The sequence below is a fragment of the Phocoena phocoena genome, chromosome 21 (assembly GCF_963924675.1).
Source record: "Phocoena phocoena chromosome 21, mPhoPho1.1, whole genome shotgun sequence".
Taxonomy (NCBI): domain Eukaryota; kingdom Metazoa; phylum Chordata; class Mammalia; order Artiodactyla; family Phocoenidae; genus Phocoena; species Phocoena phocoena.
In genome coordinates, this window is record NC_089239.1 from 10,321,120 (window position 1) to 10,393,208 (window position 72,089).

A 72,089-nucleotide genomic window follows, 5' to 3' on the forward strand; every position below is an offset into this window, starting at 1 on the left:
TATCTCAGCTGGAAGTGGTGTATCCGATTAGAGTGTTATCCTCAGGGTCCCAAGACCACCGTATGGTACCAGACTAGGAAATCTCGACACAGGGGCCACGTAGCCGGTTGATGGAAGGCAGCAGAAAAAGGTCAGAAGGGGCAGCAAGGAACACAGCCCTTATAGGTTACATTGACGGGTGTGGGTGGGAGACAGGAGTGGCACCAGACCCTAGGTGTTCGACAAGCACGACCAGGAACACCTTCACCAGAATGGGAGGCATGTAGGGGACCGAGAAGCACTGAAGACAGGTGTAGCCTACTTTACAATTTCACCCTTGATACTTTTTGACCACATTTAGATAACAACAGCAACCACAAACAAATAAACAAACAAACAAACAATAGTTGTGCATTTGACCTTAAGCAAGACCTTGGAAAGAATACCCACCTGAGAGTCCAATTCTAACCCAGGTCTCTCTTTAACTCTCTCTTTAATAGTCTGACCTTGGGTATTTCTTTAAGCCTGGCTTTCTTCATCCTACAATAAGGGTGGCCTCTAACATTCTCTGATTCCATAATTGCTTTCACCCTTTAATTTAGGTCATTCTAGATGAGTGCAGTATAGTCTAGGTGAAGGAAACAAAGTTGCAGAGCAGAGGCTTGAATAAGTCCATAAATAACCCGTGTGTTGCTCTCCTAGTGGGATAGCCTGAAGAGAATGTTTCACAAACCAACTGGTGGTCCAAGGTCTTAGGACATCAGTGGCCTAGAAACATGAAGACTGGAAAGGAAACATTGTCTTAAACTATAAAATCTTCAATAAGGTGAAAACAGATCTCAAAATACTAGTACAAGGGGACACCCTTTGAAACTTTATAGAGGAAGTTGTTCACCAAATGCATTACAGGTGGTACAGAAAGGAAACAAATGTATAAATGGTTTCAAACTATTTCAGAAAGTTTTATGAATGGCCAATCATGACAGACTAGAACATTACAGAGGAATGGAAACATTTAAGGTTGACATCTGGGAAAACAATTAAGCTGTCCCTCATCCCTAGGGGCCTTTGAGGTCAGGTTAGGAAAATGTCAAGTCAATGCTCTGCTGAGAGTGTAGCAAGTCTTTGTTTTAGTAAAATGAAAGGAACATCGGGACATCCCTGGAGGCCCAGTGGTTAAGACTTTGCCTTCCAATGCAGGGGGTGTGGATTCGATCCCTGCTCAGGGAGCTAGGATCTCACATGCCTCTCAGCCAAAGAACCAAAACATAAAACAGAAGCAATATTGTAACAAATTCAATAAAGGCTTTAAAAATGGTCCACAGCAAAAAAAAAGAAAGGAACATCACAACAGGGAAAAAAAGAAAATGCTCTGGATGAAAGACAACAAAAGATTGTGCAGAGTCATGATACACCAGTGATGGTGGTGAGTGCTTGGTCCAGCCCTGCCATCATGTGCTTTGCTAATGTCTCTGAGAGAGGATTGACATGTGATAAATTCTAACTTGGGTCATATCGATCCAGGTTGTATTAGATGTTGGCTCTAATAAAGGGATTCTAGGAGGAAAATACCCATGTTAGTCCAAATTATTATTTATTTCCGTTGTTGAATTTAAGCCCTGCGGACTACATCCTATGGTTTCTCGTCATGAATTAGGGGTCATCCAATCTTTGGTGCCAGAGCGCTCACCATTCCGTACAACCACTCGTGCGTCGTACTTTAACCCAGTCCTGCACTACTGGAAAACAAAGAGCTCAACCCTCATTTTCTGAGACATGTGTTACAGTGTCATTCCGGGTCTCTGTACAAAATGACGTCCTTAGGTTGAAAACATGTTAATGGGTGTTCTGCCTAGGTAAGGATTTACGAAATGGGCCCTGAGTGCATTTACTTTTCTCCTTGCATTTTAATCAGCCTGTCATTTCATTATCCGCATTCTGTGTTGGCTGTTTGGGATCATTGGGCAAAAGCTAGCTATCGCTGCATATTACTCAGTACGTTTGCTCTAATAAGCTTTCGTAAATAAAACCCGAAGAGATGAAAAAGGCCAGTGGCTGATTACATGTGACCAATTTGGTCTCATTAGGTTCTTATAAGGAGCAAAAGTAAATATAATCTTTATAAATCATACAGCTATAACAGAGATGCCTGGTAAAATTCATTAGTTAAGATAATAAGAGTGAAGACCATTTAAACGTGCGTAACAGTTTGGTTTATGAAGCTGTTAAGTACTGTTTCATCCATTATAAACTTTTACAAAACTCAAAGATGTAATCAGGCAGAGGAAATCATATATACTTCCATAATTCCCTAAGGTTTGGGCTTAATAAATTGCTATTAAAACAATGATAAAAACTAATGCTTGTCTTGAATCTTTCATTCAAAGACCCCTGAGTGACTCATAAAACATTATTTTCCCTTGATTCCCAAGGCCCAGATAAAGTTTATTCAACCTATTTTACAGAAGGTACCATTAAGACTCAAACAGGTGAAATTATAAACTAAAATTCAAAACAAAACAAAAACAAACAAACAAAAAACAACTACAGCAAAATTGAAAGCTAACAAAGAGTACGCCCTAAGGTTATTGCTTCTCAGGTTAAAATAAAGTCAGAATTTTCATTAAAAAAAAACAAAAACAAAAAAAACCCTGGTGCTTCTTTTATTACTTTGCCCTAAGCATATCTTGATTTGATTCTTGGGTGGCAAGTAAGGCAAATGTTGATGGCTAGACTTCAATATTGCTTCCCAACTGAAGAATCTGTTCAGGATAAAAATAAAACAACTATGCAGGGAGAGTAGAACTTGGAGGCAGATACCGGTTTTAAGAACTGGCTCTGTTTCTTAACTCTGTGAACCTGAGCAAGTCACTGAATGGACCCAGGATCCTCCCAGGTGAGGTAGGGATGAAATCACTGTGTGGAGGGAAGGAGATGATTAACATCAGAGAGAAAAACGTCTTTGCAAACATAGTAGTGCCGCCAAATGTTATCTATTTTCCCAGTATCTTTCCCTCTTGTTCACTGCCGTCACCCCTCGGTATCCGTAGGGCATTGGTTCCGGGACCCCACCCCCACCCCCGCTCATACCCAAACCCTCGGATGCTCAAGTCCCTTATGTAAAATGGTGAAGTACCGTGGATACGGTTGGTCCCCCGTATTCGCGGATTCGAAATCCGCGGACGCGAAATCCTTGGATACCAAGGACAGACTGTGTATACTATGATGTTGCGAGAATTAGTCCCCATCTCCCGAACGCCTACCATATTTTTTGCAAATACCTTTTCGATTGTCCTCAAGTCTTTGCCTAATGGGTCAGTAAGATTTCCAGTCTCAGCACCGGGGAAACTGAGGCAATCTTTTTTTTTTTTTTTTTTTTTTTTTGCGGTACGCGGGGCTCTCACTGTTGTGGCCTCTCCCGTTGCGGAGCACAGGCTCCGGACGCGCAGGCTCAGCGGCCATGGCTCACGGGCCCAGCCGCTCCACGGCATGTGGGATCCTCCCAGATCGGGGCACGAACCCGTGTCCCCTGCATCGGCAGGCAGACTCTCAACCACTGCACCACCAGGGAAGCCCGAGGCAATCTTAATGACTGAGCTATTCCTTCTCCATCTCCACCTCACTACCTCTAATTAGACATCAGAATGTGATTCTCACACTTGGCCCAAACCTGTCAGCCCAGGAGGAGACAGGTTTTCTAGATGGCCAGAAAGAATGGAATGGGAGAGGCACTCATCGGCTTTCTTATCACTGTCCCTGCCGCGTTTCGGTCAGGTTGCCATCTTCACTGTCACAGCGCTGTCAATCTGCTCCTTTCAGCCCTGACTTGCCCTACTAAGCCGCGCCTTCAGGATCCAAGGAACATACCCTACCGCGGCCCTGCTTCCAACAGCACTCGCATCACCGTGTGCATATGAGCAGCAACGAGGAAGAGAGCTGGGAGGGATGGCGGGGGGAGTACAATGGAGAGAGGCAAGTGTTACCGTGGGTAGTTTAGCTCTCAAATGAATTATCCCTGAGCTTAATATGTGCACACAGAGCAAAGGAACTAAAAGAACCACTGATTTTAAATAAATCATATGCGGTTAAACAGGATATAATGTCCTTTGGGCTGCATGGAGCAGCTGTGCCTAGGTGAAAAGGGTTGTGACGTTAGGCGGAGGGCGGCGGGGGGCAGCAGGAAGAGGGAGCTGTATTTTATTCTCTTTTTCCCCCCTCCAGCTTCAATAGCAGGAATGCAGCTACAAAGTGAAGTGCTTCTTACAATAGATACAACAGTGCCACCTAGAGGCCAAGAGGCAACTGTCCCTCCAGCCAGGGAGAGGCCAGGACTGAAACTGATTATCCCCGGCCTCGGGCACTGCCTTAAGGGAGCTTCCTCCGCCTGCTGGCTGCTTCCCCGGCAGGCAGTCCGCAGACAAGACTTGGAGGAACGATTCGCAAAGCCAAGGATACAAGGGCCGCCTTTGCTGACAACAGGGAACACAGGTTAGGTTCTCCTGAGTGTAGTTCCAAAACATAAAAGCAGAAAGGACCTTCTGGATTTTAGTCCCCAAGCCTCCCCCTCCCCCATCAAAATGCAAATTTCCTGGAGATTTTCCTTCCTGTGTCCTATTCTTTGCCTGTTAAGATAATTCATGCAAATTTTATGCATTTTGCTCAGAGGCATCTAATTAGACAGATTCGCTCCTCGACTCAGTAACCTTCAGTTTTATCCTTCTAAAAAGAAGGTTTTGTCAGGAACCTCTCGCTCGTACTGGGCATCAGACTCGGCATGTCTGAGCATGAGCAACAGCACACAGGTCTGCCTGCGTGCAGAGTCCACAAACACCTGCATTTTGTGTGTGTATCACCCTGCTGTTTGCATTGGGGGGCGCTCATATGCCTTTGCGTGCAAAGTCCAGCACAAATCCATGGGCACCAGTACACCCAAAGTGCACTTTTCCATGAGAAAAAGGGAAATGAAAAGTTAGTTCCTGAAGGTCCAAGAAGTACGGACACCTGATTGGCATAACTGCTGAACAAAGGACATGAAAAGAGAAAAACATACCTACGTGTCCTCCTTTGTTCCGAAAATTAATTCCAATTCTTGTTGGCATGCTGCCAGCCTGCATTCCAGAAGAAAAGAAAACTCACTTATCGGGGAAAGATAAACCAGAGAAGGGAGGCTAACAAGCTCTCAGATTGACAAAAGCATTGTGGGTTGCCATGGAAAGAGATCGTTTCAACCGTGAGGGTCATTATCCCCCACCTTTCAAAATCCACCAGGTGTGCCAGCTTAGGGTCTCATTAGACAAACAAGATTCCCCAGAGCAGCATCTGGGATGACCTCCTGACACGTTTCCTTCCTTGAAGAGTCTGCCAACTCCCAAGAGCCACCCAGATGTGTGTGCGAGTCACCCACTGTATCAAGTTCCCTGAAATAGACACCAGCTCTCCCAGCATGCAGCAGTCAGTAACGCTTTCGGGTCAGAGGGTACAAACTCAAATACCTGTCTGTGCCATTTGATGGTGGCCAGTTAGCCAGGGATGGTGACAAGCTGAAGAACTCCACTTGCCTGTTTACAAGAACAGCCCTTACTCAATTCCAGCCACTTGTCACCTAGAGGAAATGCAGGCACGGTATTGCTAGACTGTTTTTAAGAGAAGCCCGAAATCTGAACGTGTCTGTGAAATCTCCTGATTTTTAAATGTTGGCAGCAAATCAAAAAATTTAAAACCTTGTGCTGAGCCAAACAAAACTTGGCCAAAGGCCTAATTTGACCTTGAAAATGCCAGGGCAACCCCTGTGTGCAGTCATTCACAGCCCTTGAAAAATCTGTATTACAACCACACCCAAATATTAGGCCTCCACTGCATACTAAGGGCAGAAACTTTCAGACTTCCATGCTTTTGTTTATCCTGTTTCACCTGTCTGAGTTGGTCTTTCCTCCAGTCTCTGCTTGTCAAAATCCAGTATCCAGGTCCAACTCAAATGTCAATTTGTTTGTGAAGTCGGCCAGAATCACTGCAGTCAAAATTAATCATTCCGGTAACACTTGGTTTTTACTCTGTCTTGCACTTAGCAGATCGGCCTCACAGGAGGGGTAAGCCGTGTTGGTGTGAGTCCCAGTTGTGAGTCCCTGAGACCTTGTATTTTATCCACTACATCCTCTCTCTCTGCCCAGTGCCCAGCACAGAGCCTGTGCGGATGGCTGGTTCGAATTTTCTTTGGGAACCTTATTAAATGAGAAGCAGTACATGTAGTTCATTGACTAAAAAAACTCAGGGCGTTTCAAAGGTCATTAATTCAATCCCTGCCTTGCATTAATCATGTCAGGTGATCGGATGACAAAGCCCAGGTACTTCTTAAATCGGGGCTACATAATGATCATTAAATCAACAGCTATTCGAATAAGGTGCATCTCTCTGCCAGACCCCAGGGATATGTTATTATTATCATGTATATTATGACTTCCTAGAGGGCAGGGTTCTTTCCTTTCTTTTTTTTTTTGAATGTTTTCATCCTAGGTACCCACTACACTTTCTGGCACAGAGAGGGTTCAACAAAATATTTGCAGAGTTTAATCATCATCAGCAAAACAAGTCTCTAAGGAGCGCCTACTTCATGCAAAAAGAACAACACACCATGCAGTGGTGGGTGTGCAGCGCCCTCCAACAGCTACAATCCAGTTGGAAAGCAAAGCCTATTTAAACGAAAAAAATTAAACGCACCATCGATACACGGTGAATGCTGGAAGGTATTTCTTGAGTTCCAGCCATGTGGCATGCCTTTTGCTAAATGCTGGGGATTCAAAGAGAGCAAGGTGCAGTGCCCACCCTCGTGGAAACAGAGTAGGGGAGTTTGAAATGGAAAGATCATTGTGGGCTGAGCAATCAGAAAACGTGCAATTTGAAATCACAGGAAGCAGGGAGTTAGTAAGTTCTGGATGGAAATTGACACCCTATTGTTTTAACATTGGGGATGTTAATGGGGGGAGGGTGTCAAATAGATCGAAATGTTGCAGAAGGGAAAATATTCTAAAATGATGCTACTCCAAGATCCCTAGGGAAGTAAAACTCCCTAGCTCTCAACCTTGGGATCACGCCTAGTTAACACCGACACCGATGATCCAAGGAAGTGGTGAGTCAGAGGGCAGTGAGGCCTGACAGGAAGGACAGCTCAGCCAGGTGCCTGCAGTTGCACCTGACTCTGTTCCCTTCTAGGGACACAGATGCTGAAGGGAAGGAATGAGTGAGACAAACCCTCTGTTTTACATTAGCATCATCCTTCTCCTGCCCTTCATGTCTCCAAAACACTACTCTCTATCTGTCTCAGTCTGTTCAGGCTGCTATACAAAAGTACCATTACCTGGGTGGCTTATAAACAATAGAAATTTATTTCTCACAGTCTGGAGGCTGGGGAGTCCAAGGTCAAAACGCTGGCAGATCGGTTATGGTGAGGGCATTCTTCCTCTTTCACAGCCACCCTGTGCCCTCACATGGCCAAAGGGACAAGCTAGCTCGCTGGGGCCTCTTCTTACAAGGGCACTGATCCCAATCATGAGGGCTCCACCCTCATGATCTAATCACCCCGTAAAGGCCCTGCCTCCTAATACCATCACCTTGGAGGTAACGATTTCAACATATGAATTTGAGGGAGACACAAACGTTCAGACCATAGAAGCACAGAAACTCCCATCACTCTCATGGATCACCTTTGTCTATCCACAAACTTCACAATCCCTGGGTACAGCTCCCCTGTTGGGGGAAGGGAGAAGACAATAACCGTGACCGTTATTCACCTTCCTGCTGCCCAACTTGAATTTGGTCAACTGGTCAGGGAAGGCAGTGACAAAAGGAGGAAGAACAGTCCTCATTTCAGCGTAAGCCTTTCTCTTCCAAGAGAGGAAATTGATGTCATGACATGTAGTTGTGACGCCTCAGCCCCCCAAGCAGGACAATCCATCCACAATACCTGCGAGTATATAGCTTATAACTACCCTATAAAACAGAGCAAGTCCAGTTAAGGAAATAAGAAAGAAAAAGGGAAGAAAAGAAGGAAGAAGAAGGGAGGAAATCAGTGTAACAGGTAAAACTTATTGATTAATTAATAATTTAATTAATTAATTTAATTAATTAATTTAATTAATTAATATTGAGAGAATCTGAGATGCAACTGGAGCTTAAGACTGAGAGTTGCTGGAAATAAACATAAGAAAATGAGGAAAAGGGGGAAAAAAGAATTAAATAGAATCAAATCCCTGCTTCACAAGCCCATGCTCTGCCAATAATTTATTCTTTTAAAAAAAAGGAGGCAGAGGGCTCCCCTGGTGGTGCAGTGGTTGAGAGTCCACCTGCCGATGCAGGGGACACAGGTTCGTGCCCTGGTCCGGGAAGATCCCACGTGCCGCGGAGCGGCTGGGCCGTGAGCCATGGCCGCTGAACCTGCGCGTCCGGAGCCTGTGCTCCGCAACGGGAGAGGCCACAACAGTGAGAGGCCCGCGTACCACAAAAAAAAAAAAAAAAAAAAAAATTGTTAAATATTTTTAGCTGCAGTGGTTTTTAATCACAAGGGTATTGTTTCAAAGACAATTATTTTATGTGTAACCAAAAGCAAAGCTAAAGCCCAATCCAGATTCATCTGAGAACATCCTATAATTGAAGGGCATGGCAGGAAAAGGCAGATAGCTGCCCTTGAGGACTGGAATATGAGGGAGCTCAGATTTCTCTTATAAAACATGGTTAGTGGGTGACCTTTGCTGATGTGGCTTGATGTTGTTGATTAAAACGGCAAATTGCAACTTCATCCGCATTCATCCAAAAAAGAGGCCTGTTTACTCCTCCCACCTTGAAATCGAGCCTCTTTGCAACCAGCCAGCCTTCTGAGTGGCCTACGGTTTGGATAAGAGACGCATCAATGAATGTCTTTCTAGAAAGAAATGTACTGTCTTGCCATGTGATTGTTTCTCTGAGGAAGCAGTAGCATCCCTGGTTTGGGGTTTAGAGGCTTGGAATGAGCACCTGAAAGGAAGAAGAACTGAAACTTCCCAACTGATCTAATCGCGAGCCATCTCTGGACAGGCACCTTCCTCCAAAGCCCACTCACAAAGGGACATGAGTAAATCCATCTGTTCCCTGAGGTCACTGTTGCTGGTTTCCGGTTGCTACTTACCCCTGCAGTCCACTGCCACACAAAAATGATGGGAAAACACAGGGTCAAGTCCTTTGTGGCAAGGCAGACATACATACAACTGTCAGGGGGTAGAGAAACAGCCCCTAAAGACTTGGTTCCAGGGACACCTCGATGTTTCAAGCCCACATCCAGGCATCAGGTTGCTTCTTTCACAAAGTGCTTCGTTCCTAAAATATTTAAGTTGATTCAATAAAGGCATCCTTGGGCTTCCCTGGTGGCACAGTGGTTGAGAGTCCGCCTGCCGATGCAGGGGACGCGGGTTCGTGCCCCGGTCCGGGAGGATCCCGCATGCCGCGGAGCGGCTGGGCCCGTGAGCCATGGCCGCTGAGCCTGCGCGTCCGGAGTCTGTGCTCCGCAACGGGAGAGGCCACAACAGTGAGAGGCCGGCGTACCGCAAATAAATAAATAAAGGCATCCTTCAGAGAGGAAACATGTCATACAAACAACATGGTCATTTTTACAGCAAACGAATTACGGGCCCGGAGAACAATGCGAAGTCTCTGTTCCAGTTGTTCGTGGGAGGGAGCTCATTCTGAGCCATTACCGCGGTGTCTGTCAGAGGGGATCTGCGTCAGCCTGTAAGGAGGCACGTTCACTTTCCTTCCGAAACAGTGTTCGGTGGCCTGGCTCTGTGACAGCTGTGAGACTGCTTCAGTGAGCTGCTTCAGATCCAGCTTTCTGTCTTTTCTGGAAAGTTCATAGCCAACCAGGCTACAGTTATCAGGGCAGATCTTAAAACCACAGGCAAGGAAGGAGAGAGAGAGGCAATCCAGAAGAAGAGTTTCCTCCGGGAAGCCTGCTGCAAAGTGAAGACAGGGGATGAGGCACGGGGCCTGAGGTCTAACCCAGAATGTCTCCTCCCAACGTTGATTTATTCTGTCTTTCTGCCTTACAGTCCACCTGAGACACTGAGGTTGGCTTACGCCTTCACTGTGTCACCCTCCTGTTGAAAATTCTCCGTGGTCCCACTGCCTTCAGAACCAAGTCCAAATCCCTACATGCCGTTCTCAAGAATTGGCAAGATGGCACCAGCAAGCCTTTCCCTGCCTCTGCAGTTTGGTGTTCCCATTCTGTGCCAGATATTTGCTGTCTGCCCCTCCAGACCCACGATCTGCCTATCTGCACCAGCTCTCATCCTGGGAGCCTGACCTGTGGAATCTCATCCAGTTCCCAAGGATGGTGGCTTCCTGCTTGGGCTCAGCCAATAGGGAGAGAGGGGCGGAGCCAGGAATGAGTTCAGAGGGATGGGGCAGAAAGGCGGTATCCACTGTCCTGGCTTCTTCCCTTTCTGTCTCCTTTAAGCTATATCATGTAATATCCCGTATACATGGAATCTAGAAAAATGGTACAGATGAACTTATTGGCAAAGCAGAAACAGTCACAGATGTAGAGGACAAACGTACGGTTACCAAGGGGGGAAGGGCGGGATGGTGGGACAGATTAGGAGATTGGGATTGACATATATACACTAGTATGTATAAAATATATAACTAATGAGAACCTACCGTATAGCACAGGGAGCTCTGCTCAGTGCTCTGTGGTGACCTAAAAGGGAAGGAAATCTAAAAGAGAGGGGATATATGTATACATATAACTGATTCACTTTTCTGTACAGCAGAAACTAACACAGCACTGTAAAGCAACTATACTCCAATAAAAATTTATTTAAAAAACAAAAAAGCTAGCTGTGCCCCTCACCTAAAGGGCAGTGCCCTCTGAGAGGCGGCTCCCTCTACACTGTGCCTGCTGGTTCTGACTGTTCTTTCCCTCAGTCCTAGAGGTCTGAGGATAATAGCCCTCCCCCTTCCCTCACCCCACTGCTCCAGTTTACTTGCAAACAATCACGCTCCTCTTATCTATTTACAGTACTGCTTCCGTTGGGACCCTCTCCTTCCCTCCTTCTAGAAGAGAAAACTGAGCCTCGCAGAGGTCAAATTGTCAAGTTTCTCAAGGCTTGAAGGTAATAAGTAGCAGAACCAGGATTTGATCCCAACCAACCTAGCTCCAGAAACTTCTCGTGCAGCCCCTGACACACTACCTCACTAACACACTAGGCTGGAATTGCACTGTCACCTCCACTCCCATCAAATTCTTACCTTCCCCACAAGGTGCGGGATCAAGCTGCCCCTCCCCCATGACATCCCCCAGTCCTTCCAGCTCCATTATAAGCTCAGTTTCCATGAAGCAGAGTGTCTGTGTCATCCCCTTGGATACATACCATGTATCGCTTCACCATATCCATTCAGGATTCAGGTGTATATTCTTGTTTCTCCGATGGATGGCAAAGCCCTTGGAGGACAGAAATTGTGGCTTCCATAGAATCCCCATTGTCCTTAGCCCACAGTAAATAATACAGTGGCCTGTATTAGTCAGCTGGATAAATGAACAGGGAGGAATTTCTATGGCTATTTATATTGTCTGTCAAAACGAATAATTGCCCCAGGAATTATGGGTTCTTCTTAAACTGAAACTTGGAAAAAAAAATTGAACAGTGAAGAGAAAGGTGACAAACTCTGAATAAATAACAGTCACCTGGAAGGCATTATAATATTTCCTTTATCATCAAAGCTTACTTAAGTTTCCTGTGAAAGTCTCCTCCAAAGAGCCGTTCTATCTTGGTGGCTACAAGAGAAGTTTCTGGGGCTAGACTGCCGGGGTTCATATCTTGGTTCTGCTACTTGTTAACTGTCAATCTTAGGAAACACAGCTGTTCAAGATCTGTACAGCTCAGTTTTCCCATCTATAAGATGGGGATAATAGTAGTCCCACGCCCCTCACGTTGTGAGGATTAAATAAATTAACACACAGAAGCACGGGATCTGATACATTGTGTTCAACATACGTCCCTTACTATCGCTGAATATGCAAGGGTCACCTGATTCTCCCGTCTGTCTGGACTCTTCCCAGGACCTCCTAAGACCTGGAAGTTTCCAAGCAAGACAAGGGTTAGGTACAAAGACTCTACTTTAAGGAATTAATAAAAGCCACAGACTTAGTCTCATTCTAGTGAATAACATGCTGATGAAGTATTTTCATGTAGAGTTGGAGGAAAGATTGGGGAGGCTATTTTTAATGTATTATGTACTATTTTACAGTTCAGGAAATGGAGGCATCAAAGGCATAGAGGAGACTAATTAATTTATAAATGAATCTTTACGTGGCACCTGCAGTGTACCCAGTTGTGGACTCAGTGATGGAGGGTACAAATGAACGGTATACCACCTGTCTAAGGTGACCCATTACCGCAGCACAGAGCCTGAGTTCTGACCCAGTTTTTTGACACACCACCTAGTAGATCAAGAAGCAGCTCTGATTTTTGAGAACGAGCTATCAGTCTCTTGAGAGGTAGATGGCTGGATTGCCATAAAAAAAAAATAATAATAATAAAAAACTATGACAACACCGGGGACACTGTAAATTCATTGAATAATCCATCTCACCCTCATCTGCTCTTTTGTTCTACGCCTGCCATTTGGCCAGTCACCCCCCCTTCTGTGTTGAAATACCAGTGGATTGAGAAGAATTCCATGACAGGGGAGCAAATAAAGAGCCTTCCGTCCTTGACGCGTCTCTTTCTTCTTTATAAACTTACCTTTTTATTACCTTTATTACGCATGGCATGCACAGAGGCCCTGAAATAAGAAAGAAACAATTTGAGTGTGGGTTTGGTAGCAGCTCTCCTTCCCTTGAGAGCCAAGCTTATACACCTTGCTTATTACCTTCTCGTGATCCTGAACACTGCTTGCAGCCATATAATATCTTCTGCTGGGTAAATGGGGAGCAGCTCTCTCTAGTCTGTCAGTCAATTTTATTTCCCCCTGAATCAAGGAAGTTAACATCTTACCCCTCTAACAGTTGAGGCAGGTGAGTTTCCCCTTGCTTCCTGCCAGGGATTTCACTGCAGGAGGAGAGAGAAGAAAGAGGCTGTGTCCTGGCAGTCCCGGCAGTGCCTCGGCCGCGTGGGCCACCGGAAAGGGGAACGTCAGTACATATTCCTGCAGCATCACTAGCTAGAATGCGACTGCTGAAGAGAAAAATCACAGCAGCTCTAGGATTTCACCCTTAGCTAGAGCTTGACCAAGGCAAAAATGGTGACTGTTCATTGGGGTGATCCAGACAGACTCCAGATTGCAAGGGGCAAGAGCAGGAGGATAGTAAAAGAATAAAGAATAGGGCTTCCCTGGTGGCGCAGTGGTTGAGGGTCCGCCTGTTGAGGCAGGGGACACGGGTTCGTGCCCCGGTCCGGGAAGATCCCACATGCCATGGAGCGGCTGGGCCCGTGAGCCATGGCCGCTGAGCCTGCGCGTCCGGAGCCTGTGCTCGGCAACAGGAGAGGCCACAACAGTGAGAGGCCCGCGTACCGAAAAAAAAAAGAATAAAGAATAAAATAGAGACACATCATGGATAAAACTATCCACCTCCCTTTCTGGGAAAAGGTACCCCATCCCATGCTGAAGAAGTGTGTGGTCTTCTTTAATTTTTTTATAGTTATTATTTAATATTGGTTATATTCCCTGTGCTGTATTATATATCCTTGCAGCTTATTTATTTTATACATAATAGTCTGTACCTCTTAATTCCCTTTCCCTATCATGCCCCCCCACCTTGCATCTCCCCACTGGTACCCACTAGTTTGTTCTCTATATCTGTGTTTGCTTCTGTTTTGTTATATTCACTAGTTTGTTGTATTTTTTAGATTCCACACATAAGTGATATCATACAGTATTTGCCTTTCTCTGTCTGACTTGTATCACTAAGCATAATACCCTCTAAATGCATCCATGTTACTGCAAATGACGAAATTTCATTCTTCTTTTATGGCTCAGGAGTGTTCCATTCTATATATCTACCTAGCTCCATCTCTGTCTGTCTATCTCTCCATCTATCTATATACCACATCTTCTTTATCCATTCATCTGTTGAAAAACCACCCACCTCATGCTGAAGAAATATCTGGTCATCTTTAATTCAATTTATAACAAGTTTTATTAAGCCACTACTGTCTATAAAGTATTTGACTAGATTCTCGGGAGAAGTGATGCAGGTATAAACAAGAGGACTTGCCATCTCTCCATGTGAGCCTTACCTCCTTCATGTCTTTGCCCAGATCTCACCTCCCCAGTGAGTTCCACTCCACCCACATTTTAAACACTGCCACTGTCTTCAGCACTCCTGATATCTCTTATCCCTATGTTATCCTTTTTTTCCTTGGCACATACAAGAAAACGTCTCCTTTGGACAAACTTTACATTTACTTACTTTATCATGCTTATTTCTTATCGTCAGTTTCCACACACACACCATCACCAGGACAGGGATCTTTGTGAGTTTTATTCCCTGATGTACTTTAAGTACCTAGAACAGTGCCTGGCACCGAGTAAACACTCAATAAAGTGTTGTTGAATGAAAATATTAATGTTTCCCTCAGAGCCCAAATACATTCTTTACTACCTCCTGAAGAATCTCCAGGAATTATTAAGGACTTACAACAAAAATGACCATTTTTGCAATGAATGCATCCAGGAGTGTAGACAGTAAACCACCCAAACCCTTGAACAGGTTTTGGTTAATGAGTGGATGCATCCTCACAGCTCACTGTGCGACTGACTTCCCACAAATCAGTGTCCCGTGGCTTCCCTTCACAGATCATCCCTCAATCAGCGAGCAGCTAGGTTGTCCATCAGCTTGATTCAGAGGTTTCATTTCTGAGACGGATGTAATATCTTTTCTTTTTTTGTGGAAGTGCACTCACGGTGTGATGCATAGGATGTGTGCGTTTAGGAAACATGTCATAGAAGTTCCATCAATTCTCTTACACGCCAACAAGCATGTATTCCAAAGGTATGTTATAGCCTTCAACGTATTACACAGTTTAAGCATTAGCAGATTCCTAGCATCTGATCCCCGAAGGGAGCTGTAAACATCCGCCCCTCCCCCAGACTCAGCAAGTGGGTTCTGAACAAGGGAAAACCCCCCGCCCAGCCCAAACACACTCAAACACCAGCACAGACTCCATGCTGCTCCCACGCAGTACTCCTCCCACAGGCAACTCTCAACTGGCACATCCCAGCCTGGGACCATCCATCCATCCAGACACTGTGGCAGGGAGCCAGATATTCGTGTCTTAGGATAAATTATCCAAAGTTCCTAGATATGAAAAGCTTCACACAAGGTCACAAAAATTGACTTATGGCTGTGAGATAAGAGCACGTTGCTTACGTGGCTGGACCTCCACACCTTCACCAGCCTTTGGTTTTTCAATCATTCTCCTCCTTTCATTTATGATGGGATTACTCCTGAGATAACCAATTCCAGGCAAATTAGTGGCCCTGCTGGCTGATGCCCTGAATTCTCTATTCTAACATCTCAAAAATTAGACCTCCGTGATCTTTATCCCGAACCTACTAGAAAAAATTATCCAAATATCTTGCTAATATGATCCACCACGCTAAGGTCTCGAAGCCATAAAGACACACCTGCTTTGCAGACCTGCCTCTCTGCCTCCAAAAGAGAAAGGGTACCAGGACAATTAGAAAGCACTAATTCTCTGCATTTAAAAAAAGCCTCATTAAAGGCCAAGGATATCCACTCCATGGCCCAGCAGTGATAACGTTACCACCTGGGCTTGACCTGGTTATTGGAACTATGAAATCTTACACCAGCATCTGGCAAAACCAACTAAAATCTCTTTCTCTCACCATTTAACTCTTACCTTCTCACATATACACCAGTAACGTTTTGCCATGAGACAAACCATTCCAAACATGGTGGCTTAACCCAGTAGCCATTTAGGCCATGATTCTGCAGATCAGCAGCTAGGCTGGTTCAGCGGGGCGGTTCTGGTGCGGGCTCAGCCGCTCTCAGCTGACAAGTCAAAGACTTGTCTTTTAAACGTTGGTTCAGTGCCAGCTGGGGCACAGATGCAGCTGGGCCGCGTGTCCCATTACGCTGCAGGCTAGCCACGTCATGCTCACACAAGGGTTCAGGGTCTCAAGAGCAGTAGGGTTCCATTCCACAAGAACTTTCCAAGTCTCTGAGTATTTCATGTCCATTTACGTTCATTAGCCAAAGCAAGACACAAACTTAGCCCAAGAGCTGAGAAAAACTCACCTTTTGAAAGAAGTTACGAAATCACGTTGCCAAGGCATGAATATGGGGAAAGAGAGAAATTGTGGCCATTTTCTGCAATTTTCCAAGATCTGCACGGAGGTGTTGTGAGAGATGTAAGTGCTGATACAGGGAGAAGACTGGGGATTTCGTGATCGCTAAATCATCTAGTCACCTCTGATCGCCTCAAGAGACTGTTGGTCGAGGATACACAAAGCAGTCAGTCATTTACATCAACAAATATTTAGTCAGCACCTACCGTGTGCCAAGCACCCTTCTAAGCAATAGTGATGGAAACAGACAATGTCCCAGCTTACGGTCTAGTGGGGAACAGACAGACAATCAATACCTAAATGTATAATAGTTCTAACTGTAAGTGCTATAAAGAAATAAATAATAGTTAAAGGTAAGAAGAGTAAGAGGAGTGGGTGTTATTATATTTGGGGTGTTTATGGATGGTCTTACTGATAACATCTTGAAGGAACGCTTGAAGAAAGTTGAGGGGACAATCCATATGGACGGCTGGAGACGAGCACCCCAGGCAGAGGAAAGAGTAAATGTGAAGCCTTAAGGCAGGATTATTATCTGTGCCTCTGAGTCACAGCAAAGACGCTAATGTGGCTGGTGTGGAGCGAATGAGGGGTGGGAGAGAGAGGATATGGGAGAAGTGTTAGTGGCCAAACTGCACTGAGAAGTTTAGATTATATTCTGAGTGCGAAGGGAATCCTTGGCCAGTTTAGAACCGAGATGGGTATGACCTGACGGAAGTGTTTCCAGGATCACTCTGATTGCTTTGTGCGAAATACACCGTGGGAGGCAAGAGCAGAAGGAGGAAACCAGCTGCCAGGCTGTCGTTCTTAGTCCCACTGGGTTCCCAGGCTTCACAGATCACAGCTAATAAATATATTTCTCAGTTCTGTTTCTGATCCCCCATGTTGGATTTCAGTTGAGTTTGGCAAAAGGATGGCCAGGGGGGAGAAATCCTTCGAGACCGTGCTCACCAGGGAATCGTGAGCTTCTCTCCAGTCACTTTAGAATCCAGCTCTGTCTCCTTCCTTCACTGAGCGGACCCTGGGAAGGATGATGGCTGGTCAATTGGTGCTGATTAGAGGAAAAGGATACGGTTGGAAAGGAGTCACCACCACGTGAACAAACGCCAGTGCAAGGCAGATGGCTCACTGTCATTGACATTTATCACAGGGCCAACTTTTCGACGAACAGGAGTTCTGATGGCTGAAACAAGTAGAAATAAACTTCAGGGGGAGGGACCCACTGGATCAGAGGAGGAAGATTGTATCTGTGGCCTGCTGTCTATTTGGGGGCTGGATTTCAGCAAAAGACATGTGTAAGCACCCCAAAATGTCTAATTCTGCCAAGTTCAAATCTTCCATCCTTCTATTTCCATCTCCCCCCACATTCTAGTGCTCTCTGAGCCCCTTCACCCAATGGCTCACGTCAAATGAAATTCAATGGGAAACAGAGGAATTTCCATTGTCTTGTCAACTGGGTCCAGGCAAATGGCCTTCTCTCTACCTTCCCAGACCCCTCACTCTCTACAAGTCCAAATCTGCTTCTTTCTCTCCTCTGTTGTCTCCATTTCTAACTAAGGGGATCCTGAAGCCAGTTTCAGTTTCCAAATGTGGAAGAAATGTCACTAACAGGGGGAACAGTGATGGACCACAAACACCAAATCCATCTCCTCCATCCCCATCCCTGACAAGACATCCCAGTCCTAGGCAGGAGCAGGCAACTCAGGTTTCCAAGGGCAGACTGAGATTTTACAAGATGCAGTAGAACATACCGCCCAAGAATATGGTCCTGGGAGTCAGGGAGTCTTACCTTGGGCCCTTCCTGAACCACTTCTTAGCAGTGTAAGCTTGGACAAATGACTTCACCTCACTAAGCCTCAGTATTGCATTCATAAAAAGGTATTAGTACCACTTATCTCTTGGGTTTTTGTGTGGATTCAATGAGAAATTACATATAGCGTGCTTTTGGCCTAGTACCTGATACCTTGTAAGAAATGGGAGATATTATTATCATTCACATTATTCTATTAGGGGGGGAGGCTGGTATCCAACTGTCTCTGCACAGAACGCCCATAAATAGTGATTGCACCGCCTGGGAATATTGACTAGCAGGTGAAAGCCATGTTCAGAGTAGGTTTGCCGGCAGGGAGTTAAGGAGTGAGATTTATCTTCTCACTGTGAAGTTCATTTAAAAATAATATATAAGCACATTTGGCGATGTGGTGGTGAGTAGGATCTCAATGACCGGAATGTTTCTCTGGTTTCCCTGCCACGTACCCATATTAGGTGAAGTAGCAGGTGGCCAAGGGAGGGGGCCAAAGCTCCCACCGTGGCACTGTGCAGGGACCAAGGCCTTCCCAAACCCTTGCCTTCCATCCTTCTCTGATTCTCTCCAGGTGGGCAGAAACACCACTGCTCATTAGAGCAAATGTCTCAACATCTTTTTAAGAAATGGCTCGCAAAATGACCCTCCAGGATTTACTTCTGATGACCAAATTAGCGTGTTGGAAGCTTAAGTGAAAAGGCTGAAAGGCCCTAAGGGCAGAGAACTAGAGAAATGAAGAAGTTCTGATACTGAGTGGTGGTACATCTGCCTTCCTGAGGTCTCCTTTACATAATACAGGCCGTGATCAGGCTATCAGGCTGCCAGTTCTCAGGCCCCATGCTGCCACCAAGATGCTGGGCAGCTGCGGGCCTCATGTTCTCTCATCTTTATTTTTTCTTTTCTGTCCTTGTGGCATTCGGGATCTTAGTTCCCAGACCGGGGATAGAACCCTTGCCCCCCTGTAGTGGAAGCGGGGAGTCTTAACTACTGGACCGCCAGGGAAGTCCTTCTCATCTTTAAAGATGAAAACATTTTCTGGCTCAATGTTTCTCAAGTTAGACATCGACTTCAGAATCACCTGGGGAGTTTGTCTGAAAATGCAGAACCTTGGGCCCACTTGAAACCATTGGAGTCCAAGAAGATAGATACCCAGAATCTGTATTTGTAATAGCCCCTTCAAAGTCAAGTTTGAGAGCCCCTAGCCTAGGAGAGATCTCTGAGACGCAGGACTAACAGCTGGTTCTGACTAGCTCAGAGGAGGAAGGAGCTAACAGGATTTGTCTCTCTTCTTGGGGCACTTGAAATCAGCAAGAGGTAGGTATCCTGGTGAACGGGATAGTAACCACTGCTAACATCCGAGTCATCCTTGGCAAGCTGCAGCTCTGTCCCCCCTGCCGTTCTCTCCCAGCCAGGACTTCCGCCTGGCTCACAAATCCTGGCCATCTCTGGCAGCCACTGTGACTGTGGAGCTCAAGGCCTACTCTTAATGAAAGCAGACCACGCATGCACAGAGAGAAGATTCCCGGACTGGTCACCTGGGGTCAGTCTCTTACGTGTCTTATCTTGATTATCATCCAAACAGTCCTGTGAGGAAGGGACTACTTTGTCCCCCTTTGAACCATGACAACACTGCAGCACGAGATTCAGCGACGCGTGCACGATCACCCAGCTACGAAGTGGAAAACCCAGGACTGGAGCCCAGGTAATAAGTCATAACAACCCCCCGTGGTGGGGAGTTTAGGCATCAGTTTTAAGGGAGAGTCTTAAAGGGTCACACATTCTTACACTTCATCTGTGAAATAAGGAGATTTGAATTCACAGATCTCAGCGAATTCTTTCCAACCTTAAAAGTCAAAGTGAACAAAGTCAATGGATTTGACACCCATTGACGCCCAGGTCAATGGATCTCTACGCAGGGAAGGCAATCTGGGAATATGCAGGGACATTTTAGATTGTCACAGTGACTGGGAACTAAGGGCGGGTAGACCCTGCAAATGCTAAACACTCCACAGCTCTCCAAACAGGTCAGATAAAGGGGAATTGCCCTCCAGGTGCAAGAAGGGTAGCCATGGAGAAACACCCTTAGGGGATGGAGATACAGTGTCTAGTACAGGAGTTCTAATAGTCCCAGCCCCCAACAGGACGCGGAGGAATATGGAGTAACCAATCTTACTTGGCCATCTCTAAGAGATTCAGTTTATGAGAACTTTGGCAATTTCAGACAAATTTATCTCCAGCAGGAAAAAAAAAAAAAAAATCATACTGGTATTTGGGTGTCCTTCCATCATCTACCTGTGTTTTCATCGATTATATAGAGAATTCAGACCAAAGCAAAGTTTATCTGCATGATCTATGTGGGTAACTGGAGCATGAAAGATTGCAACAGTGTAAACAAAGCCAGGACTAAAATATGTTCCTTCTGTGAGTCTCTACCCAGTAATGGTTATATTAATCAGCGTTATCATTATAGTTACCCTCCTCGGCATCATCAGAATCAATTCAGCAACTGTTTCCTTTGGTGATGCCTCCTTATTACAACATGGTATTAATTGTATCTGAGTTGATTTTCTGCTTCTACTGATGAACAGTTGTGTGAGAGTAAATATCCCTCAGTGAAACACCAGCTCAGGCTGCCAGGATTCAGAAAATTGATCCAGATGTGAACAGCAGGACCAGGGGGCAGCTGCAGAATAGAATACGCCAGCGTCTGTGCTAAACTCCGTGACCAGTGTCCAGTTTGATGAATTCTGAGACTTGTTTTCCAATACAATGAGCCATCAAAGAGTTAATGCTTGAGTTTGGCTTTCTGTTCGTTTAATATAGGTCAGAAACGTTTTATCCTAAGGAACTTTTGTCTGGCTCCCTCTTAAAGATTAAAAATAAATAAATAAACAAACAAACAAATGAATCCATAAATAAATACAGCCACCATCAAGAGAATACCACATGGATTCCCTACACATCTGATTAAAAACTATATCTCAAATTGCTATGGTGGTTATTGGGGAACAAAGCTGTCTCAGCACTTTGATTTTTTTTTTTTCTTAAGTACATTTCCAAGCCCTTTAGTTTGTGACTTCCACAAATTAGAACTCTCACACTTTTTTTCCCCAGACAGACCAAGGCACATTTCAAAGCAACAAGCTATTTTTGTCTCTCCCTTGAGGGTCGCTGACTGGCTGGTGATGCCAGAAGACCTGTTGATCTGTATCTCTTTCCTTGCTTTGCATCAGTTCCATGGCCTCTGGGCATCAGAAACGGGCGTTTATTTTACTTTATTTTGTTTCAAGGATCTAGCACCGAGTTAAGATTGAGGTCAGTTAGCTACTGTTCTTAACCGCTTGTTTGTTCATATGACTGTGGTAAGGTTACCTGAGCCGCCCGCCATTTCTTCATCTATTGAAAGTGGAAAGAACAGCTAGTATTTCCACTGCTTACTAGATGAGCGGCAGTGGGGTACAGAGGACAGACCATAGGGCTGAGAACGACAAGCCTTCTCAAGTCCCGTAGGAGGGTACACACCAGGGGAAAAGCTTCTGGGAAGTTCTATGCCGTGCATGGCAGAAGACTCACATTGTCTCCTTTGGCCCTACTATACCCCTTCTAAAAAAACGGTCCTAGGAAGTCCCTAATGATGGGTTCACAAGTTTTACATATGAATGCAGTTTGCTCCAATGTTTACAATAACAAAAAGTTGCAAGCAATCTAAATATCAACAATATAAGACTAGTAAGTGAGTGATGCTACATCCATATGATGAAATATTATGTAGATATTAGATTAAGGTTGTCAAAGATTTTGTAAAGCCATTGGAAATTTTTCAAACTAGTTTTAAATAAAAGATTAAAAATCACTCAATTAGACTTTTTTCAAAATTTAACACTTCCACACATAGGTAATCATCGTGTGTGCGTGTAATGTGCTTGTGTATAAAAGGAAGGGGGATTGCGAGAGAAAAAAATACACTAAAAATATTTGTTGATCGCTTGATGGGCTCTTGTGTGATTTATATTCCTTCATGTTTCTAATTTTCCAAATTTTCTACTTTTATAATTGAGAATAATTCTCATTATTGTAAAAGCTTAATTGATGAGTGAAACTATTAAAATTATACTTTAAAATAGTTTGAAGAGGTGGGCAAATGCCTATTAAAAAAGTCAGGGTAAATTATTATCTCACTTACTAATATGCATGTAAGCTCCCTGCATGTCTGTTCACGGAGGATAAATTTTTATGATTGCAACTCTATCCAAAATTACAGATGAAAGAAGTAAACACATTAAAATATGAGTCTTGGTATTTCTTAATGACAGGATTGGAGTGACCTTAACTTTTTCCTTAAATTTTTCTGAATTAGAACACAGCAAACAACAAAGATTCTTTTTTTCAAGAATTAAAAATATAAGGGAGTTGATATTGGCAAAAATGGGCATTTTAAAAATATTTTTTGTACCCAGTTATATGAATTCCCTTCCTGGAGATATAATACATATATTTTTACTTAAATTTTTATTGAAGTATAGTTGATTTACAATATTGTGTTAGTTTCAGGTATACAGCAAAGTGATTCAGATATATATATATTCCTTATATTGATATATATATTCCTTTTCTAAATTCTTTTCCATTACAGGTTATTACAAGATATTGAATATAGTTCCCTGTGCTATACAGTAAATCCTTGTCATTTATCTATTTGATATACGGTAGTATATATCTGTCAATCCCATAGTCCTAATTTATCCTCCTCTATATAATACATACATTTTAATACATGGATTTAATACATGGAGTGGGAAGGGACTTTCCTTATTCTGAAGCAAGTGAAATGTGGCCAAGCAAAGTACCTCCACAGGCCAGGAGAATAACTTTCCCCAGCTGTTACACAAACAGCCAACCTGCCGTCGAGCCTAGACTTGGAGCCAACACAGCCATCCATAGCAGGGAAGCTGTGGGCTGTTGCCCTTCATTATGTCAGGACTGGGAGAGACTGGTGAGGCTGCAGAGCAAGCAGTGGAGTGTTCAAAAGTTTAATCTCAAGACCCAGCATCAACTATTCCAAAGCCTGTTTAGAATAGCCTCTTAATATTCCATCATGCCAATGGTGTGGAAAAATCAAGCTGTGATTAATCAGACATAGGATTCCGAATGAGATAAACATCACTTCTTGGCTTTGAGAAATGTTGCAGAACAGTCATTTGGAGAAACACATTTTTAAAAAAAAATAATTGCATCCTGAGGACATGTGGGTCATTTCCCACACACTGTAAAATGGACTAGTTCTTCCAACTCATAATCCATGATGTATATACTTACACGTGTACCTAAATTGCAAATTTGAGATAAACGGGTATAACCTACTCATCTTTGTCAAGTATATATATTTTGAGAGGAGAGGGGAAATGCAAATTCTATTAAAATTATTAAAACTGAATTTTAACTTTAATAAGCATTTTTGAGCTTTTTTTTCCTGTACAGAGATGTGGGGAATAAAAAATTAAAAAACTCTTTAGGTTTTTGTCCCTGTCTGGCCTGTAAAATGACATGGACTCCCTCATTTATGATCTCCTACATCCTGCTCAGCCTTTGCCTGGCTTTTGTGGTCTTGGTGTCTCTTTCCTGAGCGCAAAGAAAACTCACGGCTCCATATGTAACTGCATGTGCTGTCTACCCAAAGCATATGTGTTTAATCAACTTTAATACCCCTACAGTCCAGAGGAAGTGAAATGCTAGGCACTGGGAATAATTATCATTTCCATTACATTAGCAAGATTTGCTGGTGTGCCAGAGGGACGGGGCTCTCTCCATCACTCTGCTAACGCTGGCTGGCAGCTTGGAGAAGAGCCGTGGGAGACCGAACTGAAATGCACACATCCTCCTCTTGTTCCCAGCCATCCTCCCTCTATTTTCCCCCTTACCTTGGGGTTGTAGACTCTACTGTGATTAATGAAGAAAATGGCTGAGCTGTCTCATTTTCTCATTTTCATCCACACATCCTTAATACAACTCTGCATTAAGAGGATGAAATCAAAATCGATGGTCTTTACAAGCCAGGGATATATTGGTGCGCTCACAAGGAGTCCAAGTAAGGAAGAAGATCCCGAGAGCATCAGGAACCCCATCAGACGGGCCAGCAGCTGTTGGGATGGGCTGGGATCCCCAACTCCGCACCACCTCTCAGAACGGGAATGTGGGGAGACCAGGGCTCCCACACAGTTCTCTCCAAGGGACACCTTTGGACAGGGTGCCTGTGACTCCCGGAGAGGACATACAGGACTGAGTTCTTCTCTGGGCTCTCTTGCTCCCCATGCAAACCATGTGAGCTATTTGATTTCTCTAAGTGTTGATCTCCTCTTTTGTGAAGTGGGAAGAAACACACCTGCTCTTTCTACTCATGGCATTGCTGTGAAGATAAAGGAGATGGTGTTTATGAAAGCTCTTTGTACACAGAAAGCACTAGGTTAATAACTAAGAAGTGAAGTAAAGGAGTATTGAAGTTTTATATATAGTTGACCCTTGAACTGCGTGGATCCACTTTTACACAGGTATTTTTCAATAGTAAATACTGAAGTACTACACAGTCTGCAGCTGGTTGAATCTGCAGCTAAAGAAGGCAACTACAAGGTTATACAGTAAGTCCCTACATAGAAACCATCCAGTTGCAAACTTCCAAAGATGCGAACGTGCGTTCGCATGTCCAGTCACGTAAATTAGTTCACGTCTGGCGTACTTTGTCCCATGCGTGCATCCTCTACAAGTGGTTGTGTACTTTAGTGCACAGTGCTGTATAGAGTAGAGTAGTACCAGTATCTTTATTTCAAGCCCAGGATATCCAGAAGCAAGCGTAAAAGCAGCTTTGCTTGGCGTGAGGTTATGGCCATCACCATGAATGGGGTTTGGAAGAACATTTGCCCGCAGTTTGTTCACAATATTCGTGGATTTAAGAAGGTGGATAGGGAGGCCAAAGAGGTCTTAAGCAACTTAGTGACCCTCAGCGAGAAGCTGGAGCTAGATCTGTAAGAGGACGACTTCATTGAACACCTTGCTGTGCAACACGAGGAGATAACTAATGAAGACCTGATGGAATTGGAGGCCCAGAGAAAGGACAAAGAGAGACAAGAGGAAGAAGAAGTAACTGAAGAACTGAAGAGATTCACGATGCAGGAAATGGCAAGGGGATTTTCTTTATTTGAGGAGGCACTGTTAGATTTTGAGGCACAGGACCTGAACGTAGAACGGTACACAAGGGTTGCAGCAGCCGTTCAGAATGCAACCCAGTGCTACCACGTCATCTATGACGAGAAAAAAAGAGCTACTACCCAGACATCCCTGGATCATTTTTTCAAGAGGGCAGATAGAACTGAATCCAGCAAGGAACCAGAATGTGTGCCATCAACGTCAGACATGAGGGAAATGGCAGCCTGCCCTCCATCACCTATTGCTGACGATCCTTCAGCTCTACCATCTCCCGCCTCCCCTCCCTCCTCCAGTCAGTCACTCTTCCTGCCTGTCCACTCGATGTCAGCCCCTGTATACCAGCTGTTGTACTGGACTACTGTGCTTTTCAAGGTACTGTAAGATTAAATGTTTTCTTTATTTTCTGTGTTCTTTTATGTATTATAAACCTATTACAGTACAGTACTGTATAGCCAATTATGTTAGTTGGGTACCTAGGCTAACTTTGTTGGATTTACAAACAAATTGGACTTACGAACACGCTCTCGGAACGGGACTCCTTTGTATATAAGGGCCTTACGGTACTTGGATTTTCCACAGTGCAGAGGGTCAGGGCCCCTAACCCCAAGTTCTTCAAGGATGAATCATATATATATTTTATCTCCAATCTTGGCAGGGTGGGGAAAATGTACCCTCTCTAACACTGCAGGAGCAAGGACAAACAGGCTTAAATTTTGCAGTTTACCAATCTATATCAAAAGACATTCAATATGCACGTACCTTTTGATCCAAGACACCCACTGCCTCGCTCTTATTTAATTTGCTGTCGTATCATGCCAAAGTGACATGTGGATTTGTAGCATGTGTCCAACTCAGTACTCGTTAGAGCAATTCTAGGGTTGAGAATGTTGCCAATAACATCCATTTTCCAGTAACTTCACATAAAAATAAAATAAATTACATAGCACAGGGAACTCTACTCAATACTCTGTAATGGCCTACATGGGAAAAGAATGCTAAAAAGAAAAAGAAAAAAAGTGGATATATGTGTAACTGATTCACTTTGCTGTACACCTGAAACTAACACAACATGGTAAATCAACTATACTCCAATAAAAATTTTAATAAATAAATTTTTAAAATTACATAATGTTTAAAATTACTTATGGCATTCACTTCTACAAATAAAATGGCCAATTAAATGATCACATGTAAATGTGTGCATATGTGCACACACGTGTGTAAAAAAAGTTCAGAAAATATAGTAACAGGAAACTAGAAGTTGCTCACATTAGGCAGAATGAGTTTTGTGGGTTTTTTCCATCTGAATAGCTGTAGTTTTGCATTTGTTTTACAATGAATACATTTGCTTTTGCATATAAAATTCCACTTTTTAAAATACAACATAAATCAATATGTGATTAATAATCTGTGTAACACTAAGAATGCAGAAAAGGAAAATCAACAAGAGTACAAGCTGGAAGAATGGAGATGACTTAGTAATGGCAGAGAGAGGGCAGGCTAGTCCAGAGGAACAGTAGGAGTTTAAGTTCAGAGTCAACAAGGAGAATGACATGCACAGGCTACAATAGGAAAAAGAATTCTGGCAGGGAAGCTATGGATAATATCATCTGATAAGGAGGATAGAGGCAGAACAGAGGACCTTAAATTTTATCCTATCAGCAATGGGGGCCACTGGCCATTGTTGAGCCTGAATGTTCAATTTTGAAATATATATATATATATATTTTTCAAGATATAGGCTCATCTATGTGGACATTAAAGTCAGATTTCAGATATGTAGGGATTTATGAGGAACGAACAGAAAGGACTATGGAAACCGTCTGAGCTTGTCTCGGAAGGAGAAGATGACAGCTATGCCGTCTACTTCAGTTATCCCCTTCTACATATCAAACCCTCAAAACTTAGCTCAAAATAATTTATTATTTTTTCATGATTCTGCACTCTGGGCTGGGCTCAGCAGAGCAGTTTCTCTGCTCCATATGGTGTCTACTGGGGCTGAAATGAACAAGATGGCTTCATCACTCATCTATCAGCTGCCTCTGAACAACATCTATGACTAGGGGCTGGCCAGGGGTAAAGAATTGTGAAGGGTATGAGATTGACCCTGCTTACAGATTAGTCACAGTTTCATAGATGCTGGCAGAACCTTAGGTGAGCAACAGAGGACTTTATTGTTCATGGTACAGGAGTCAGCATGAGCTTCGTGTTTGCGTGGGTTCCCCTTGTCCCCCTCAGGTCTCTCAGCAGCAATATGGAGTGACTCAGGCCGCTCACATTGGGTTGTACCAACAGCTGAGGGACCCTGAGCTTAGGAAACTCCCAGTCTTACAAGGGAACTGCTAGCAAACACACCCAACTTTGTCCCAGAAGGAAACATTATCTTTATTATCCTGGTCAGGAAATAAACCTCCCCTCTGCCCAGGAGGGAGACCCTATCTCTATCCTTCAAGGATCTTTGTTATACAGATATCCTTCAAAAGACAGTTCAAGACCAGAGCTGTCACAGACATCTAGGAACATGCAGAGCTGCACCCCCCAACACTGGATATCTTCTTTCTCTGTATAACCTCTCCATGCAGTGGCTTCCTCACAGCCTGATGCTCTCAAGAGAGGCAGACCTTTTACCCGGGGGCTGGTTTCCAAGAGGGCGGAATTGGAGGCTGCCTACAGGCACCACACCACTTCTAGAGAATCACTTCTATTGGTCAAGGTGTATCCCAAAGTCAGCCCAGATAGATGCAAGGGGCAGGGAAAAGGACTCCACCTCTTGGTATGAAGCCAGCATATACTGCAGGGTAGTGATGGTTGGTGCCTACTTACCAAACTCCCTACCTAGGGAGAGCAGTGATTTCAACATTATAAGAAGGAAGCATTCAGTGTGTGTATAACATTCTTTTAAAATAATAATTCTGAAGGAAAGTAACAAATGAGAACAAGAAGGCTGAGTGGGAAATGAGATACTGCTCAAAGTATATCCTAAATAGAAAATTTTTTAGAGGTTGTGTTTTTCTTTTAATTTTTGTTGGAGTATAGTTGATTTACAGTGCTGTGTTACTTTCTACTGTACAGCAGAGTGAATCAGTTATACATATACATCTATCCACTCTTTTTTAGATTCTTTTCCCATATAGGTCATTACAGAGTATTGAGTAGAGTTCCCTGTCTATACAGTAGGTCCTTATTAGTTATCTATTTTATATATAGTAGGGTGTTTATGTCAATCCCAATCTCCCAATTTATCCTTCCCCCCCTTCCCCCTTGGCAGAGGCTGTGTGTTTTAAGTACACTGTGACACAGGTTAATCTAGCACCCACTCACCACCAAGAGTCCTCGAGCTTTGATTTCTTCCTTGAGAGAGACTTCACTCCATCTACAGAAAGTAGGCTCTGATTGTGCCTCTGTTTTAAGCTTTGGCCATTCCCATTGGTTCTGTGCCAATACAGAGCACCCCCCTCCTAGTGTTCCCTAGCTGGGGGGCAACACTCCCCAAAGGGGTTTTCTCTGGGAATTCTGAGAGAGTCTTCTTGATACTAGAACTGCCAGCCTAGGACCAGTGTGGACTAATGGTTCCCAAACCTGGCTGGGCATCAGAAGCATCTGTGTGGATTTTTAAACGCACATCCCCATATGCAACCCCAGATCCACTGAATCAGAGTCTGTGAAGAAGTCCGGAAATCTACGAGCTCCCAGATGGTTATCATGCAGCCAGTCTGGCTCATGCTGAGCATCCAAACCTGGGAACTCCTAATTTAGCTGATTTCTGCCCAACCAGTTTGTCACTATCACAAGAGCTCTCCTCTCTTCCCCACTCTCACCCATCATAGCTGCAGTTCCCTCACTTTATATTTTTAAATTTTTATTTGATATTGGTTTACAATATAGGTTTACAATGTTGTGTTAATTTCAGGTGTACAGCAAAGTGATTCAGTTACATATATACATATATCTATTCTTTTTCAAATTCTTTTCCCATTTAGGTTATTGCAGAATACTGAGTAGAGTTCCCTGTGCTATACAGTAGGTCATTGCTGGTTATCTACTTTGGAGTAGTGTGTATACATCAATCCCAAACTCCTCTAAAATTCCGTAGTGAGACAGCACCTCAGGAGAGAACCGTATGATTTTAGGTATCCATGAAATGAGGAGAAATGTCACCACAAGAATCTCACTTCTTCAATAACCAAAACCACTGCCATGACAGTTGGCTCTTTGTGGTGGAGAAAGACAAGCAGTATAAGATTCCAGGAGGCTTCAAGGATCTCACAAGTTTTAAATCTGAAGTGCTTTGCAATTTCTGTTCAGTCCCACTCCAAAATCTCACAGGTGGGTTTTCAAGTACAGTAATACACAGGTAAAAAAGTAAATAAAGGCTCTTTGTCCCTGACCAGTGTTCGTTGCTGTCATCTTTCAAGCATATATTTTTACTTGTCATCTTTTGAATAAATATATTTTAACCACTCTATTTCTCAATGAAACAAGAAAGCCTTTTCAAAATATTTATAGTGCATGTTTCTGTCATGCCATGAAGAAATCACAGTCTGAGATAAAAACCACTAACTGGTCTCCTGAAGGCTGGCTGTAGTCCTTAGATGTGCTTTGTTTGGTCATCGTAGGCTTTTAAAAATTATGCTAATATCTTAAAATCCCACAAAAAATCCAGATTTCTGGCATCTCCTGAGAAGGCAGGAGACCTGGTGTCTCTGACTCACTCCTGAAGGCCACCGTCATCTGAGCTGAATAGAATTTCCTCTGTTAGATGTGACATGTGGTCTCCAATTTGCTACGTTTCCCACCCCTCAATATGGTCTTGTAATGAGGTTGGTTAATTACTTGGCCCGTGAGGCATCTGGGTTTGCCTCCCTTGCTAAGCAATGGGATCACAGCAGAAATCAATACCCAAGATGACTGAGACTGTATTCTGAGAGAACAGAACGATAGAAGAGTGTCAAGACCAAGGGAAGTTTTAGAGCAAAAAGAAACTAAAATCAGCAAAAGGGAGGCTTCCCTGGTGGTGCAGTGGTTAAGAATCCTCCTGTCAATGCAGGGGACATGGGTTCAATCCCTGGTCCGGGAAGATCCCACATGCCGCAGAACAACTAACCCCGTGCGCCACAACTACTGAGACTGCGCTCCAGAGCCTGTGAGCCACAACTACTGAGCTCACGTGCCACAACTCCTGAAGCCCAGGCACCTAGAGCCCATGCTCCACAACGAGAGAAGCCACCACAATGAGAAGCCCGCGCACCACAACGCAGAGTAGCCCCCACTCACTGCAACTAGAGAAAGCCCACCCACGCACAGCAACGAAGACCCAACGCAGCCAAAAATAAATAATAAAATTTTTAAAAGTAATAAATAAAATCAGCAAAAGGTAGCAGGGACAAACCATCATGAGACCAATAGTCAAAAGATCTGGGTTCTACAGCCACTATGGAGCACAGTATGGAGGTTCCTTAAAAAACTAAAAATAGAACTATCATACGACCCAGCTATCCCACTACTGGGCATATACCCTGAGAAAACCATAATTCAAAAAGAGTCATGTACCACAATGTTCATTGCAGCTCTATTTACAATAGCCAGGACATGGAAGCAACCTAAGTGTCCATCGCCAGATGAATGGATAAAGAAGATGTGGCACATATATACAATGGAATATTACTCAGCCATAAAAAGGAACAAAATTGAGTTATTTGTAGTGAGGTGGATGGACCTAGAGTCTGTCATACAGAGTGAAGTAAGTCAGAAAGAGAAAAGCAAATACCGTATGCTAACACATATATATGGAATCTAAAAAAAAAAAATTGGTCATGAAGAACCTAGGGGCAGGACAGGAATAAAGACGCAGACCTACTAGAGAATGGACTTGAGGATATAGAGAGGGGGAAGGGTAAGCTGGGACAAAGTGAGAGAGTAGCATGGACATATATACACTACCAAACATAAAATAGATAGCTAGTGGGAAGCAGCCGCATAGCACAGGGAGATCAGCTCGGTGCTTTGTGACCACCTAGAGGGGTGGGATAGGAAGGGTGTGAGGGAGGGAGACGCAAGAGGGAAGAGATATGGGGATATATGTATATGTATAGATGATTCACTTTGTTATAAAGCAGAAACTAACACACCATTGTAAAGCAATTATACTCCAATAAAGATGTTAAAAAAAAAAAACAGTGAAGCAGTGTAAAATATTTTTCAATTAAACACAAATTTATTGTTTTGGTCGGACTACATTTCTCTTTAATCATTGAAAAATTAGCATCTGAATTGAAATGTATGCTGTAAGTATAAAACACACTGAATTTCAAAGACTTAGCACAAAAAAGTGTAAAGTATCTCATTAATTTTTTTTTTGACAGCATGTTGAAGTAAAAATATTTTGGATATATCCATTTAAATAAATTACTAAAAAAAAAGATATGGGTTCTAATCCCAGCTCTGCCAGTCAGCTAAGAGAGACTCCAGCCACATGACAGAATATCTCTGTGCTTCTCAGTCCTCATCTGTGACTCAGAAAGCAAACTGATGTCTTAGCATCTTGTAGATTGAAAATGGGGGTCAGCAAAATACTGCTCAGGTCAAATCTAGCCAGCTGCCTGTTTTTGCACAGCCCACTAGCCAAGAATGTTTTTTTTATATATTTTTAATGGGTGGGGGAAAAAAAAGCAAATGAAAAATAATGTTTCATGGTACAGGAAAAGTATATGAAATCCTAATTTCGGCAGCCATAAATAATTAAGTCATACTGGAACACTGCCACGTTTATTCATTTACATACCGTCTGCAGCTGCTTTCACGCTCCAACGGCAGAGTTGAAGAGCTGCAGCAGAGACTGTGGCCCACAAAGCCTCAAATATTTGCTAGCTGGCTCTTCGCAGGAAAAGTTTGCTGAGCCTGGTCTAAATCATCATTCCAAACTGCTCCATTAATATACCAAACTCTACCAGAGAATTCCTCACTTGTATTCATATAAAGCGTTCTTTCTAAAAGAAGTTGAAGGTACCAGGTGATTATTTCAGTAGCAGGGTGTTTTAAGAATGACCAAAGCATTTGCATAGGCTTTTTTTCCATGGAAATAAGAATAATAGTAACTCACTTATTGAACACACACTCTGTTCCAGGCACTTCCGGGTGTTATGCCATTCAAATTCTCTGCAATCCCTTGAAGCAGGTTTCATCATCCCCCTTTTTAAGGTGAGTAGACCAAAGCTTAGGAAATTTAATCAATGTTCCCAAGGTCAAGCAGCCAATACGAGGTCAAGTGAAAATTCAAGTCTGTCTAACTTCAAAGCCCAGTTCATCATCTAAGAATCAAATGTCCATCCCCAGGGAAGATAAATTCGAATTAACACCCTACTCTGTTGCACCCCAATTTTTTTTTCGTCAAACCCATCCCATCCCTAATTCTAAAAACCCTACACATAATAGATTCCCTTGGTTTATTTTCCCCTTAAATCTCATCTTTCTCCTTCAGAAGCATTGCCACGGAAGCTGAGGATACCCAGGCTTCCTCGATTTGATGATGCAATGTTTAGTCCTCATGAAAATAAAATCCCATTAGCCACTGATGTGCTCAGCCAGTAGCGGGTACACCCATGCTACCTTAATATGGCCTTAGAAGTCATGCCTCTACTGCATTCTTGCCAATCTTGTTGGCTGTTCATTTACATCCTTAATACTCCCACTTTCATACCGGCAGTATTGTTTTCACTTTTGTAGTTAAATCAGATTTTCTGGAAATGATGGAAACTCATCAAGCAGCACGTTTGTGCCTTTAAGCAAAAATAAACCACAAATGAAAGGAAGGAGAAAGAAAAAGAGTGGAGATAGAGCAATGGTGACAGGAGTGAAAAGAGACAAGAAACAGACGTGCCATGGAGCAGAGAGACAGACGGATGGATGGAGGGAAGAAAGAAAAGAATGGTCCATGGAAGAGACAGAAAGAAGAGAGCATGAGAGGACAAAGGGAAGAAATAGAATCATTTTTCCCAGAGGAGAAAGAAAATATCCAACCACCCTATTTCCCTAATCCTTTTCCCACCTGGATCCATCTGCAACTGTTCCAATTTGAATCCAAATAATGTCTGAGATTTGAGATTCACTAGTAAACTAGCTCTGATTCCCTAATCCCAACACCGGATGTTCGGGGGTGTGGGGATTTGGAGTTAATTAATTCAGCCACCTGTAACATTCTTTCAGATGTGGTTACCTTTTCATCTCGGTGCAAAGTTATCTGCAGATGTTAAGAAAGGCTTTCCCCACCCCTAACTGTCCCAGCTCTGAAAAGCCGAGTCTTCGTCCTCATAGGCAATCTCTTTCACCCCATGCTCCTTTATTTCTGAGTGCAGATCTCGAGCTTTGGGTAGGGATCCCGTAGAATGAATAGTCTACTCTCTAAACTTGTTGATTTATGACCTCTTTACTGTGCAGTCGTATGCCCATCTTGCTGTGGAAAACAGAAAGAAAAATCTATATTAGGTAAAGAGGGTGTGATTTTAATTTCTCAAACGTAAGTGCTCGTTACTTTGTGAGAGAGCAGATGCAAAATAATTTTACAAAAGGAATTTGGGGCTACCCTGATGGCACTCCCTCAACTTGCCTTCACATAGATGGAGAAGCCTGATTTTCAAGAAAGTGACCTTGCTGGGTGTCTCCTAAGATTTTTGCTGTCATATCCAAGTACACTGCTTATAGGCACTCACCCTGCAAACAGCAATGATAGTCATCAGGGAGTTTAAAAATACTGAGTTCCTGGGACTTCCCTGATGATCCAGTGGTTAGGAGTCCACGCTTCCACTGCAGGGGGCACGGGTTCGATCCCTGGTCGAGGAAGTAAGATCCCGCATGCCACACAGCCAATAAATAAATAAATATATAAACGAATAAGTAAATCAATAAATAAAAATACTAAACTCCTTACCTCCCAGTATTAACTGAAAGTTTTAAGAGGTACAATATACAAGGTGGTCTGTTTGAAAGACATCAATTAAAACCACTCCTCAGACTATTTGCTTAGCATGTTTTAGAACTTTCTCTAGCCAGTCTAAGACATAGGGGTCTTTGTGAGCCACAGAAGACATCCAAGTGGTCTACCATTTTGATCCTATTTAGTAGACCCCCACGAAAAAACAAAATCTTATGGTATATATTTTCTACCTAATAGTTAAGAGAATTGAGACTAAATGTAAACAAACTTGGGGAAGGATTGGAATTAAAACCCACGTCCCTGACTGCAGAAATAGAGACACAGATGGAGAGAACAAACATATGGACACCAAGGGGGGAAAGTGGCGGGGGGTGGTGGTGGTGGGATGAATCGGGAGATTGGGATTGACGTGTATACACCAATATGTATTAAATGGATAACTAATAAGAACCTGCTGTATAAAAAAATAAAATTAAATTCAAAAAAAAAAAAAAAACCCACGTCCCAGGGACTTCCCTGGAGGCGCAGTGGTTGAGAGTCCGCCTGCTGATGCAGGGGACAAGGGTTCGTGCCCCGGTCCGGGAAGATCCCACATGCCGCGGAGCGGCTGGGCCCGTGAGCCGTGGCCGCTGAGCCTGTGCGTCTGGAGCCTGTGCTCCGCAACGGGAGAGGCCACAACAGTGAGAGGCCCGCGTACCACACACACACACACAAAAACCCAGGTCCCTGACTTCAGGTTCACTGTTCTTTCCACTCTATGCCATTCCTCCTACCTTTAGAAATAAAATAACTCATTCCAGGAACACAGATACCCTCTGGTTTATACAGTAAGTGTCTGACCAACAAGCAGTTTGAGAATCTCCATTTGTAATATCCTGTTAGATGTTGAAGGACATTAAAAACGGTGGCCACTAATAAGCATGCTGGCATTGCTGTCCACATTTCAAAGGATCTCTTGAGAGAAGGAAAAAGGTTGGTCAAGCACAATTATCTTGTAAAGCAGTTAAAATTTTAACTACTCCAATATGTTGGTGGTAAGATTTAATCTTAGCGTGAAGATACCTTTATCACCCACTGGGATTTATCATGCGCTCAAAGCGATTTAGACACACATGCTTCTTGCCTTTAAGAGCCTTTCTCAAATGGAGTTCTTCTCCCTGGATCCTCATTTGTATGGGTGGAATTTCTTGCTAAGAAAACAAAATGTCTTTCAAAATCCCAGGTTGTTACCAACTTGTCATATTGGAAAGATAACGCAATTTCAGCTGCATATTCCCTCTCCAGTCAAAAGTTAATGAGATAATGAGATCAGTTTAATTTCTTGGTAAGGACACCATCTTCAAATCACAAAGGCCCCTGACAATTCTGGCATTGCTCACTGCCTTCCTTTTTGGTGCCTTCCTTTTTGTTGCCTTCCTTTTTGTTGCCTTCCTTTTTGGTGCCCTTCTTTTGCAAAGGAAAAACAGAAGATGCAAGTTCCAAATTTAGCATAATCTTTCCCAGTTTGAATTTCATCTTAGCCTATATTTTATTCATGTATCTGGTCCTACTGTCCACCTTTTCATTTATATATATATATATATATATATATATATATAGAGAGAGAGAGAGAGAGAGAGAGAGAGAGAGAGGGAGGGAGAGAAACAGATAGAGAACCTGCAATGAACAAGATATTGACTGTGCTAGGAACTAAAAATACAGAGCTGGATAAGAGCCTGTTCTTAGGGCATTTAGCCTAGTGTAGAAAACTGATCGAACCCCCATAAGCAATCTGTCTGGGGGATGGGGTGTAGGCATGGAGGGTGAATTTAATCCTCCTTGGGGGAATCGTTAAAAGGCTTCTTAGAGAAGATATATTTGAGCTGAGCCTTCAGGGATTAATAAAAATATCCAACATAAATGAAGGACGATACAGATGCTCCCTAAACTCTTTAAGTGTATCGAGGACTTAGGATATATGGCTGGAAAGCCAAAGTGGCTGGATCTGTTGTGACCCGATGAGGAACTTGACTCCTAGGTAAAGACCTTGCACTGTATTCTACGGTCTAAAACTGTTACCAGGGATTTTTCTGCAAGGGAGCCACAGTGTCAAATGTGTATTTGAGAAAGAGGAGTGATTCAAGTAGAGTAACGAAAAGTGAAGACAGAGAAACTTGGCAAAAGGGAAATTTCAAAGACAGAATAGGAGACGGGAGAACCGAAACTAGGATGTTGGGGATGGAAAAGAGAGAAAGGGGTGTGTATTGGACACCTTCCCTCTTCCTAGGGTCACAAGCAGATGGTCTATGAGCGCCCCTGTTCTCCAACCCCCTACCCTTTAAACTCTATACACCGTTGCCCAAACGTCATGCATACTTTGGCTGAGAGCTAAAAACAAGGATCCCTGCATTCATTTGAATCTCTTTTTATTTTTGAAAATGAAGACTGTCAGGTAATAATATCTCATCAGCTCAATCCCCAAAACACCAGCTGGTGGCCTCTTCGGGGCGACCTGGAACAAGCAAGAGGAAGCATGGATGACCGTGTTTGCCGCTGATTAAGTCTAACTCTGGGTACCATAAGCTGGCCCAGCCAGCTGGCATGCTTTCATCTTCCAGCAGACACCCGACGTCCATATTCATCTGCACAGAAAGGCAGAGGCTCACACCTTTCATCAGAATAATGAGCAAAGATGCCCGCAATAACAAAATTGGATTCTTTGGGGGATGGCATCTCTTCCTAATCATTCCATCTGATCAATTCTTCATTCTGTCTCTCTAGCATGTCAGAAAGGGCTCAGTGACATGCATACCTTCCCTCCTGAGAATTTCTCCCAATTCCAGTTTTGAATTAATTTTCTGAATTGGTACTGCAAACTCTTCAGGATAATTTAGGGCAGGGGTCTCCAGGCAATGCAGTGGAATTTAGTGACATGGCTCGGTGTTTCCACGTTACCCGTCTTGGGGGATTACTCTGGAAAGGTGAGCACAGGCTGATGAAGGAACTATTCCTGCCCTCTGACACCCCAAGATCTTAACTATTTTTTGCCACAGCTTTATTGAGCTATAATTCACATACCATAAAATTCATCTTGCAAAAGTGTACAATTCAGTAGTCTTTAGTATATTCACAAAGTCATGCAACCATCATCACTGTGTAATTTTAGACCATTTTCATCACCCCAAAAAGAAAGCCCAGACTCATAAGCCGGAACTCCCCATTCCCCCCTCCCTCCAACCCCCGGCAACCACTAAACTACTGTCGATTTCTTTGGAATTACCTGTTCTGAACATTTCATATAAATGGAATTGGACAACACGTGGTCTTTTTGTGTCAGACTTCTCTCATTTAACATAACATTTTCAAAGTTCATCCATTTATCCTTTGACCCAGATACCTCATTTCTGGGAATTGGTCCTAGATATATTTGCACATGTACTAACTGGTGTGTGTACACATTTTTTTCCAGCATTGTCTGTAATAACAAGTTTGAACATGCAGGGGTTCTTCCGTGGGGGACTATTTAAGTTACTTACGGTCATTCATATAACAGATCCCTGTGAGTGTAGCACAGGATGAAGAAGCTGTCTCTACACTGTTATGGAAAGGCTTCCAAAATGCATTGCTGAATGAAAAAAGCAAGGTTCAGAAGACTGTATATAGTATGCTTCCTTTTGTGTAAAAGGTAGGATGTTGGGGAAATAAAAATATATGTTCTTATTTGCAGAGGATGGAGGCATGAGGAGAATCAGGGTGGTTCAGTGTGTACTTTTTATGTAGCTTTGATGTATGCTCCATTTATATGTATCACTGGTAAAATGTTTTTTTAAAAAATAGGTAACTGTGAGTGAGGATCATAAGCCTTCTCCAGGTAAGAAAAAGCCTAAATCTCCCTCCCCTTTAAAAGCACCTTCTCTGGGGCTTCCCTGGTGGCGCAGTGGTTGGGAGTCTGCCTGCTGATGCAGGGGACATGGGTTCGTGCCCCGGTCCGGGAAGATCCCACATGCCGCGGAGTGGCTGGGCCCGTGAGCCATGGCCGCTGAGCCCGCGCGTTCGGAGCCTGTGCTCCGCAATGGGAGAGGCCACATCAGTGAGAGGCCCACGTACCGCAAAAAAAAAAAAAAAAAAAAAAAAAGCACCCTCTCATGTGGAGAAAAGAGAACCCTCTTACACTCTTGGCAGGAATGTAAATTGGTACAACAACCACTATGGAGAACAGGATGGAGGCTCCTTTAAAAACTAAAAATAGAATTATCATATGATCTAGCAATCCCACTCTTGGGCATATATTCAGAGAAAACCATAATTCGAAAAGATACACTGCACCCCAAAGAACATTGCACCCCAGTGTTCATAGCAGCACTATTTACAATAGCTAAGACATGGAAGCAACACAAATGTCCATCAACAGAGGAATGGATAAAGAAGATGTGGTACACATATACAGTGGAATATTACTCAGCCATAAAAAGGAACAAAACTGGGTCATTTGTAGAGACGTGGATGGACCTAGAGACTGTCATACTGAGTGAAGTCAGACAGAGAAAGACAAATATCATATGATATCACTCATATGTGGAATCTTATTTAAGAAAATTATACAAGTGAATTTATTTACAAAACAGAAACAGACTTACAGATATCGAAAACAAACTTATGGTTACCAAAGAGGAAAGGTCGGGGGGGAGGGATAAATCAGGAGCTTAGGATGAACACACATAAACTACTATATATAGGATAGATGACTGATGGGGACCTACTGTGTAGCACAGGGAGCTCTACCCATCATTCTGTGATAACTTATATGAGAAAAGAATCTGAAAAAGAATGAATATATGTATACGTATAACTGATTTACTTTGCCATACACCTGAAACTAACACAACATTGTAAATCAACTATAATCTAGGGCTTCCCTGGTGGCACAGTGGTTGAGAGTCCGCCTGCCAATGCAGGGGACACGGGTTCGTGCCCCAGTCCGGGAGGATCCCACGTGCCGCGGAGCGGCTGGGCCCGTGAGCCATGGCCGCTGGGCCTGCGCGTCCGGAGCCTGTGCTCCGCAACGGGAGAGGTCACAACAGTGAGAGGCCCGCGTACCACACACACACAAAAAAACTATAATCCAATAAAATTTTAATAAAATAAATTAATAAATAAATAAAAGCACCCTCTCTTCATAAGATTCTCTTTTTGCCTATATAAACGTGTGTTTATAACTGCTCACACATGGAGCAAAAGACTGGAAGGAAAGCATAGACTTTCTGTTAAATCTACTGAAGGAACAAAAAGCCCTAAAGCCATCCAGGAGCTCCTAGGCACTTGAAAAAGCTGGAGAGAATGTTTATCAGCCATTCGCAGGGTTTGATGGGTTTCTTATTCTGCTGCTTCTCCACAATTGTCCTAGGCTGATGTGGCCCAAGGAAATGCCTGTTGATACTTGCTAAATATAATACAGGGGCCAGAGAAGAGAGAGATTTGAGTCACTGTGGGTGGTGTGAAAAAGTAATCTGACATCAGAGATCACAGCTTATTAGCTGTTTAACCTGCTTTCACTTTTGTAAAATGGAGGAAATGGCAATGTCCATCCCACAGGATCCTTGTCAGGATCAAAGTGACAACGTATGTGACAGCATCTTGTAAACTCTAAAAGGCTACACTAATGATAGGCACAGTGGTTATTTTTCAAAACTACCTCTAATAACTAGACCTTCCAAGGGTCACAATTTCTCAGGAAACCAAATATCATATCATTTCCTTTGCCCTTTTCCTCGCTGTCATCAGGCAAGTGTAGATTTGGCAAAAGAAAGAAAAGCATAGTATTGGCTATGTGACATTTGTCATTACTTTTTAAAGCCTTACATCCAAGGCTAAAATCTTAGCGGCCATGGTCATGGGTTGAATTGTGTCCCACAAAAAGAGATGTTGAAGTCCTAAACCCCAGGACCCCAGAGTGTGACTTATTTGGACTCAGGGCCTTTGCAGATACAATTAGTTAAGAGGAGGTAATGCTGGAATAGTGTGGGTCCTTATTTCAGTCAGACTGCGATCTTCATAAGAAGATGGCATGAAGATAGAAAGGTGCCATGTGAAGATGGAGGCAGGGGTTGGAGCTCTGCATCTCTGCAAGCCAAGGGACATCAAGGATGGATGGTACCACCAGAAGCTAGAAAGAGGCAAGGAAGGATTCAGAGTCTCAGAGGCAACACAGCCCTGCCGATACCTTGATTTTGGATTTCTAGCCTCCAGAACTGTAAGAGAATACATTTCTGTTGTTTTAAGCCTCATTGTTTGCTGTCCTTTGTTATGGCAGCCCTAGCAAACTAATCCAGCCATTCTCTCATTTCTTTCTTGATGCTTCCTTTGACCTGGGCAGTTGGCTCTAGGTGGAGAAAGGTGCTTGGACTCTCTATGTGACTCCAGCCATCTCAGCAGAAATCCCTCTACCTGAGAAACTCAGAGTTACTCCAAGGGGTCTTCAACCAACTGCAGACCAACTGAAGAAAATTATAACTATTATCGTAGGGGATTGAATGGTCAGTGAAATGAATTTACATGAAAATATGACCTCATACCACTGATTGAGACTTTCACTAGACAATGATGAAACTGAGGCAGATGGAATAGAAAAAGCTTTTCCTGGCTATCACTGTACATTTGAGATATGTGCTTTTAGGAAAGATCAGGAAATGTTTTCCCTGCAGAGAACTGTCCCTTTCCTAGCCTTTTTTTTTTTTTTCTCTTCGGTTCTTTAATGGGTTGGATGATACTCACCCATATTAGGGAAAGTCATCTACTTTACTGATTCAAACTCTAATCTCATCTGAAACACCCCTCACAGACACACCCAGAAATAATGTTTCATATGGGCTCCCTACATCCCTGTCAAGTTGACGTATAAAATTAACCATCACAATTACCATCACTATACAAATCATTATCTGTCTCAATTATTGTGTTCAGAAGGAAAGAAAAAAAATTGAACAGGTTACAAATGTCTCCTCCCTATTCCATGCTTTTTAGGGTGTGTGTGTGTGTGTGCGCGTGTGTGTTTAATAAATGTAATGATACAGGTAAAATCCTTAGCCCTATTTAAAGTAAAAGTATTGTATTACTTGATGGTAATGTTATTTCAGCTCATCCTGATTCTGACATTTTCTGAATTGCTTTTAAAAGGCTACACTTAATGAGGTGAAACAGGTGGGGGTATAGATAAAACATGACAGCCATCAGTTGGTAAATATTAAAACTGGATGGGTTCATGGGTATACAAGGAACACTCACAGTATTTTGTATCCTTTTGTATATGTTTAAAATCTGTGATAATTGTTTAAAAACAAGACGACACTGTAGAAAACACTTGGCACTCTCTCAAAGGTTAAACGTAGAGCTGCCGTACGATCCAACAACTCTGCTACTACCTACGCTGTACATCTAACAGAACTGAAAGCAGGGATTTGAGCAAATATTCGTACACCAATGATCACAGCAGCGTGATTCACAATACCTACAAGGTGGAAACAACCAAGTGTCAATCAACCGATGAATAACAAAATATGGTCTACACGCACAGTGGGAGTTATTAAGCCAAAAAAGGAATGGCATTTCGTTACATGCTATAACATGAATGAACCTTGAAAACACTAGGTTTAGTGAAATAAGCCAGACATAGAAGGATAAATATTGTAGCTTCCACTTACACGAGGTACCTAGAATAGGCAAATTCATAGAGACAGAAAATAGAATAGAGGTTACTAAGGGCTGATGGGAGAGATAATGGGGTTGTCACTGTTTGATGGTTACAGAGTTTTTGTTGAGGATGATGAAAAGGTTTTGGTTATAGACAGCGGTGATGGTTACACAACACTGTGACTGTATTTGATGCCACTGAACTGCATATTTATAAATGGTGAAAATAAATATGATTTATGTATATTTTACCACAATAAAAAAAAGAAGAAAAAAATAAAAAAAGGCTACACTTATTTAAAACAATAAATGAAAATGCAATTAAGATATTTCCCAATAACACTGAGTTTTAAAAAATCAGACTACAAACAATATCATAGTATAATCATATCTCTATTTTTAAAGATAAATAGATATTTTTCTGTGAATACAGAAGAAGATTATAAGAATACAAAATAACCTAATTACTAAGATTTTTAGCAATTCTTATCTCTGGGTGGTCGAATTGTGGGAGACATTCATTGTTTGCATTTTGTTTATCTCTATTTCCTAAATTATATATAAAGGACATGTTTTACTTTAAAGAAAATAAAAGTTTTTTTTAAACAGAAGAATGTCTCACCTTCTCAAACAATCATGCCGGGGTTTTAAAATCTGTACCTGTGTTTGTTGTCAACCTTCAGATTTTGCCAAATGCAGCAACCCACAAACATTTTTAAAGAGTCTAGTCTCATAAAACAATGTGTCCCCAGGAAGTTAGTTGAGTAAATATTGCCCAAAATACATGGAAGAAACCAAGAAAGAAGATGTCTTTTGGTCCAGGCAACCATGAATCCCACCCAGGAGAGAAATGAAAGGCCACAGAAAGACTAGATGAATCTGGACAGGGCTTGGCTCCTGGAGACAGAACTCTGATGTTGGGTGGGAGAAGGAATGTCATTGAGATATGTGTTACCATCTTTGGAATTTGAAAGTTCTTAAACACAGAACTTAAACTCAATAAGTGCCAAAAGTATGGTTACAGAATAGAATGTAAATGTTATAAACATTGACACAGTAAAAATAGTAGTTGGGAGTCTGGGAGGAGAGAGGAGGTACAGAAAGCTGTTCAAAGTGCTAATTTCTTCATCTTCATAGCAAGGAGCCACCCAATACTGTCAAAAATGGAAGCATCAAGTTATAAAACACACAAGAGGGTTCCCATTTCCTAATTTTTTTCCTAGTCTTTGCTCATAACCTTAACAAGATCTTTTCAAAACCTAAAAACTCTTGAGGGGAAGAAACATTTATGTAAATTCAGCAACGCCTAAAAATTCACTTGTTTCTTTTTCTTCTGTTGACGTCATATGAAGCTAAAGTTAAAACGTTGTGCAAAAAGCAACATGTTGGTCTATCCTATCTTATGGGATTATTCCTTTCTCTGTCTATATGTACAGTGTCTATGAATAGAAGGATGAACACTTAATGTGATGGAAAAAGTCTGAGAGGTGGAGTTTGTGTGCAAGAATTTTTGTTCTGCTTTCTACTCTTCTCTAATTTTGCAAAAAAGATTTATCAAAAATAAGAAGTATATATATTCCTGTAAGTTTTATTAAGAAAGCAGTCGAGTTGGAGGACGGTTCTTTATTTATTCGTCTGCAAAGGAGTCTGGCTTCCTCAGAATAAGAAACAGAATCATTTTGCAGCTATAATCTTGCCCTTCCCGGCCCCCCGCCAGTGTCCTTTGTTAGAGGTGAGGTAAGAAACATGGTCTGAATCCAAGTTTCAGTGAAATCTAGGACCACAGAAGTAATTTTCGTAACTGTCCTTGTTTAGTTGAAAAGAATGAAATAATTAACTTGGCATAATTTGTACGAAAATCTAGCCAGAGTTCTATCAGGGGAAAAAACAGAGAGGAAAAAAAAAAGAATGAAATCATTGACTAGCAGAGTCATTTTAGCACTCTGTATCCACCATACCCACATATTCCTCATGTCAGTCCATCACACACGCAGGCACAGGCACACACACTACCACCTCTCTCGTGTCTCTCTCTCTCTTTCTCTCTCTCTCTCTTCTTTTTTTCTTTTGGCTGGGCCCTCGTCAGTGACAGCGCAGGGTCCTAACCACTGGACCGCCAGGGAATTCCCTCTTGTGTCTCTTAAAGTTGCTTATTTATCAATACCTTCTCAAAAAATTGTGTGCCAGATTCCATCATAGACCCCAGAAAAATCCATTTAACTTTCAGACGACCACTGCTCCCTCATCGGCAGTTGTTACTGGGTCAACCTTAAGAATAAGGACTGGACATGGAAATATTAGAATAAGATGATCCACTCTAGCCAGGTAACCATGGTTACTCTGCTCACCAGAATCTCCAGCAGGGAGACATGGGTAGGAATTTGTTAGCCAATGACAAAGAGCATCCACATGTACCAATTGTAATAGGGCAACAGAAGGCTGGCACTCAATTCCCAAAGGTATATCCTGAATATGTAGAGAATGAGATGACTAGCGGAAAAATTTCAGGAAGAAACCGGCAGTTCTATGCCCGTCTTATAACTTAGAGTTCAAAGTAGTCATGCTTTATATTAGATCTGTTTTCAAGACTCCAAAGATAAAATAGCTCAGAGTCTAAGAAGTGGGGCTGATTATATTAAATTCACATCAGCCAGAAGCACTCTTTCTTCCCTTATTGGTTCGATGTTTATTTATACATGGTCTCATTCTGAAAAAGAATTTGCCACTGACTGGGAAAATGTATACAGGACCAGCCAGTCTCTGTCACACGATGCTCTTGAGTAAACCGTCTCCCAGCTCCTCATTCTTCAAGCTCATCTTCATGGTCACAGACAACGCCACAGCAGACAGGGAGCCACACAGACCCAGGAGTCTCCTGGGGCTTTGCTCCAATCTCCTCTTTAGACTCTTGGATCTATGAGAATCAAGGGACCCCCTCCAATCCCAGGATTTGGTGTTTGTCCCTGATCTCTACAGGATTAGGATTCTGACTTTTCTTTTTCCTTCCAGTTTTCAGCATCTTATGATCCTTCAGCCAGAAAGCTCCACCTAACTCTGATTCCACAGAAGCCAGCACCTAACACAGCCTTTTGGCTTCTGTCCCTTTTGAGCCAACTGTTGAGGCCAAAACTGAATATACTGGCGTCAAAGAGAGACACTTCTAGGCTCAATTGGACCCAACTCCAAAATTCAGTCTCTCTCTCTATCTTGGACTTTGGCCCTGGACTCAGATTCCTTATCTGCAAAATGGAGATTATTATATCTGTTCTGTCTACACCCAAGTTCTCCATATTGATCAAATCTAACGAAATGATGAATGTGAATGTACTTTAAAACCTTAAAAGATAAAACATATGTAGATGAATATAATAATCCCAAACCTTGGATTTCATTTTGGTTAACTTTAAATGTGTTACACTGTATAGTAGAAAAGAAATTTTTCTGTTGGAAATAAAGAAAAAACTGAATTTGAATCATTATTCCATCACTAATTTGCTGTGATTTGGGGTAAGTTCCTTGACCTCTCTGAACCTCAATTTCATCATCTGTGGTCTTAATCAGTGCTCTTTTTTTTTTCTTTCCTTCTTTCTTTTTTTTTTTTTTGGAAGTAACAGAAGCCCTCTTTGACTTGAGGAAAAGGAGATGGGAAATAAGAGAACACCAGGCTTTTTTAATACAGAACCCAAGAACAGGAAGTTCAATCAGGCCTCACGGGCAAAGAACACCAGGAAACACAAAGTCCTCAGGAATCCAGACAGTCTGTCCCTTCACCTCCTTTTGACCCCATGAGCTATCACATCTGTGTCTCTTTACAGACTGGCTTTCCCAGCGTCTCTGTGCATATGGCATAAAATGAAGGCCACCACTCCAACCAACTTGTATCCAGTGTATCTGTCCCTGGGGCAGAACAGTTGATTGGCACAACTTGATCCAGGATCCATGCCTGGTCCATTCACCTAAGGTCAGGAGAATGGTGTCAAAAGAAAACATGGCCACTGGGACCTGCCAGGATGAGTGAGAAGCATTTTTCAGAGCTGAAGAGCACAGGCTCCATGGACATCAGAAATGTGCAGAGTGCCATGCTGCGCCATGAAATCCCCCCTTCAGAAGTGAATGACTCGCTTCCACAATGTCTGTGGATGCCGCCCGCAGCTGTCATCCCTCTTTGGGAACTGTCCTTGAAGAAAGAGAGCCACCTTGCTTTGCCCCACATTGCATCCCTTCCTAGAGACAACACACATCCAGTGACTGCTGGCTGAGGCTATAAAGGCCTGGGCCCCTGATCCCAGCTCTAGAACTTCCCATGGGCTTGCTGGGGCCTTTGTGGTGTCTACACTGCAGCCCACCTTCTCCCTCGACCCTGTGCCTGCTTCCTCCCTTCCCCACCCTCCTGCCCCCACTCAGGTGTTAAACCCTAATAAATTTCCCTAGTCAATTTCCCACATGACAATGTCCATCTCAGAGCCTGCTTCTTGGAGAATCCAACCTGCCACATGTGTGCATTATGATTGTAACACAGAGATGCCATTTTAGGGGTGGTAATGTCGGTCATGTGATTAACATAGAAGACACTCAATATTAGTTTCTCTTACTTCTCTCAGCTTTCCCAAAGGGCAATTTCACAGCAAACCTGCTATTAAACTCTCCAGGATCAGGGCCCTTTTCTGTTTGACTCTGATTTGAGACCAGAAATGGTGACGATGCCCAGAATGAGCTTTCCTCTATCAGATGGCAAAAGCCAAGTAGAGCATCAGTAGAAGGACCAAAAATAAGAACTAGGAGATTTTGCCTGTCAACAACCTCGGGCCCTGTTCCTCCTCTGGGACCATCTACACAATCCCACCAGGGCTTGGAACACACAGATCATCACACACACTGTTTTTGGAAGGTGAATCAGCAGTGGCACATCCAGTGCCCGTTCTGGGCCAGACTCACATCTTAGGTGGACAGATGAGGTTTGCTTTTATAAACATATAATCAGCAACACAAGACACTGCAGTGATAGATAAGTGTCCAAGATTGGAACAGACGATGAATAGAGGCATTTAGAAAAGGACAGTATCATGTCTTAGGAGAAAAGGGAAAGTTTGATGGGAAGATACCATCCAGGACTTGAAGAATAGAACGGATTAATGGATTTAGAGCTTTTGATAGTCAGGGACTTATGGCGAGGCATCCCTGAAGCAGGCAGTGATGCCTGCAAGACAGAACAATATCCAGGCTGCCTACTGGTTCATCTCCACGTGTCTTGAAGTTCTTGGAAAACAGTATTGGGTTGGGGGGTCTCAAAGTTGTTCAGGCTGCAGCCCAGGCCAAAGAATATTTAAGGAATATTGAATGGTGTGTGGTGCTTACTAGTGATATTTAAATAATCTGATGGTGACAAGGAGGGATGCACGAGGTCCCTAGACCACACATGGTTCTTCTCTATGAGGACTGTGCAGCCTGGCACCAGAATTTGCGTTCTGCAATCTTAGAACTCCATTAGCGCATCATTTTCCTCAAGCATCTTAGAAATGAAAAAAATAGAGAAAGTGTAGTTGTCCTCCAGACCCTAGAGAACTCACTGGAAGATCAAAACCAAAGACATCTTGTCCTAAAGACTAGATACATATTTGGAGCAGTGCAGTGGGGTAGGCACGGAGCTAAGTGCTTTATAGACAAGACAGAACAGGAGTAATATTTGCAACGACCTGATGAAGCACATGCAGAATCACTGCCGTTTGCAGGTGGGAAAATCAGGACCCAGGAATGTTAAGGAACTTTCCCATGATCAAAGTATTGAAGCTCAGACCTGCACTGTCCACCACCAGGGCCCGGGCTTATAACCTCTTTTTCTACAGCAACCCTGTTCCCACTTCTAGGTGGGAGTGGTGTGGTCTAAGGCCTGAAATAAAATTATGCGCTGCCTTGATACCTGGTGAAATTCTTGAATAGCATAACGGTGAGTTCCACTCACCATTATGCTCCCACAGGTAAAGCCCCACAGCCAAAGGACCCTCCCTATCATGGGAGGCAGGTACAGAATGATTTAAGCCAATCACTTCCTTCCAGGGGCACCCCAATCTCTTGATATTACAAAGTCAGCCTCCTACAGCCCCTGGTTGTTCACTCTGCTCCCAGGGACAACTGCTGTGTGGCCTGGAATGGCCCAGTGTTCACCTCCCCAGGGCTGAGTATATGTGATTAATCAACTGCTGTCCATCTCATCTGCCCAGTGTCCAGTGTCATGTGTTTAGCCATCCCCCAAATTCTAGAGCAAGAATCCCTCCCTCACCTGTAGGGTCAGTAGGTGCTTAAAGCAAGCCAAGGGCTTCCCTGGTGGCGCAGTGGTTGAGAGTCCGCCTGCCGATGCAGGGGACATGGGTTCGTGCCCCCGTCCGGGAAGATCCCACATGCCACGCAGCGGCTGGGCCCGTGAGCCGTGGCCGCTGAGCCTGCGCTCCGCAACGGGAGAGGCCACAACAGTGAGAGGCCCGCGTACCGCAAAAAAAAAAAAAAAGCCAAGCCAGAAATGAGAGGCAATACCAACTGGGCAGTGGCCAGTGAAATACTGTAATGAAATTTGGGACAAGAACAAAGGTGAGAACAGAGAAGACCAAATAATGACCATGCATGATTTATAAGTGTGTGTGTGTGTGTGTGTGTGTGTGTGTGTGTGTGTAAGCAGGCACATTACCTCCATCAACTTTGTGAAGCTGGGATAAAGGAAAACATTCAAATGAAGCAGCAATGAGTAATTGATATCATAACTGTGATTATAAGGCATAATTACAACTAGCTGCACAAGAGTGCTAATCGTGGAAGTAATTACACGTCAGCTTTCCTCCTAAAGAAGAGAGAATGTAATTAAGTGGCCCAGAGGAGGCGAAGAAAACACATCTCTGGGTGATAGACGTATGGGGTGAAGGGCTGATGTCTGAAGGGGTAAAGGTTTCTCAGTGCTTGAAATGAACCAAGCAATTTCTTCCACCAAAATATAGGAAAGTATGAACAAAGTATGGCTTGAGATTTCTTTTTTTCAAACAAAGCAAACCCAAACTTGAGGTATGAGGCCGAAAAATAGTGATTAAATGCCAGACAGACTTGAATTCAACTTTTTTTAAATTTTACTAGTTACCAGCTCTGTGAGATTAAAGAAGTTCTGTAACCTCACTCCAAGCCTCAGTTTCCTCTGTAGTAAAATAACCATCTTACAGGCCTCTCCAAGTTGTTTTAAGGAAATAATGCTCGTGAAACTGGATGTCAGTGCCTTACACATATTTAGCTCCCAATAAATGTCTGAGATTGTTACATAACACAGAAAGGAGAAAAGAAGAAGAAAATACAGGTGTGGGTAAGTCTAACCCTGTCTTACCGAGCTTTTCCACTTTGGTGCCTATCTGAATTCAAAGAAATCCTAACATTTATTTCCTATACCTCTGGAGTTTCTTGTCTTTTTCCTGAAAGTTTCTACTTTTTATTTCCCTGATTTGAAGGTATGAGATGGGGTATGGGTTTACAACCTGTGTTTCTTGGGGACGTGGTAACAAGCGGCTGAGAGGCCAGGTCAGATAGAGCTAGTAGGTTTTTGCCCCCTCAGATGCTGACTGTCAAGCCGCTCCCGTCTCATTCATCTACTCACCCATTCATTCATTTATTTTCTTTATTTTTTGCAATAAAGGCAATGATATCAGTTGCATGCCAACTATACGTACAACAGTGGGTAAGATAAACGTATGTATGTGTTTATTGTATGTTAATATGAGAATCTCCCTGTGTATGTTTCAGCTGAGCCTTGAAGCTAAGAGATGCCACGTTCTTAAGTGAATACATTGTAGAAATTTGAAAGGAGGTGGGATAGATCTCTTGCATCAATGTCTCCAATCTTTCACCCCTTCTTGTATCCCTCCACTTTGCTTTTCAGTGCTCTGCCACGCTGACTCTGGACTTCTAGACCTGGCTATGTGACTAGGTTTGGTGATTGGGGTATAAGCAAATATCTTGTTCTGTAAACAAGGTTACAGAACTTGTTTAATCTCAGAGCTGGTAACTAGTAAAATAGAAAAAAGTTGAATTCAAGTCTGTCTGGCATCTAATCACTGTATTTTTCTGCCTCATACCTTAAGTTTGGGTTTGCTTTGTTTGAAAAAAAAGAAATCTCAAGCCATACTTTGTTCATGACACAAGCAGACGCTTAAAAAGCTAATTGAACTTGCCCACACTCTTGCTCCTCTGTCATTGCCATGGGAACGTGTCCAAGCAAGCCTTCTGGAGGATGAAAGACACATAGGGCAATTGCCCCAACCAAGCCCCAGCCCAGATCCGGAAATGGCCGGTTGACCCCCAGATATATGAGCAAGTTCAGATTAACAGAACCCTAGTCGACCACACGAAGGACACAGGCAATAAATATGCACATTGTTGTACACCATGGAGGTTTTGAGGTTGTTACACAGAATTCTTGCGATAGCTGATAAATTTTATAATACTCAGTTAGATAACCAAGGGAGTAAAAGTGGAAGGAGAGATTTATTAGGAAAATTTCTCTGAAAAAAGTTGTACTCTGTGCCCCACCCCCAAGCCAAGGAATCCAGATTTCAGCAGGACCACTCAGAAAACTGCAGTTTGGGGGATTCAGGCAAGGGATGTGCCGGCTGGCTGTTGACAGGTAAGCTGGAGGAGACGGACTCCAACAATAGCCGCTACCTGCAAACCCAGAAGTTGTTAGCGCAAAGGATGTATGAGAGTTTTCCTTGTACTAGAGTTGGGTTGCTCAACCTTGGTACTATTGACATTTGGGGGTGGATCATTCTTTGTTGTGTGGGGCTGTCCTCTGCCTTGTACGACGCTTAGTAGCATTCCTGGTCACTATCTACCAGGTGCCGATAGTTGTGACAACCAAAAACGTTTCCAGATATTGCCAAATGTGCCCTGGAAGACAAAATCACCCCCATTCAGACACTGTACTAGAGAGACGCTAGCTGAAGGTACTGCCAAATTCCCAAGGGCTGTAGAAGAAGTAAGTGATCGGCGAGAATACAGGTATCTCCAGCTGCAATCAGGAGACGGCTGGTGAGAGACCTCCAGCCACTGGGAGGTGAAGCATGTCCAAAGAGCCAACCAGAATACCATAAGACAGAAAGATTCAATTTTAATCATCTGTCAAGCTTAGAGAGCTTGGAGCCACCTCCCTAACAGTGCCCATTAAATAATATTCTGCTCCCCTGGTCACCTCCATCTGGCCTCTCCTCTCTAACCTGGAAGGGTCAGAAATAACAGGGAGTCAGACAGAAAGTGTAGGAAATGTAGGAAAGCAGGAATGTAGGAGAAGGAGATGTAGGAGAAGCTGACCACAGCCCTCTTCATCTGCTGTCGGCTTCTCTTAGATTTGGCTAGGGCTGGAGGAAGGGGAGAAGTCTTAACTGTGAGTTAGAACTGACTTACAGGTTACTAATAGGCAGTAGGCCTTCTACTTTCTGAAACTAGGCTGTTAGTTATTGAAAAGAATTGTTGGATTTTATACTACCTACGAGTGACCAGAAAAGTCAGCAGATACCTGAGTTGTTATCTAGCGGCAAGAAAACCAGCTGCTGTGAACAGGTTTAAAGGGGCAGTGGTGGCAGGAGGCTGCTCTGTGGTTAATTTCCATTCAGCTCCGTTGTTCAAAGGACCAGATACACAAGCCGCTTGGTAGAATTCCTTGTGCCCACAAGTTCATGATCCATTCCATTTCTGCCAGCCCCATTAGTACTGGCAAACACCCAGCATTCTCCACTCCCTTGCAAAACAGCCCTCCACACACGGAACGCATATGCAACAACACCAGACAACACAACCACCCACAGACACCAAGCACCACAAAGCTGAACGCTGACTGGGACATTGGCTTGAGTCATGCCAGGCCCCTCAGAACACTAAACAGTGATGCTGGGTATAACCGGACAGTAGTCCTAAAGACTGTCCTTCTTGGGTGGCCGGCTCCCAGTCTGTGCCGGGAGCAGTGACTGCATTTTGAAATCCTCCCCAGCACACGCCTCCCACCTCAACCGGTCTCCTTGAATAGCAGCCTTGTGGCGAGGTCACAGAGCCACCAGTCATCAGTCAGCAAGGCAGGTCCTCTGCCGCCTTGGGCTCCCAGGGGGCGAGCGCCATGAATCACAGAAGTGTCCTCCCCTAGGAGCCAGGGTGACGAGGTCCTGTAATTTATCTCACATGAAATGAGCTAGATTATTTGACTAGGCTGGAGGAAAGCAGTCCATTAATTCTCAGAGATAGCTCGTGGCATGTCGAGGGCTCGACTCACAGCCCCCTGATGGCTTGATGCTAAAACAAGGCCCAAGACCACCCTTCATGCAGGGAGAATAAAAAGGTCACTTAGCCTTTTAGTGCTTTATAATTAACCCCCTTGTTCTTGCCCTCTCACTACTCCCAGCCAACTCCCACCTTCCAGGAAAAGATCATTTCATTTGACACCAGAAGCACAATCCATGAAAGGAAAAACTGATAAAACTGAACTTCATGAAAATAAAAATTTTTACCCTGGAAAAAAAAACTACCTGTGAAGAAAATGACAAGCCAAGCCACAGAGTGGGAGAAAATACACACTACACTACATAGTCAACAATGGACTCAGATATAAAGTAAATAAAGGACTCTCAAAACTCAGCAATAAAAAACAAACGATCCAATTAGAAAACAGGCATCACACACGAATAGACATTTCACTGCAAAGGATATACAGACGCCAAACAAGCACATGAAAGCATAATCAACATTATTAGCCATTAGGGAAATACAAATTAAAGCCATAATAATATAGCATCAGGCACATATTAGAACTGTTAAAATGAAAAATAGTGATAACACCTAATGCTGGTGAAGATGCAGAGAAATGGAGTCACTCATACACTGCTGGTGGGGCTGTAACACAGTTCAGCCACCCTGGAAAGCAGTTTGGCGGCTTCTAGAAACTAAGCATGTCCTTACTGTATGACCCAACATGGTACTCCTGTGCGTTTATCCCAGAGAAATGAAAAAACAAAATTTTTTTTTGGCCATACCACACAGCATGTTGGATCTTAGTTCCCCAACCAGGGATCGAACCCACGCCCCCTGCATTGGAAGCGTGGAGTCTTAACCACTGGACCACCAGGGAAGTTCCAGAAATGAAAATTTATGTCAAAAAAAAAAAAAAACTGTACTTGAACGTACATAGAAGTTTTATTTACAATAGTCTAACAAACTGGAAACAACTAAAATGTCCTTCAACCGGTGAACTGTTAAACAAACAGTGGTACATCCTCACCATGGAATACTACACAGCCATAAAAAGAATGAACCACTGACACATGTAACAACTTAGATGGATCTCAAGGGCATTCTGCTGCGTTAAAAAAATCAGCCTCGGGGAATTCCCTGATGGTCCAGTGGTTAGGACTCAGCGCTTTCACTGCCGAGGGTCCGGGTTCAATCCCTGGTCGGGAACTATGATCCCGCAAGCCCTGTAGTGTGGCCAAAAAAAAAAGGGGAAAAAGAAAATCAGTCTCAGAAGGCTAAATATTGCATGACTGCATTTAACATGAGTCTTGAAATAACAATATTATACAGAGAGATAACAGAGACATGGTTGATAGGGGCCATGGGGGTGGTTATAAAGCCGTTGCACAAGGGAGCCTGGTGGTGATGAAACAATTCATATCTTGATTGCAGTCACGGCTACACAAATGTACACGTGTTAAAATTGCAAAGAACTATACATATATGCACACAAATGAGTATATGTCAAACTACTGAAAGCTGAATAAGTTTTGTGGGTGGACGTTTGTACCAATGTCAATTTCCTGGTTTTGATATTATACTCTAGCTATGCAAGATGTTACCGTTCGGGGAAAATAGGTCTTCCCTGTATATATACATTTTTTCTTTTCTTGTAACTTTCTATGAGTCTCTAGTGATTTCCAAAAAAAAAAAGTTTCTAAAAAAAGGTTAATTCTCTGGAATTCCCTGGTGGCGCAGTGGTTAAGAATCCACCTGCCAATGCAGGGGACACGGTTTCGAGCCCTGGTCCAGGAAGATCCCACGTGCCGTGGAGCAACTAAGCCCATGCACCACAACTACTGAGCCTACGCTCTAGAGCCCGAGTGCCACAACTACTGAGCCCATGTGCCACAACTACTGAGCCTGTGCTCTAGAGCCCGTGCTCCACAACAAGAGAAGCTACCGTAATGAGAAGCCCGCCCACCGCAACGGAGAGTAGCCCCTGTTCACCACAACTAGAGAAAGCCCACGTGCAGCAACGAAGACCCAAGGCAGCCAAAAATGAATAAATAAATAAAAGGTTAAGCATTATTTTCCTAAAGATGATTTCCTTTCTAATCACAGTGAAGACAGTTTCAAAGATAATTCCATTTGGATTTGTTTATTATTTTCAAATTATAATTTGGATTCAGTTACAGAACTTCCTTCCCTAGAAATTAATCTTATTCTTTCTCTGTCTTGGAGCACCCTGGTCTCTTGGAGTAAATTATATGGAAAAGGGTCCTGTAAACAGGAGGTAAGCATTATTATTATTATTAGTTGCTTCTATATGCGGTGTCTGAAGGATGAGCAGCTTCATCCTGGAACAAAACAGAGCCCTGCAAGAAAGATTCTCTGTGCTGACTCACAGAGAAGGAAACTAGAGTTAATATAAACATAAATTCCGCTTTTTTTCCCAAAGAAGAAATAAGTGCTTCTCCCCATTATGACAGGCCCAGCGTCAGAAAAGAAGCAAGAATGTTGTATACAAGGGGCTATTAAGATGAGGCTAGCCTGTGAAGAGTTTATCTTCACAGGTCCAAACCCCAGCCCTACCATGTTCCAGCTCTGTGATAGTGGCCATGTGACTTTACATCTCTGTGCCTCTGTCTCATCCTCTTTGAAATAGGAATAAAAATACCCCCTACCCCATATGTTTGTCCTGAGAATTGATGACATACCCTTACAAAGACATAGCCAGGGCTTGGCACATAATACATGCTCTGTAAATGCTGGGACCTGAGCCTCCTACAGCAGAAAAACTAAACATGTTAAGTTGAAGAAGTTGACCACACCCAACTATGAATTCCCTCTTTCTGTGGACCCTGCCCAAATCTCCCACTGTGACCTCCCTGGACCCCAAGAGTCACCATATTCCAGACCTTTCCCTCCCTTTCCCTTTTCAAAAACTTACTCTTCATAGGACCCGATTCCTCCTGATGTAAATGGATGGAGAAGCAGAGCGTTGAGCAGGTGTGGGCAGTACCCTGTGATGTAGGCCCAGAAGCACAAAAAGGGAAACAGAAAAGACAAGACAGTTTCTGTTCAGGCTCTTCCTGGCGCAGCCACGGGACCCAGGGCAGGTCCCTCTACCTCCCAGGCTAGTGTCCTCACGGGATATGAGAAATGAGAGGGCAGACCAGCTCAGAGGTCTACAAGCTTTTTCTGTAATGGGCCAAAAGGCAAACACTTTAGGCTTTGGGGGCCTATGTGGTCTCTGTTGTAACTTCTCATCTCTGCTGCTATTAGGAGAGCAGCCACAGACAGTACGATGAGTGCGTCTGGGTTCTAATAAATTTTTACTTGCAAAAACAAGTTTGGCCTGCCAGCTATAGTTTGTTGACCCTGATCTAGATCAGTGGTCCCAAATTATTTCCCTACTGGGAAACCCTTTTATTAGCCATCACCTAATAGATGCCATACTTAGAAATATTGTATCTATCAAATCCACTGCATTTTCTGCATAGAATTAGTTCTCCAACTGAATTATAATATACTATATGATATCTATTATATATTTGCACAGTAATAAGCTCTGATTTATATGTATATATATAAACATATATATAATGCCAACCAGAGCTTTCTAGTTGCAGGCCAGAACCAGTGTTAACACACTAGGTTAATATATTTCTAACCAAAATAGTAAAACCTGACATTCAAGTTAACCTATTTGACCTAAACATGTATAAATATAGGTACAGAAAACCACTCACAAATCTCCTAATAAAAACGCCTAAAGGTCTGGGGGTCCCACTGAGTCAGACCTTTCATGTCACTTTCTTTAATGACAGAGCGTTGGTTTGTGATTGACAGTATGGCTTTGGATTGGTCTCATCTCATTTCTGGGTCTCTTTTTCTGCCTCCTGAAGAGGGTGCAGTTAGATGGTCTCTAGGGCCTTGCTGTCCCTGTCATTTTGTGATTCTAAGACCCTAATCCTTCAAAGGCGTTTGTTAGTTTGGGAGTCAGCTCCCCCAGGTAACAGCATATTATAAATACCATCAAAACCCAGATCTCCTTCCTAAGGACACTTCAGGATGATTCCTGAAGCCTATTAGGTATCAACCCTCAGGCTTCAGCCCCTGAGAGGGAACAGGGATGTTTCAGTTAAAGCTGGTTTATATGAATTCTTCCAGTGATACCACAAAGCCCGGTCCTGCCCCATCAGGCTTCAAATTCAAAGCATTTTCTGAGCATTCCCCTGAGTGAGCCCAAATCTCTGATCACTAGGAAAGTACACTGACTTTTTTTTTTTTTTTATGAGGCTGCAGACTCCCTTCTGCCTGAAGGGAGTCCATGGAAACACGTTAACTCAAACACAGTAAACAAAAATGCAGTCCTGTGTCTCCCGCTCTGGCATCTCATTCCTACCATCCTGAGATTCCAACATACAACTGTGTTCCATGATCAGAGAAGGATGGGTAGAAAGCCCAAAGGTCAAAAGAGGCCAAGTAGGAACAGCCGACACACTTCCCTGGCAGGGGATAAAGCCTGGTGTGCTGGCAGTCAGGAAGCATAACTCTATGCATGGGACGCAGTGGAAAATACCACGGGGCTGCATTCTAAATATGACTCACACGCACACATTTTGGAAAAATTAACGTTGTAAGTCAAACCCCACCTCCCCACATGTACCCCACCCCTAGTCTTCTTATCTACCAACGCTAAGACACTTTGCAAATTCTCTTTCATAGTTGTTCCTCCTAATTTTTATGCTTCTAACCGAGGTCAGGAAACTTCTTCTGTAAGCGCCAGAGAATAAATATGTTAGGCTTTGTGGGATGTATGGCATCTGTCACAACTACTCAGCTCTGCCGTTGTGGCCTGAAAGCAGCCACAGACAACAGGAAACAAACGGGTGTGGCGGAAGTCCAATCAAGCTTTATTTACAAAAACAGGTGGCTTGCTGGGTTTAGCCCACCGGCTATAGTTTGTGGACACCTGCTCTATAATAATACTTAGTGGGTTTTTTCCCCAGCAAAAGCCTATGCAGGAGGTACCTTTATTATCCCCACTTGACAGGCAAGGAATCCAAGGCACCAAAACGGGAAATACTTGCCGGGTCCCACAGGTAGTGAGTGCCTGTGCTGGGCGCACACTGAGGAATCTACCAGCTAGACCCATAACTACAGTCTCAGGACCGTCTCCTTGGGCGACACCTTGCAGCTGCCTGTTCGTCCACCCTGAGCGCTCCCGACCTCTTTGAGGGAGCTGCAGCCACAGCGTGGTATGGCCATTCTTCTGCCTCTGTGCAGAACTGTCCCTAACCTCCCCGCTGCCAGACAAGAAAGAGCTATATATATACATGCCCTCTAGGTCATCTCTACAGGTGGTCCATTGGCAGGAAGAATAAATTGATGGGTTTTACCTCTGCAGTAGGAACTTCGTGGCTAACACCCTCCCCTTCAGTGACCCAGGTTAGAAAATAACCCAGAAACCAAGAAATCATCACCTGGCCTGACTTGTGGGCATGGTACCTGTTCATCCCAAAGTCCTCTCTCTTCCATCTCCAGAATCTATTTAGTTCATTTGACCGTAATCATTTTTCCCCATCATTGACATGACCACTTATGTAAAAATCTTTTATACTGATTTATCTTGAGAGGATCAGTAACTTGTCCATTCTTACAGGTACCATTCTGTATAATACTCTTCTCTGTGGCCAGTTATACCTAGTGCCATGGCTTCCTCTGGAAATCAGTAACTGTCAGCCGTCAATGGACGGCTGTTGGAAATTTTCCCTCCCAAGCTATCATTTGAAGATGGCTGGCTCGGGGCTGGCTCACAGGGGTTCCTTTTAACTGCTGGGGCCAGCTTTGTGAATCTTTTAAAGGCACTGACTATCTCCCGGCCTCACTCTGATGCATTTCCCCAAGGCCTCAGGTTTCTCTTCTCCGGGCTCCATACATACATCCATCAATACTAGGATTTTTTAATTAGCTCTGTGAAACATAGACTTAAAATCAAACCCCCCAAAAGAAGCCAGGGCTCATGGAGTAAAGTAACTTGGATGTCTACCTGGATGTATGGACTGAATCCTGATTTCTAGCATGACCACAGTCCGGCAGCCAAGAAGACCATTTGCCACCAGTACCTGCCTAGGTTTCACAGGTCCTACCAAGCTGCGGCTTGGAAGTTGGCCTTCCCATTCCCAGTTTGCTGATGTCCTCTTGAGTTCAGGGGAACGAGAAGGGGGCTGCCTGACCAAGCTCTGACTGAGTCTAGAGAATCAGACCTTTGGGGATGAATGTGCCAGTGATGGCAGCTCCAGCAATCCCATTAGGGATTTCCAAGGCCCCCTCGAGATTCAGAACCAACATCTCCCGGGGTTCTGAGTGCCTACGCCAGAGCTAAACATATCTGTACAGCTCAAGTTCAGCCCAAGACCACAGAGAGCCTTTGCAGCTATCTGCTCTTCAAGGAAGAATCGCTTTAAGCTCTGACTCTGCTCACCACCTCAAACAGAGTCCTCCTCTTAGGAAAACACAGAAGTCATCGTTGAAAAAGACTCAGGGAATCGCTCCTGCCCACACTCCGGAAGCTGCAAAATAATGCAAAAATGTCAAAAAGACATCAATAGAGGTCTTTCAAGGGCAATCTTCATACCACAGATATCACCCAGTTTCTGAACAGCTATCTAATGTGAGAGAGACGGCTGTATTGTTAGACTCAGATAGATATAGATAGATAGATAGATGATAGATAATAGACAAATACATACTACATACATACATACATAGATGATAGATACATACATACATATATAGATGATCAATATGTACATACATACATTAGAGATAGATAGATAGATATAGATAGAAAATGGACAGATACATATATACATACATACTTACATACATAGATGATAGATAGACCCATACAACAGGTATACACAATTTTTGTGAATTATCTGAAGGCAATGTACAAATGTTTTCAGCTCTAACAAAGACGAAAAAACATGACATGAACTCCTAGTTTCTGTGGGGACTGAGAAAAAGCTAAACAGTCCCTTCTCTGGTTCTTTTTTTTTTTTTTTTTTTTTTTTTTTTGCAGTATGCGGGCCTCTCACTACTGTGGCCTCTCCCGTTGCGGAGCACAGGCTCCGGACGCGCAGGCTCAGTGGCCATGGCTCACGGGCCCAGCCGCTCCGCGGCACGTGGGATCCTGCCAGACCAGGGCACGAACCTGTATCCCCTGCATCGGCAGGCAGACTCCCAACCACTGTGCCACAAGGGAAGCCCCCTTCTCTGGCTCTTAATGAACAATTTTAATAAATTCAATATAACCTGCATCAATTAAGCCCCTTCCATGTACGTGGCTCCATGCTAAGAAATGAATGAGCATAGTGCCTGCCTTAAAAATCTAGCAGAGGGCTTCCCTGGTGACACAGTGGTTAAGAACCCACCTGCCAATGCAGGGGACACCGATTCGAGCCCTGGTCTGGGATAATTCCACATGCCGCAGAGCAACTAAGCCCGTGCACCACAACTACTGAGCCTGTGCTCTAGATCCCAGAAGCCACAACTACTGAGTCTGTGTGCCACAGCTACTGAAGCCCACACACCTAGAGCCTGTGCTCCACAACAAGAGAAGCCACCACAACAAGAAGCCTGCACACCTCAACGAAGAATAACCCTGGCTCGTTGCAACTAGAGAAAGCCCGAACACAGCAACAAAGACCCAATGCAACCAAAAACAAATAATAAATTAATTTTTAAAAAAAATCTAGCAGAGAAGACTCACCCCATCTAGCAGAGAAGACTCACCAAAGAATAACCATAATATAAAGCAGGCTATAGGGACTTACCTGGCGGTCCAATTGTTAAGACTCTGTGCTCCCACTGCAGGGGACCCGGGTTTGATCCCTGGTCAGGGAACTAAGATCCCACATGCCGCATGGTGTGGCCTGAAAAAAAAAGCAAGCTATAATGAGTGCTATAATAAAGACACAAAAGTGCAGAAAAAAATAATAGGGGTGTTTGCTCTGTTTTTTCAAGGACCATGAATTTTAAAAATTTACCAAGGCATCCAGTGAGGGCAAGGGCTAATTGACAATCTTCAGAGCTTAGAAACAACAAATGAAATGAAAACAGGATTTCTCGATCCCGAAATAAAACATACTGAATTATGACCAGACACCTTCTCAGCACTACTAGAAATGATCTAAACATCTCTTCTTCATTTATGACCTGAAAAACTCTGTAATAGGTCAAAGTCTAGAGAAGAGACTAAAATAAAATCTCATCATCTTTTCACTCATCATTCTTTTATCTCCGTACCTCAGCCTCCCAAGTCGTTAAAGCCTTCATTTCTAGATTTCTGCAACAAGAAAGGCTTTTGCCTATTGACCAACCTGAAATGAGTCAGGATAATAGCGTTCCACAGACACTTGAAGGTGTTTACTTTTCACATCTCTTCACTCCACAAACATGTATTAAGCACTTGCCATGTGCCTTCTATTGCGTCAGACTCTGAGAGCAAGAGAAAAACAAGACATGGTCCACAGCCTCGATGAGGCCGGAGCCTAGTGGTGGGAGGAAAGGAGGAGGAAACAAATGAGTACAAAGAAGGACATCTGAAAGTGATAGATGCTGTAGTGGTTTATGCCCAGGGGATTATATGAGCATCCAAATACTACTTCTTGTGTACAAGGCTAAAGAAAGAAGACAGAAAATCAACAAATAGTTTAGAAAAAGTCAAGTAGTCTAGTACTTGAGGTTTGGTTTCTTAAGTAACCTCTTACTTCTAGTCTCCTTCCTAATTCATCTTTCATCCTGCCACTAGCTAATACTCCTAAAGTTTAATTCTAATTGTGTTAATCCCCTGCTCAAAGACTCACAGTGCTTCTCCTCTTTTTTTTTTTTTTTTTTTTTTTTCTGGTACGTGGGCCTCTCACTGCTGTGGCCTCTCCCATTGTGGAGCACAGGCTCTGGACGCGCAGGCTTAGCGGCCATGGCCTCTCCCATGGCCCAGCCGCTCCGCGGCATGTGGGATCTTCTCAGACCGGGACACGAATCTGTGTCCCCTGCATCGGCAGGCGGACTCTCAACCACTGCGCCACCAGGGAAGCCCTCCTCTTGATTATTAAGTGGAGTCCAGACTCCTTAGCATGGCACCAAGCACTCCAAAACCCAGCCTCCACCTCTGTTCCAGCCTTGCTTATTTATTCAATACATATCTAGTAAGTGTCAGGCACTGTTCCGGACACGAGAGATACTAGGGAAATAAGACCGTCAAGATTTCTAGTTTCATGAAGTGTAAGATAAGCTACGAGAGTATGTCAGGAATTCCCTGGCCGTCCAGTGGTTAGGACTCCGTGGAGCTTCCACTACAGGGGGCACAGGTTCAATCCCTGGTCGGGGAACTAAGATCCCACAAGCCGCATGGCGTGGCCAAAAAACAGACAAATAAAAAAATAAATAAGCTACAAGGATATGTTGTACAACACGAGGGATATAGCAAATGTTTTAAAATAACTATATGTGAAGAATAACCTTTAAAATTTGTGAGTCACTATATTGTACATCTATAACTTATATAATATATATCAACTATATTTCAATCTTTTTAATGTCAGAGAAATTTTTAAAAAAGGTTCCTAGTTTCATAATACAATAGTAGAAGGGAGATCAATTAAGCAAGCAAGCAAAAATTTCAAATGGTGATAAATGCTGTGAAGAAAAAGGAAGCTGAGTCACAGACGACGCAGGGGAGTTTTGCTAGAGCATCAGAGCAACTGACATTTAAGCTGAGATGTGAATAACAAAGCGCAAGCCATGTGACCCTCTAGGGGGTAAGGGTGTCACATAGAGGACCCAGCCAAGACAAAGACCTGGCGTAACCATGAAGCAGACCACAGAGGGCAGGTTATCTGATACATGGGGAAGAGCAGTGTAAGAAGAGGATGGGGAGGGGACATGCATGGACCACTGAGGCCTTGCAGGCAAGGGGAGAAATCTGGTTTTTCACTCCATGTCTGATGAGAAGCCTTTAGTAGATTTTAAGCAAGGAAGCAAACCAATGTGATATTCAATTTAAGTGGGTCAGTTACAAGGGATGGCAGTGGGGCAAGGGATGAAGCTGAGAGCCCAGTTGGAAGCTGAGGTCAAGTTCAAGTGAGAGATGATTGTGGCTTGGACCAGGGTGGAAGCAAGAGAGACAGAGACAGATGAACTGAGTCTTGGTATGTCGGGGATGTAGATCACCAAAATGTACTCTGGGATCACACGTGAGGGAGGCAGAGGAAAAAGAAGAGTGAAAGACGTCAGAGGTGACTTCGAAGTGCTTAGCTTGAGTAAGCAGGCTGACAGTGGGGCCATTTACAGAGTTGCTGTCGTGTCCTCTTACGTGTCCCTCAAGCCCCCAAACACTAGAGTCAAACTAGATCACATGTCACCTCTTGAGCACACCCTACTCTTTTCTAGTATGTTTCATTGTCCATTTCCTTCATTTCTGCACTTTCAAACCCTAGACATAGTTCAAGATTCAAAGCCAATGTTCTATTTCCTGCCTTTGTCTGCTGAAATTCTCTCTTCTATTCACAATGCTTTTTGTATTTCAGTTACTGCATGTATCCCATTGCACCTTGGATTTGTATTATTAATATTAGTGTATTAATAGTACATAGTATATTAATATTATTGCGTCCAGATATGCCACCTCAACCCATAAACCATAAGCCCCATCTGCGACCAGCTTTTCTTCATCTTTCTGTCCTCCATGAATCTTTGCATATCCACAGACATTTGTTGAAGGTAGAGACTGTACAGATAATATTGTCTTCTAATCTTTGTTTACTTCTTCAGTCCCAGACTGCCTTATGATAATTCTTAAGGAGATTTGGGGGATTATTCTATTGCCCGGAGGAGAAAGTCAAGTTTGAATAACTTGCCTAGGTGACACCAACGTACCAGAATTAGAATTCATATCCTCGGAGTCTTACAATATTATAGGGAGCCACGTGGATTACATCTATTTCCTCTTCAGATCCCTATGAGACTACACAGTACCTTATTTCATCAAGCCTAAAATGCCAATTCTAAGAGCCAATATTATTTTATGGAACACTAAAAAAGAAAAAATGAGGTCAGTTAAACTTTGACACCTGCCCAAACACCATCTGTTACAAGGGCATCCTGATTTCAGAGATGGTAACGTGTGAGGAAAAAAAAAAAGTGCATCTTAGAACTCTCCATTTTATAAGTGAGGAAACCAAAGCTTAGAGACAGTAAGTACCAGCCCAACATCAGACACCAGGCAGGTGGCAGAGTTAGGAAGCAAACTCGGGTCTCTTGGCTCCAAGGAATGTAGTCTTTACATGTTAGCGGTGCACCCTCGTCTGTGTCTCTTGGGCTTTTCTAAGGAGGCACAACCACAACAGGTGAATATAAAGAAATAAAGATCCAACGCAGAGCCCAGGCTGAATCTGTGTTCTACGCAGCACAAAGCCCACAATTTCCTGGCCTTTACTGAAATTAGGAAGGGAAATGTCTGGCTGAGCGCCTTCTTGTTTTTTTTTTTGCGGTACGCGGGCCTCTCACTGCTGTGGCCCCTCCCGCTGCGGAGCACAGGCTCCGGACGCGCAGGCTCAGCGGCCATGGCCCACGGGCCCAGCCGCCCCACGGCATGCGGGATACTTCCGGACCGGGGCACGAACCCGCGTCTCCTGCATCGGCAGGCGGACTCGCAACCACTGCGCCACCAGGGAAGCCCACCTTTGCCCTCTTTTGCATAGTACAATAAAGTGTTATAGAAAATGCAGCACGGGTTTTTAATTTTCTCCTTGTCACTGGGTGCTGTAATCACATAATTAACCAAATGCTAGAGATAGTAATTTATAGCAAATGGGCCAAACAACCGGAGAGGTGAGCTACCCAGGGACCCAAAAGGTTGCGATCGGCCTCTCAAAAAGCCACGTGTGGACAGAGCTGCACCATTCCTGGGCTGTTTGGAATCTGACACCCAAAGAAGGCAGCATTAGAGTAAAGCAAGGGCATGGAGTTTGTCCTTCAGGACAAATGAATTGCTATCATCTCAGTGGTTTGGAAAGCCCTGAGGTGATGGGGAGGGTACAGGAACCCGGGGCCAGAGGCCACAGCTCTATCCGTGCTCCTGCACTGCCCTCCATCACTTCACCCAGGATGCGAGCTGTCTGGATAAGCGCCTTTGCTCAGGCCCCTCCTTCTGCCCGAGGTGCCCTTCCTGCCAACTGCATTCCTCTTCCTTCAAGCACTGCCAACCACCTCACCTGTGCCCCGGGGCCCTTCACTGCTACCACTAGTGTAGCATTTGCCACAGCCTATCTTGGAAACAAGTAACAACAGCAACAAGTAACATCTACAGTGTTATTATATACAGTACAATTCAATATATATACACATATATAGAGCTAGTATATATACATATATAAATATGTATTTTTATATATTTTATATATTTATATAGAGCTATTACATATATAAATATGTATCTATTTTATATATTTAATATATTTATATATAGCTATTATATATATTTTTATATATTTATATAAAACTATTATATATACATATATAAATATGTATATATTTTTATATATTTTATATATTTATGTATAGCTATTATATATACATATATATGTAATATATATAATTTTACCATCTACAGAGTTATCATATATAGTACTACTTTATATATATAATATATATAACTACTATATATAGCTATTATATGTACATATATAAATATGTATCTATTTATATATGTTTATTTTTATATAGCTATTATATATACATATATGTAATATATATAATTTTACCATCTAGAGTTATCATATATAGTACTACTTTATATATATAAATATATATAGCTATTATATATACATATATATCTATTTATTTTTCTATAAAGCTATTTTATATGTATATATAATTTTTTTTTTTTTTTTTAATTTATTTTTATTTTTTGGCTGTGTTGGGTCTTTGTTTCTGTGCAAGGGCTTTCTGTAGTTGCGGTGCGCGGGCCTCTCACTGTCGCGGCCTCTCTTGTTGCGGAGCACAGGCTCCAGACGCGCAGGCTCAGTAGTTGTGGCTCACGGGCCCAGTTGCTCCGTGGCATGTGGGATCTTCCCAGACCAGGGCTCGAACCCGTGTCCCCTGCATTGGCAGGCGGATTCTCAACCACTGCGCCACCAGGGAAGCCCCTGTATATATAATTTTACACACACACACACACGCACCACCAGCATCACCACCAGATTGTGGGCAGAAACTAACAGAACCCTGTTAAGGCCCAGAAAGGGTCTTGCTTACCCGCTTGCTCTCATAGAGAAGCCTCTCCCGCAGCGAGCATGGCAATTGCAAAGGTGGTGCAAATACCCACTTTCTAAGATCCAGGGATGAGAACCAGACAGGTGATTTGCAGGGGGGTTTTGACCGACACCAGAAAATCTCCGATCCACCCTCACCCCAGATGAGTTTTGCCTTGGAAGACTGAAATTCTAGCTTGGGTATTAAGTTTCACCTTCTCCACAGAAGGCTCCCTTTTAAAAGGCGATTCCCATGGCAAAGGCAGCATCTGATGTAGATTGACACAGTTTATGTCTTTCTGCCCTGCACTGTGAAGCCCAGACAAAAGCAAACACTTCTCACCTGAGCAGGAGAGGGTGGGGCAATGGAGAAGGAGGCACTAAATTTACCACCATCATGATCAGCATTATTTCCATTTCACGGATGACAAAGAAAGCTTAAGTATTTGGCCCAAAGTCTAAGTGGAGTTGCTAGAATTCAACCTTGGGTCTGTCTGAAGCCAAACCCATGCCTTTCCCTACAATCAAGGATGCAAAATACCTGATTGTTTCCCTTTTCACCCTGCCCCACCCATCTCACTCCAGGGCTTCAACTGGTCCTTATTGCTTTTACCTTTTCATCTCTTTACAAAGCATGTCAGATACTGGGAAGAGACGGAAGGTTTAACTTCCCACGTGTGCCTGCAGCCCGTTGAGGAAGGGTGGAAGGGGCAGGGGGCAGAGGGACGTAGACGTCTTCCAGGGTACCTGACACGCCCCCTGCCTCAGTGGCCAATCTAGATGACAAAGACGATTTGGATCCTCAGAATCAGAGATAAAAAAGTGTCTAAGATGGGCTTCCCTGGTGGCGCAGTGGTTGAGAGTCCGCCTGCCGATGCAGGGGACGCGGGTTCGTGCCCCGGTCCGGGAAGACCCCACATGCCGCAGAGCGGCTGGCCCCGTGAGCCATGGCCGCTGAGCCTGTGCGTCCGGAGCCTGTGCTCCGCAACGGGAGAGGCCGCAACAGTGAGAGGCCCGCGTACAGCAAAAAAAAAAAAAAAAAAAGTGTCTAAGAGGCATCCGGTAATCTTTCTGAAGTTTCTTAACCCCGTGTACGGGAGAAAAAATATCTTTTTCCTCCACCCTTCTAAATTCTCACCTGAGACCCCTAAAACCAAAGACAGATTAGCACCAGAAAAGCATACAACACAAGCTTTATGTGATACAGGAGCCTTCATAGGAAATAAAGACCCCAGAAACGGCCTTCTGCACCAGGTTTGAGGAGAAGAGGAGGGTCATGGAAAAGCGTGACAGGACGAAGAGCTAAGACTAGTAAACTGGAAGAAACTGAGCAAGGGCTGTTGGCTCACATGCTGTCAGCATCCCTCCATCTTCAGAGACAAGCGGTTCCTCCTCCGGGTAGAGGGAGGACATCTCTTATGTGAGGGTCTTATGATTTGCTTCAGGGGAGGGTCAGAAAATCCTTCCTGCTCCTACTGTTTCTCAAATTCCTTCAGCTTGAAATATTCAATAAGCCAAGGGGCTGCATTTTGGGGGTATGTTTATTAAACCCGGTCACCAGCAACCCCTTCTGATAAACATACACCCTCACAGCCCCCCTGGAGAGGAAACACAGGGCCGCCCTGCTGAGTATCCCCACCAGCCAAGAAGTTTTAGTGGAACCAGAAAAACAGGTATAGATTCTGTCTTCCAAACAGAAATTATAATCCAATATTAAAGCCTCCCCATTCCCTGCCCCACGGCCTTAGCAATACAAATGCCCTGAGCTGAAGGCATTACCTCTCATGATGGCACAATCCAGCTCCATGTATTGTGGGGATAATACAAATCAGGAAAATTTAAGAATGCATGACTTTGCGCTGGTCAGAATGGCCATCACTAAAAAGTCTACAAATAACAAATGCTGGAGAGGGTGTAGGGGAAAGGGAACCCTCCTACACTGTTAGCTGGGAATGTAAGTTGATGCATCCACTGTGGAAAACGGTATGGAGGTTCCTCAGAAAACTAAAAATAGAATTACTGTATGATCCAGCAATCCCTCTCCTGGGCATATATCCAGACAAAACTATAATTCAAATAGATACATGCACCCTTATGTTCATAGCAGCACTATTCACAATAGCCAAGACGTGGAAACAACCTGTATGTCCAGTGACAGATGAATGGATAAAGAAGATGTGGTATATATGTACAATGGAATATTAGCCATAAGAAAGAACAAAATAATGCCATTTGCAGCAACATGGATGCAACTAGAGATTATCATCCTAAGTGAAGTAAGTCAGAAAAAGACAAATACTATATATCACCTATATGTGGAATCTAACATATGACACAAATGAACTTATCTATGAAACAGAAATAGAATCAGGGACATAGAGAACAGACTCGTGGTTGCCAAGGGGGAGGGAGATAGGAGAGGGTTGGATTGGGAGTTTGGGATTAGCAGATGCCAACTGGTATATATGGAATGGATAAACAACCAGGTCCTACTGTATAGCACAGGGAACTATGTTCAATTTGTGATAAACCATAATGGAAAAGAATATGGAAAAGAATTTATATATATGTATAACTGAGTAAATTTTCTATAATTAACACAACATTGTAATTCAACTATACTTCAATGAAAATAAATTTTAAAAAATAAAGTTTACCATTCTTAAAATAAAATAAAATAAAATTTGGAAGAATATAAAAAAGAATGTGTGACTTTGAAGGTCTATACATGAGAAAGTCTGGGAAGAGCTGATTGAGGCAGTGTGGTCCCCAGACCAGCAGTATCAGCATCACCTGGGAACTTGTTAGAAACTCATATTCTTGGATCCCACCCAGTTCTACTGAATCAGAAACTCAGGGATGGGGCCCAGCTATCTGTATTTTAAAAAGCCCTCTGGGTCATTTTGATGTCCACCACAATTTGAGGACCACTTGTGTTGTAGACTGAAGAAAGGAGAGGGGTGGCACACGCAGTCATTTCTGAATAGCTATTTCTTCCAGCTGAGACTCCAGCAATAATCCAGGCAAGGAGAGAGAGAGTCATGCAGCTTGGGAGCATTGGCCTGACAAAGGCTAACTTGCCCTCATTCATAGTTCCCCTTCTTACGGCAGGCTGAGCCCTAGTCCAGAGTCCCGGGTGACACGTTGTATTTTCTTTTCTTTTTTTTCTTTTTTTGGCATCCCCGTTATGGCATGCGGGATCTTAGTTCCCTGACCAGGGATCGAACCCGTGCCCCCTGCATTGGGAGCATGGAGTCTTAACCACTGGACCGCTAGGGAAGTTCCAGAGGCCCGGGTGAAATAGAACACAGTAAATTCAAAGGTTGCCTTTGACTACCTTGGATTTTAATTTCCCAGGCATGTCCTTCAGGCCAGCTTCACCTAGAACAAGCTCAGAGTCTCCCTAAAAAGAGAGAAAAGAAAGTGATTGCTGGCTCCCTCCCCCACCCCCTTGCCTTGAAATTGTTTTCTTCCATCCTAGCCTGCTGGCTTTAATTAGGAGGAGTGAAGGCAGCATGCAGACTGGAGACAGCAGGCAGTCTTAGCACAGAAATGTGTTCAATAAACAGGTTTGGATAATCAGAGGTCACCACATCTCTGTGTCTGCGTCCTTGTCGTTCCCCCCGCCCCCCCACCTTCCTTCCTGGCTTCTCCCTCCCCATCTTGTTTGTCTTACCATTTACACCTCATTAGTTATAAGGAAGCCACCAGCTCAGAGTCCTGTTGCTATGGGCATGGGAGACGGTCTGTCTTCAAGAGAGGCTGAGGGCCAGGAGGCGGGAAGTCAGGATAAATGAAATCATACTGCATGTTCACAATCGGCTATAATTAAGGCATCTTAAAAATACATATTATACAAATGCATTACAATGACAAAATCAGCCACATTTCAGTGCCTTTATACTCTGGACAATAGAGGGTACTTTTTTGGACCCAAGAGGTATCTGCTATATTGAAAAGAGCATTAAGTGCATATTACTAAGTGAAAGAAGCCACCTGAAAAGGCTACATGCCTTACGATTCCAACTCTATGACATTCCGGGAAAGGTAAAACTAAGGAGACAGTAACAAGACCTGCGGTTTTTAGAGGCAGGAGAGAAAGAGAGATAAACAGATAGAGCACAGAGGATTTTTAGGGCAGTGAAACTATTTGGTATGATTTTATGATGGATATATGTCATTCATACATTCGTCCAAACCCATGAAACGTACAACACCAAGAGTGAACCCTAGTGTCTGTCAACTAAGACTTTGAGTGATGGTGAAGTATCAGTGTCAGTTCATTGATTGTAACAAATGTACCGCTGTAGTCGGGGGCTATTGTACATGTGTGGGAACAGGGAATGTATGGGAACTTTCTGTATTTTCTGCTCAATTTTGCTATGAACCTAAAACTGCTCATAAAAAATAAAGTTTAGGGACTTCCCTGGCAGTCCAGTGGTTAAGACTACACGCTTCCACTGCAGCGGCACGGGTTTGATCCCTGGTTGGGGAACTAAGATCCCACATGCTGCACGGCATGGCCTAAAAAATAAAAAAAAAATTTAAATAAATAAAATTTATTCATAAAACAAAAAAGTATTAAACTTGGACTCAAAATATATGGAGTCTAATTCTATCATGGTCTTGGTCGCAGTCTGGCTGTGCCAACTTGGACAAGTTACTTGGCTTCTCTGGGCCTCAGTGGCATCATCTACAAAAATGAGAATGATAATATCTTCCAAACAGAAATGTTGCAAAGGTTACAACGAAGTAATAAGTGTAGACATACAGTCAATGTTTGTCTAGCTAAGAATAATAGGAGAGTTATATGAGGAATTTGGGACAGAGTCTGGGACTAGAATTCCAGACTGCCGTACTGAAAGAGGCAGGGCCAGCCCAGACGGCACCACCTATATTTGAGATATAAGTTTTTTTCTCCACCATTGAAAGCTATCTGCCCCACTGCCCTGCTAGAAACTTGAAAAGCAAACAGTAGCTACTCCTGGGAGTAGCATATTTGGTTTTTAGGACCAAAATACAGTAAGTCCCCTACATACGAATGAGTTTCATTCCGAGAATGCATTTGTAAGTCCAGCAAAGTTAGCCTAGATACCCAACTAACACAATCGGCTATATAGTACCGCACTGTGATAGGTTTATAATAATTTTCACATAAATAACACATAAAAAACAAACACAAAAAATAAAGAAAACATTTTTAATCTTCCACTACAGTACCTTGAAAAGTACAGTAGTCCAGTACAACAGCCGGCACACGGGGGCTGGCATCGAGTGAACAGGCAAGAAGAGTTCCTGATGGGAGGAGGGAGAGGAGGTGGGAGAAGGTAGAGCTGAAGGATCGTCAGCAACAGGAGATGGAGGGCAAGCTGCCATTTCCCTCACGCCTGACGCTGATGGAGCGCATGTTCACATCTTTGAAAGTTCAAAACTTGAAGGATTGTATGTAGGGGACTTAACTATATATTATACTGTAAACACCTCAAAGGGCAAAAAAATGAATGATAGCATCGCAGCAGGGATGATTAACATTATCTACCTAAAAGCAAAGTCCCCAAAGAACAGAACACAGAATGTATAAGTCTTTATAAAGGGGGTGGACAGAAAATCTAAAAATATCTAGAAGCTCAAGGCATTGCCTGGGAAGGTAGATAAGTTTACAAGGTCAGAATGAGTAGTCAGAGGAGAATTTTTAAGGCGAGGGCACAAAACTCAGAGAGGAAATCAATCAAAAAGCAAGCAACCCATATCCTGAGCACCTATACTGTGCAAGCCTTTGTTCTACGTATTGGGAATACATCACTGATGGACACAGCAACTCATGGAACTTACATTCTGGTGAATGTAAGGAACAGACCAAAAAACAGGTAAATAAGTAAACATAATTAAGTTGATATAGTATTTTAAAAGGTAATATATTCTATAGAAAAAAAGTAAAGGTAAAGACTGATTGGAGGAATAAAGTGTGGGAGATTCCATTTTAAATAGGATGATCAAGGAAATGATAATTGAAAAGATGAGTAAAGCGTTGAAGGAGGTGAGGGAGTTAGCCACACTGATCTCAATGGAGAAGAGCTTTCCAGGCAAAGGGGACATCTAGAGCAAAAGCCCAGGCAGGAGATTTCTGGGCTGTTCCAGGAATAATGAAACCTGTACAGTTGGAGCTGGGTCAATAAGGAACAGACTAGAGGACAAGAGGTGAAACAGCTGAAGGGGCTGAATCATGCAGGGCCTCGCAGGCCACTGTAAGGAATTTGGTTTCACTCTGTGGTAGGGAGCTATGACCAGGTTGTGATCTGGATTATGATCAGATGGACCACATTGACTATTGTGCTAAGAACAGACTGAGGCCTATAGAGACAAAGGTAGAAGCAGGTGAGCTTCTGGGAGACCCTTAGATTGAACTTCACAGGCAAGCACTGACAGTGGTTGAGCCAGGATGACAGCAGTGGAGGCGTGAAGAGGTTTAGCTCCTGTCTAGATGCTGAGGGTGGGACCACCAGGCTCACCTTAAGGCGTGATGTACAAGGTCTTGGACCTGAGCTACTGGAAGGATGAAGTGGCTGTCAACTTGTCAACCGAGACAGGGAAGACTGCCACTGAGCAGGTGTGGGTGGAA